The sequence below is a fragment of the Artibeus jamaicensis genome, unplaced genomic scaffold (assembly GCF_021234435.1).
Source record: "Artibeus jamaicensis isolate MK-2021 breed Jamaican fruit bat unplaced genomic scaffold, CSHL_Jam_final scaffold_3222, whole genome shotgun sequence".
NCBI classification, from domain to species: Eukaryota; Metazoa; Chordata; class Mammalia; order Chiroptera; family Phyllostomidae; genus Artibeus; species Artibeus jamaicensis.
The window spans coordinates 744,376-816,464 of NW_026522038.1; the positions used below are offsets into that span (position 1 = coordinate 744,376).

General features: G+C 38.7%; 2 long non-coding RNA genes across 5 annotated transcripts; both read right to left on the reverse strand.

Annotated features, from left to right (window-relative positions):
- Positions 1–4,360: 4,360 nt before the first annotated feature.
- Positions 4,361–34,558, reverse strand: LOC119050141 (uncharacterized). 4 transcript variants are annotated; one of them, XR_005082689.2, is made up of 4 exons: positions 33,082–34,558; positions 31,042–31,132; positions 29,891–30,021; positions 4,361–4,690 (listed from the first exon to the last, which is right to left on the reverse strand). It is a non-coding gene; the product is annotated as an uncharacterized LOC119050141 (long non-coding RNA). The 4 variants fall into 4 exon arrangements; XR_008390058.1 differs by lacking the exon at positions 4,361–4,690 and having other exon boundaries at positions 19,186–30,021; positions 33,082–33,134; positions 34,044–34,558; XR_005082691.2 differs by lacking the exon at positions 4,361–4,690 and adding an exon at positions 19,186–25,644.
- A 7-nt stretch (positions 34,559–34,565) lies between these two features.
- On the reverse strand, positions 34,566–37,487 carry LOC128626134 (uncharacterized). The gene is made up of 3 exons (XR_008390059.1): positions 37,325–37,487; positions 35,740–35,964; positions 34,566–35,654 (listed from the first exon to the last, which is right to left on the reverse strand). It is a non-coding gene; the product is annotated as an uncharacterized LOC128626134 (long non-coding RNA).
- Between the last annotated feature and the right edge of the window lie 34,602 nt (positions 37,488–72,089).

Genomic DNA, 72,089 nt, shown 5'->3' on the forward strand with positions numbered 1-72,089 from the left:
GACCACAAGGTTAAAAGCCTTTGTCCCGGCACCCCCACATAAGTCAGGAAGCAGCAGACTTGGGTTGTTCCCTTATTGCTCTGGTGAAAAGCTGTTCCTGAAGGTGCAGTGAGGAGGAAACCAGCGGATACAGGTCCTGCCACCCCTGTCGTTTACTTAAGTACAGATAGAAATCTGTGCCTGGTTCCAACTGAGAAGAATGCAACATTGGAGATCTAGAAGCATGCTCCACAGTAGACCCTCCATAATTATTCGTTCAGTGAATAAAATAATTTTCTGCAAATTACTTCTTCTTTATTAAATTCTAAGTTAATTAACACCATCTAATTACATACTGAGTGCATCTATCTGCCATGTCAAAATTCTAATTCAGAATGAGGGGGATAAAAGAGGGGAAAGAGATAAACTGCTCAAATTTTCAAAATTTATTCATAACAAGGCTTATTTCTAGATGGGTGTTCTACACATTAATTATGCACAGACAGTCTAAGAATAGCTATTATGTATTCTTTGCTCAAAAATATTTATTAATCTCTTATTATGTACAAAACTTGTGTCTTGTTCTGGAGGTACATAGATGAATGGCAGACAGTACTTTCCCTCAGAAAAACTCAGCATCTAGAATAGTAATAGTGATAGTAATAATAATAATAATAGCTAACATTTATCAGAAACATGCTTAGCACCATTTTCAGTGTTTGTTAATTAATTCAATCCTCCAATAAATTTATAAAACAGAACTATTGTGTTCCACTTTTCAGATGATAAAACTAAAAGAGCTTAAGAAACATGCTCAAGGTTGCATAGCTAGCAAGTGACACAGCTTAAATTGGAGACCAGAAAAATCTATTCCAGAGCATCAGAAAGTATGAAAAATACCATGTAAAGATATGTGTGCTTGACAAAATATATGTATGTAAAAGGATGCCTAGTGCTATAAAATGATGAATATCTAATATTAATAGCATAATCTGAAATCCTCTAAGCCTCGCAAACCTGAAACATCCAAGTGACTGTGTCTGTGTTTGAAAGTGGGGGTTGAGAGAGGATGGTAGTAGTTTAAAAAAGTTATCATCATCATAATAATATAATGATCTGACTAAATTATGCCAGCAGACTCATGGGAACTTAGCCTCTACATCCTTCTTTTAGGATCAAGGATACCCAAGCTATTTCTCGTACGTGTTCACAGCCTGGGTCTTACTGGTCCCAGTCAGTAGCATCCCTCCTGTGTTGTTCCTGACAACAGTGGCTTCAGAGGAGGGAACGATTTGCTTTGTTCAGGTTTTCCCATTAAAAGCTTTGTGGAGGATGATTTACTTTATGTATATCTTCAAGGAGAAAGAGGATGTTCTAGGTAGTGAAAGAAGGGAAGACGTTCTAGAACGAGGAAACAGCAAGGACAGCATTCCAGAACCTATAGAACGTAAACTATGATGAGCAGACAGAGATGTGCCAAAGGATGGGCAGGAACCAGTTATTCAAAATCTCATAAAATTTGCCAAAGAGCCATTGAAATGCTCTAAGTAGAGGATCAACATGAGCAATTTGTGGTTTAGAAAGAGGATACAGAAACTGAAGATGCACAGACTAGCTAGGAATTTACTGGAATAGTGAAATTTCTCAAGGAACAAAGTGAGGGTTTTTTTCCTTCAGAAAAGGGATTTACTAACAGCAGGTGGGTTATGTTACAGAATTGATTAAAAGACTGAGAAACCAGGCTTCTGAAAAGAAAACAAAGGCACTCTGCAGTCTAATAGCAGAATTTCCTAATGCTATTATCAGGATGCCACCACTGGAACAAATTTACACAAAGCTTACTTTCTACCTTTTACAATTCTCTCATGATTCAAAGTCCCAGGAGAGAATCTGATTGGCCTGATTTGAGTCACATGATGATCACTCAGCGAGAGAATGGTGTAGTGATATATATTCTTAGCATCATCACACACATGGGGGGAAGGTAACACACCATAGTGAAATCAAGATGTACCTGAGGAACAAAAGGGACAGTTTGAAACAATAAATATCCAGTATAACCTTGGACCAAGTGTAAGAGTCACTGAATTTGTGATGTCAAAGAAATAAACTTTTTCACCATAAATATGCTAACACATTGAAGAAAATCAGGGTAGCCTTTGAGCTATCTTGTTGTCAAGGAGAATTGGGATTTTATTATAACAATGCCCTTAAAAGTTAGCCCCTTCCTTAAAACATGTTACTAGCTAAAATCACAGCCACTTAAAAAAAAAAACAAATTAAAAGCTCAAAAAGGCATTTTGTGCTAAAAGATGTGATATTCCTTTTAAGAGTTTTATCATGAATGAGGAAATTTCTAGGTCAAATTAATATATTATTTGTATGCCTGGTCTCGTGAGAACAAGGGCTACACTTCTCTTTGCGAGAAGTAATGAGCAGCTTCCTGTTACCTCTTGCTGTTCCAGAGGCCTAATAGAAGTCACATGGCACAGCCCACTGTGGCAGCAGACAGCAGCTCCATTTTCCCATCAGCTCCTGTGCAGACCACTCTTCACATGCCATGGGTATTTAGTTTTAATTTTAATCAGAACTGAGTTCCCCATTTAAAGAGGGATAAAGGCACCTGTTGGCCAGAAGCAGAAACCATGAGGTGTGCCCATTGAACAGCAGAGTGGTCACAGACTGGCCTCCTTTCAGGGGGACCTCTTGAAAAGAGCACTTGAAAGAAGTGTTAGCGAAAGGTACACTCCTCAGTGGAGTGTCCAAGTCTTAAACCTAAACCTCGGGATGCAGAACAGCTTCTTTTCCTGAAAATAAGGAACTCAGTGTCTGAATAACACATAGGACTCCCTCAGTGCTTTCATTCTCCTGTCACCAAGTTCATTGACATTCATTTTTTATTCTCATCCATTGGCAGATATTAACAAGCATAATTAGATATAGTTGGATATCCGGTTGAGTAATAGGTACTTGAAAAATGTGGCACCGATTTCTAGAGGAAAAGCTACGAGAGAAAGCCAGTGTTCTCAACTCGGTTTCTCTCACTGGCAATATTACTGGAGCAAAGTACTTGAGTTTTCTGTGTTCCAGTTTCTTGCATGTACATAGTAATATTTGTTGTGAGAGGTCAATAAAATATTTATCAAAGTAATTTGGAAAATGAGAAAAATGTAAGCTATTACTAACAATGCCTTTTTGGTCCGTGGATATTTTCGTTATTGTTTTCCCCTCAAAGTAGGAAAATTAAAATTTTGAAAAGTTCACTGATATGAACCACAATCTCTACTAGATTACATTTCTATCATTGTTTTGCCACCAAAGCACCAGCTCTTTAAAAGAAATTAGATATGACATGAGCCAAGTTAAATAAGTATAAATGTTGACTGTGGATGCATATACATTCAATCGAAAAATTAATTTTAATTGATTCTACTAGCACTTTTTTGAAGTTCAATTAGTGTTCTAGAAATCAGTGGGAAGTCCACAAATTACAACAGTATTTAGTTCATTTCAATGGAAATAGTTCCATTAACATGTCAGCTGCTAAAAATGTATGAGCCCAGCCACGTCCTTTGCCTGCCTCAAGGAAAGAAGCAATACTTGCACGGTTTTGCTTTAGAAAACAATCTTTGTTTCAATTGTTAACAGTTGCTCTAGTGGTGGCCCATGGCAAGAAATTCAAAGCCTTCCTCCTCCCTCCTATACCAGGGTTTTCAAACCCTTCGGCTAGTTTTTATACTGCCAAATGCAAAACAACATTTCTAATGGCATTTTAAATTATTTTAACCAGCTTTAGTGATAGACTTTTCAGTGTAGTCAGGGTTTAAATCTGAACTTCAGAATGCAAACAACCATGTCTTTCGCAAAGTGACCTCAAAAGTCCGAAAAGTAATGAACAGTATTAGAATAGATTTTCAGTAAAAGGATCACATGGTAATAACTAAGCAACTTTTAGATTAGCTGCTCTATAAGAATTAAAATGCAATGGAAGCTTTTCAAATAATTTTGTCCTTGCAGGTATGGGTTTATTTTAAAGTGGATAACTTCAACAAGGGATTTTATTTCTATATTTGGTGATGTAAAACTCTAAACTTGATAGAAAAATATTATATAAAATCTGCCTTGAATAAAGGGGATTTCAGCAATTAGAGCTCCAGCCAAACATTAGAATTCATAGCAATATTTTAAAAAATTGTGACCAAATGGAATATTGAAGCCTGAATTCTTATCACTTAAATTTCAAGTCCTTAGAAGTCTTCATTTAGCACCTACATTATTTATTTTGAGCCATTAGCTAAGCTCAGTGTCTAAAAATATGAAATCCAAATTAATGAGAACAGCACAAATTGAAAGAAAGAATGTTTTATTTACACTTTAAGATTAAAATGCCAAGAAACTTCTTCCCATTTTGCAGTTTTGCTAAATAATAAATGCCACTGGTTAACATTTCAAAATACTGTATAAAATTTCTTTTACTTTCCCTTGATAAAACCTACTGCATACATCTGAAACCTTTGTGACAAGTCCCATAGAAGCAGTTAGTGGCTTTTTTCTTAGTTGGAATTTGAGACTTCACAGCAAGTTTCCGAAGCTTCTGCTCTCACCGTGTTGCTAATGCTCCAAATGCAAGCGGCAAGCGGCCAGACGGCTTAGCACAGTTCTGTGAGGAAAACAGGAGTCTCCTGACATCCAGAAACCAGCTCCACCCCTTCTGCTCATGACATCGAAGAAAGAAAAGAGAAAAAAATAGGAGAAAATCTTTGTGATGTTGGGTTAGGCAAGACTACTTAGATATTATTGTACCTAAAGCAAGATCTGTAAAGAATAAATTGATAAACTTGAGTTTATTGAAATTAAAAACCTGCTCTTTTAAAACACCATTAAGCCTTGGCTGGTGTGGCTTGGTCGGTTGGATTGTCATCCCATAAACCAAAAGGTCACACAGGTTTGGTGCCCTGTTGGGGCATATGCCTAGGCTGCAGGTTTTGTTCCCTGTCAGAGCACATACGAGAAGATACTGATAAATGTTTCTCTCCCTCTCTCTCTCCCTCCTTTCCTCTCCCTCTAAAATCAATAACCATGTCTTCAGGTGAAGGTTAAAAAAATAAAAACAATATTAAGAGAGTGAAAGGCAAGCCACATACTGGGAAAAATATTTTTAAATCATATATTTGATGAAAGAGTTGCTTGAAGAATGCATAAAGAACTGTCAAAGCTCAATGATAATAGTAATAAAAACTTTAACAGGACAAAAGTCCAAACATACACTGTCCCAGAAAAGTCTCGTCGATTGCAAATAAAGAGAACAAAAGATGTTTAAAATCATTAGTCATTAAGGAAATGTAAATGAAAATTATGATAACAAACCAATGCACACTTATTGAAATGAATAGAATTTAAATACTTAACAAATGTCTTCAAGAATGTGGAAGAACTTGAACTTTGATGCACTACATATGGAAATATAAAGAGTACAGTCACTTTGGAGAACAGTGTGGAAGTTTCTTAAAATTAACATATAGCCACAAGTGACCCAGCCATCCACTCTTAAATATTTCCATAAGAGAGACTCTGCCCTGTATGTTAATGATGAGGTATCTGCCCACAAACAGTGCTTTCATTAAGCACTGTAAGGATAATATATTTCAACATAAGCTGTATACATGAATGTTCATTCAGTTTTATTTGTAACAGCTAAAAAATTGGAAACAATCCAAATAGCAACACATGAATGGATAAACAAATGGCTTTTTATCCATGTAATAGAATACCACTCTGCAATACAAAATGTAAGCTATTGATACATGACAATGTAACTGAATCTCAAATAAAAAGAGTGAAAGAAATGAAACAAAAGATACTATATAATGTATGATTATATTTATATAAATTTCTAGGAACTGCTCAGTAATCTGTAGTTACAAAAAGCAGTGGGGGAAAGAGAGGTTGGGGTAGGGAGGAACAAGAGGACCAGGTGGAAAAGAATTACAAGGGAATACAAGAAAATCTTCAAGTGCTGGATATGTTCATTACCTTAAGTGTAGTGATATTTTCACGGATACATATAATGTACAAATTTATCAGTTATAAACTTTATGTACGTGCAGTTTAATAGTGTCACTTGTATCTCAATGAAGACATTTAACAAAATAAAAGAAAAAAGAAAGGCGATGCTATGCTACCATATCGGTGGAAATAAATCAAGTTGTTTGCTCTTGGCCCACACTCACTTCATTTCCCCCCTCACATTATCTGTCGATCTATGAACTAACAAATAAAGTACGTAGTCTTCATGGATAATATCTTCATACATGTAAAAGGCAGACAATGAGCCATTCTCCCTACTCACCCGGAAGAACAATAATCAATGTTTAACGAGTAGCAAATCATAGAGATTTGACGTAGGTTATCTCCTCCGTGAGGCAGGCTGGTAAAATGTGGCACTGCGGTGGGAAATGCTTATTGGCCAAGCTTCACTGAGGGGCCAGATGCACATCTTCCCTTGTCCCTGCGACTTCTACACCAGTAGTGATCGGCTGTCTCGCAGCGTGATGGCTCTATCTACGGAACAGATGGAGCAGTTCTTCCCTGCTTCTAGTTAAATTTGATACTCGCTAATAAAATAAACATTTCCTCCTTGCTGATTATTCTTGTTCACATGTGCTCATTTGGCATTGTACCTGCTTACAAGATGTTCTAGCAATACAGGTGCCAAGTCATAATGGTTCCACTCTGGGAGCATAGAAGCCCTCGGGGTTCTAATTAACTCTGCCCTGTACTTTGATGATGATGATGATATGATGATAAAACTTTAGACCTTTTTTCCTGCAATGTATTGATATTCTCAGAGAAGTTCAGCTTAAGATATTTTGATACAGATAGCAGTCTTGACATCTTCAATGCACAGTGAGGTCCAGCTTTTTCTCACTTCTGTTTTTCCCTAAGGAAGGTGCCAATGGCTTTATTAAAAGGAAAGGGTTGTTTGCCAATTGGAAATGCCTTGCATGCCCTGTGAAGCTGGCCAACATAGCTGGTGGGCCAAGGAACCCAATCTCCATCCTGGAAATTGGTTCCCGCCAGAACTTACACCACCTGAGAAGCAGCAGAAGCCAGCCAACGTGTCTGCAGTGTGCACAGCTATTTCTCTGGCACCAGTGTGGCTCCATCTATACCACTTAGTGCTGCCCGTGTAGAGTATTTACCACCTAGGCAAGTAGGCAGATCATTCAACCTTTGATGGACATGACAGAAGACTTTGTACTGACAGTGACCTAGAGCTGAATCCTGTCAATTATACCATGATTAATTCACCGCACTGCCATAGGCAAAGCAGCGCTGGCCTACTGAGAGCTTTACAGCTATGATGCTGGCGATGGACAGTGAGCCCAGAGATTTTGAATACATTTAAACTTTTGCCAATGAACATGAAATGTCAAGACAGCATCGATGCAAGCACTGACTCTTCCTAAAATGCCACACTCTGTGGAGTTTGGGGTTGTCCTTTTGTGATCTGAAGGCCATTGAAAGGTTTAAAATATATAACCAACCCAGGTTCCCAGGATCCTTTTGGCTTTTTCAATGTAGAAACATACTCAGTGTCAACAGTGAGCATTCCTACCAGCCAAGGGGTTTGGAGAGAAATGTTTTCACCTTCAGAAACCGGAGTCTAGTGCTACTCAATGAATGGGCTTTTCCTTCCTATACTTTTTTCCTTTCCTGTGCTGACAGTGTGAGTTAGTTAAAAGTCTTCGTTCACCCGAAAGGTGAAAGGACTCTTAGAAAATTTCCAGACCAACTTAATGTCTCCAGCCTAAATTTTAGACACAAGTTCACATCTAAAAAAGTTATCTAATTCACATTTACTTAAATCACTGCTGATCTTAAAACTAAATTAAAATGATATTTGGATACTCTTTGTCTCCTGTGATTTTTTTAAAGTAAATATTTGTCAAAGTAAAAGTTGCCAAAATCTTAAAATATATTTGGTGTACGTACTGAGAAAACCCCAATTACTATGCTGTTATTCTGTGAGGTACAAGATTTAAACATCATTTAATATTCCATTTGTAAAGGAATTAAGAGTTTTTCCTTATTGACGGAGAAGAAAAAACAATATTGGAAAATGAAAACTAATCAAAATGTGTGCCCTTCACATAGTATATTTCTCCAAACAGTTCACATTGAGTAGTGAAATCACACCATTAGAGTCACTCTCCTTCTTGTTCATGCATTTCCTGGTACATAAAACATCTGTTTAGTTAGTTGGAAAGTGCACATCGCCACAGTCTGAGTCCGTTCTGACTGTTCATGGCAGGAAAGGGAAGCTGATATGGGCTATCAGTTGGAATATGAGATACAAGTGCCCCTGCTCTTTGGTAATTAAATAGTTTTAATATCACTCCAGGATATAAGCATCAATTCAGGGTAAATTAGTAGCATTTTCTACCTACAATAGTGCTGCGTTTTAAAGGAGTTCAAAACAGGTCTTCCCACAATGTGCTGCTTTGACGTGTGAATTATTTTGAGCTGAAGGTAATCAAGATCCCACATACTCATGAAAATCTTTTACCTCTCCATTAAAGAATTTAAATTAGAGATCTTGCCCATAATAAGAGTTATCACCAGAAATAATTTTTATGAGCTGTCAATAGGACAGGGCAAATTTCTAATTAGTAAACATCTGCTCTTCTTATCAGCCTGTGAGAGACCCTTCCCACCTCTGAAGCTCCAAGACGCATGACCTCCTCCTTAGTTCAGAATGCCATCTACACTCATTCTAGCCTTCTCTCTCTGAATCTCTCATGTATGTGGAGTTTCTGAGTCCCCCATATAGGTGGTATTCCCATACATACATATGTAATTAAATCTGGTTATTTTCTCTTGTTAATCTATCTCATGTTGATTTAATTACTGGATCAGCTGGAAGAACCTAGAAGGGTGGAGTACAGTATCTTTCTCCCCCACGGTTATAAACATCCCCGTTAGTGAATACATAGCCATGGGCTGGAATACAGGAAGGGGAGAAAAGGACAGAATCCTCACTTGAAAACAGGGAGCAGGAACTTGATGAGGGCGTAAGTTGATTCTCTGTTGTGGCAGTGCATGCAGGCTGCTATAACAAAACACAATAGACTGGGAAGCTTGTAAACAACAGGTATTTATTTTTACTGTTGTGGAAGCTGAGAAGTTTAAATTAAGGTGCCAGCTGCTTTGGTGTCTGACGAGATGTCTAACCAGCTTCCTGGTTCAGAGATAGCCATCTTTTTGCCATTTGCTCACACAGCAAAAGGGGAGAGGGTGCTCTATGGAGCCTCTTTTGTAAAAGCACTGGTTCCATTCATGAGGGCTCCACCCACATGACCTGAGCACCTCTCAAAGTCTGCAGCTTCTAATCACATCAGAAAATCCTATACAAGTTTGGAGGGATACAAACATTCAGACTATAGCATGTAGTAATAGTTTGTTCCCTGTCTCTTAATTTTTCATTTTTGTCTTCATCTGAGACCTGTTGACCTTCATTGTATATCTTCATCAAAATATAAAGAAGTCACATTGATGTTGGTAGTGATACCAGACATGACTTGAACACCTGCCTATTTTGTGCCAAATACTGTATTAACATTTTCACATAAATCCATATGACACATAATCCTCACAACAAACCTCTGAGTTAAGTGTTATTGCTCCCACTTTATATGCAAGAAATCTAAGCTTTGGAGAGGGAAAACTATGTACCAACACATATACAGTATTAGGTAGCAGAGCACAGCTTCAAAAACAGAATGAACTCCAAAGCCAGTGTTTATTGTACTAGGGTTTATAGCATCCCTTTTAGAAAATTTATAATGACTGTCAAGCTGTGCCCATGAGCCGGTATGTTTCCTCAATCCTATCACTTCTCATTTTAATAAAACAAGAGATTCTATCCCACCATTGACTCTGAATCCTCCTTACTTTAACATGGTTATGTTTGCTAATGTGATAATAATAATAATAATAATAATAATAATAATACCCATGTATGACTAATCGAGATGTGTTTTTCTTTTCTTACCCAATGGCTCTGGAATTCAGGACAACATAGGCTGGAAGAGCCCAGGCATAATTAGAAGAGAAGGACACTTGGATGAAGATAAAGAGGATAATTTCAAAGGTTATTAGTACTATGAGGGAAACATTTCTCGGGTAATCCAAGAGATGACACTGCTCAGACTAAAGTGATAACCTGTATTCCTTAGTCAATCAGAAAAAGAGAAACTCTGAGTTTAGGGCAGGAAGAGACCCACAGAGGTGCAGACACCCACAGAAATCAGTAAAGACTCTTAGAATCAGACCCTGTCTCTGTTCTTTCTACCTATTATCTTCAGACTCATTTATAGCTAATATACTAATGTAAATTTTTATACAGTCACATATCACTTAATGACGAGGATATACCCTGATAAATGCATCATTAGAGAATTCCATCATTGTGCAAATATCACAAAATGCGCTTACACACACAGGAGTAAGTACAGCTTGTTTCTCCTAGGCTACAAACCTGTACTGAGTACTGTAGACAACTGCAAAACAAAGATAAATATTTATGTATCTAAAAATATCTAGACATAGAAAAGTTTCAGTAAAAATACAGTATGAAAGATAAAAAAGTGGTACACCAGCATAGGGCACTTACAGGAATAACACTCACAGGACTGGAAGTTGCCCTGGGTGAGTCAGTGAGTGAGTGGGGAGTGAACGTGAAGGCCCAGGACATCACATTACTGTAACCTTATAAAAGGTACGCTTATGCTGCACTGAGTATATGAAACAACATGAGATTAAGCCAAGCACAGGAGAAAATAATCCAATCAAGAGACATGGTATAAGACTGCTGACAGCATAATAGAGAATGCTGTGATGGCAAACATTTTTATAAGTAGAGAGAGTAACAATAAATAGTATAGTATAGTAAATATATAAACCATAATGTAGTCCTTTACTGTTATTATCATTTTTTATCCTTGACCAAACACAGGCTTATTGATTTTAGAGAGAGGTGAAGAGAGGTTGAGAGAAGGAGAGAAGGAGAGAAACATCAGTGTGAGAGAGAAACATCAATCAGTTGCCTCTCACATGCACCCCAACCAGGACTGAACCCGCAACCTAGGCATGTGTCCTGAGCAAGAATCAAACTCATGACCTTTTGGTTTATGGGATGGTGCTCCAACTGTGTCACAGTGGCCAGAGCATCATTACCAAGTATTACATAGTGCAGATGAGTGCATGTGCTAGACTTTATATGACTGACAACACCATATGCTTATTTACACCACCATCACCACAAACACATAAGTAATGCATTGAACTACAATGTTATAATGCCTACAATGTCACCAAGCAATAGAAATTTTTCATCTCTGTTGTGATTTTATGGGAACACTGTCATATATGAAGTCTATCATAAATTGAAATGTCCTTATGCAGTGTATGCCTTCACTTAAAAGTGTTCTATTTCAAGTTTGAGTAATTTATTCTTCCCTGTTAAAAAATAATAAGTATGGAGCCTCAATATTTTACATTACTTAATAGAAACTTCTTATACTTGAAAAAATAAAGTTAATACTATGATAAATCTTTACATAAGATTCAGTTAAAACTCTGGATATAATCAAATGAAGTTACCAAGTTAATCTAATGTGATAGATTCTGTTTTACTGAAACCGAAGTGTTGGTGCTGTAAATGGTGGATGATGTACCCTCATCTGATTCTAGAGTTTAACCATCTCTATGTGTTAAATTAAGTGACATAAATGTAGAAAAACTTCTTCTTTAACTGAATCATGCAGCACATAATGGAATTAATAACTTAAAGACTTTTTTTGCTGCTTTGGGATAATCAGACCTTAACATTTAATCAAAGCTGTGACAATCTATTTTCATATACCAATGTAAATAACTCTATAAAAATAACAGGTTTAATTGATGATAAGGTTAGTATTATGATACACAAGATTAGTGTGAAAATACAGATAAAACAAAAAAGTGGTTTACATTTCTTTAGTTTTTTTTCTTTTAATATTTCATCATAAAAATTGCCTAGAAAATAAGTGGCATAGACAGTAGGTAGAAAATAGATACGGGGAGGGCAAGAATAGTAGGGGAAATACAGAATCTAAATAACTTGAGACATGTGGTCATAAACTAAAGGGAGGGAATGGTGAGGGAGGAGGTGTGCTGGGTGGAGGGGAATGAACGGGGGGGAATAGAACAACTGTAATGGCATAATCAATAAAATATATATTTTTAAAAATTGCCTAGAAGTAGGCAGCCCATGACTGAAACAGGAAGCTGTGATGGCATTCAGACTCCAGGCTTCTCTATCTCTGCCCTGTTGTCTTAAATCATGTGCTCCATTTAGAGGATGGAGCCCATGGAGCTCAGGCTGGAATTCAAACCATCACCTCCACACTGAAGGGAAAAGGGAGAGCAAATGTAGAACCAAAAGAACCCACCCCCCACCACCATTAAGGTAGTTCCCTTTAAACAGTCTTGCTATAATTTCAACACAATGCTTCCATTTATATTTCATTTGCCTAAACCTGTCATCATGCTTCACACCTAGTTGCAAATTTGGTTTCCAGGTAGCAATGTGTGGGCTTGTTTCTAAAGTAAGAGAGGAAAATGGATGTTGGGATAGGTAACTATCAATCTTTGTCACATATGTTTTTAAACTCTGAATTTTTAAAAATCAAATGCAGCTCTTAATATGATCAGAAATACTTACATTTACTACTAATAAACAATTGTCATTCAATACACATGAAAATGACATCCACTGAGTGTGTGTGAAATAATAGAAAATATAGGTTTCTGATCTTCATGCCCATAACAGAGCTCCTGCAGCACTTCTGATTTTTAAGTGATAAGAGCACTAAGAGAATCTTTTGTTCTAATATTTGCTTTTGACCATGGTTCTTAACACAGAACTTGGAAGTCTACTCTTGGTGTGTTCCTGGTATGGGGACAGGTCACAAGAAGAGCCAAGAGATTATCAGAAACTTTGCACTTTCAGCCACACCCTTTCATCCTCCCTGAAGGGGAGGGGAACGGAGATTGAGCTAGAGATCAATCATGCCTATGTGACAAAGTGTTCATAAAAATTTCAGCGGCCCCCTCTCCTCCCTTCCCCTCTAAAGATAAATAAATAAAATCTTTAAAAAAAAAAAAAAAATTTCCAAAGTGACATACAGCCAAAACTACTCTACCCAGTAAGAGTATCCTTTCAAACTGATGGAGAGCTAAAGACTTTCCAGACAAGAAAAATCAAAAGGAGTTTATCAACACCAAAACAGTACTGCAAGAAATGTTAAAGGGACTTTTAAAGAAAATGAAGAAGAAAAAAGAACATAAAGATGAATAATAAAGCAGCAATAACTACAAACCTATCAATAATCACTTTAAATGTAAAGGGATTAAATGCTTCAATCAAAATATATAGGGTGACTGAATGGATAAGACCAGATGCACACACATGCTCTCTACAAGAGACTCACTTCAGATTCAACAACACACACAGATGAAGTGTAAAGGGATGGAAAAATATACTTCCATGCAAATGGAAGTTGAAAATAAAGCTGAGGTAGCAATACTTATATCAGATACAGTAGACTTTAAAGCAAGGCTAAAATAAAAGACAAAGAAGGACATTTTATAATTACAAAAAGATTAATTCAAGAAGATATAACCTTTATAAACATTGATGTACTCAGCATATAAGCACCTAAATACATGAAGTAAATATTAAAAAACATAAAGGGAGAGAGAGACAATAACACAGTCAGTGTATGGGGATTTTAACACCAGCACCCCACTGACATCAATGGGTAGATCTTCCAAGATGGAAAATCAAAAAGGAAAAAAGTGACTTTAAATGGTCCATTAAACCAGATAGATTTAATTGATATTTTCAGAGCATATCATTCCAAAGCGGCAGAACATATATTCTTTTCAAGCGTATGTGAGACCACATATGAGGCCATGAAACAAGTCTCAATAAATGCAAGAAGATTTAAATCATACCACATATCTTTTTTGACCACAATGGTACAAAACTATAAATCAATTACAAGAAAAAAACTAAAAAACACACTAAAACAGGAAGGCTAAGTAATATGCTACTAAACAATGAATGGTCTAACCATGGGACCAAGGAAGGAATCAAGAGATACCTTGAGACAAATGAAAAGGAAAACAACAACACAAAATTAAAACCACAATAAGATATCACCTTGTGCCTGTCAGAATGGCTATCATCAATAAATTAACAAACAGCAAGTGTGGGCAGGGAGGTGGAGAAAGGGAAACCCTTTTGTACTGTTGGTGAGAATGCAAACTAGCATGGCCACTATGGAGTGCAGTATGGAGGTAGTTTTAAAAAATTAAAAAAGGATCAGCCCTCTGACCCAGCAATCCTACTTCTGGGAATATATTCAAAGGAAACCAAAACACAAATTTCAAATAACATAAGCACCCCTATGTTCACTGCAGTGTTATTTACAAACATCAAGATACAGAAACAGCCCAAGCATACATCAATAGATAAGTGGATAAATCAACTATGGGACATTTACACAATGGAATACTACTCAGCCATTAAAAAGCAAAATTTACCCTTTGAAACAGTGTGGATGGACCTGGAAAACATTATGCTAAGTGAAATAAGCCAGTCAGAAAAAGACAAATATCATATGATTTCACTCATATGTGGAATCTAATGAACAAACTTAACTAACAAGGAAAATAGAGACAAACTCTGTCTCAGATGGAAAGCAGAAGACAGCTAGTGGTGAGAGGGTGTTAGGAGTTGGAGGGATTGAACAAAAAAAGAAAAAAGACTCATGGACATGGACAACAGTGTGGTGATTGCTGAGGGAGGGGCATATAAGGGGACTAAATAGTAATGGGAAAAATACAATAAAGATTAAGTCAAGAAAAAACTAAAGGTTAAATTATTAGTGTTTAATATAAAAATTTATTTGTTAAAAATGTAAAAAAATCTATTGAACACATCAAAAGCAGCCCTAACAAAGAAATTCATAGTAATATAATCCTGCCTCAGGAAACAAAAACAATCTCAAGTGAACAATCTAATCTAATAATGGGGACATTCCTCAACATACTAAAAACCATATATGAGAAGTCCAGAGTCAACATCATATTCTATATGCAAAAACCGAAAGTACTTCCCTTAAGATCAGGAACACCCTTAAGATAAGGGTGCCTTCTTTCATGTCTCTTAGTCAATCAATATAGTACTGAAAGTGCTAGCCATAGCAATCAGACAAGAAGACAAAATATTGATGAAAGGAATTCAAATTGAAAAAAAAAAGAAGTGAAATTGTCATTATTTGCAGATGACATGATACTTTACATACAGAACCCTAAAGATTCATCTGAAACATTACTAAAACTGATAAATGAGTTCAATAATGTAGTAGGATACAAAATAAATATCTAGAAATTAGTTACATTTATATACACCAATAAATGAAACTAAAAAACAAATAATCACATTTACGATTATAACAACAACAACAAAAATAAGATATCTAGGAGTATATTTAACCAAGATGATTAAAAATCTGTACTCATAAAATTATAAGACACTGGAGAAAGAAACTGAAGAAGATATAAATAAGTGGAAGCACATACCATGTTCATGGATAGATAGGGAGAACTAACATCATTAAAATGTCCATATTACCCAAAGCAATTTATAGATTCAATATAATTCCTATCAAGATATTAATGGCATATGTCACATAACTACAAAAAATATTATAAAAATGTATATGGAACAAACAACCCACAAACAACCCAGAAAGCAACAGCAATCTGAAGAAAAAAAGAACAAAGTTGGAAGAATTGTGCTACCTGATATCAAACTATACTACAGGTCCATAGTAATCAAAACAGACTGGTACTGGCATAAAAACAGACACATAGATCAATGAAACAGAATAGAGAGCCTGGAAATAAACCCAAAACTTTATGGCCCATTAATATTTGACAAAGGAGACAAGAACATAAAATGGGGTAAAGAGAGTCTATGTAATAAATGGTATTGAGAAAATAAGACAGATCCCTGGAAAAAAAATGAAACTGTACCACCATCTTATAGCATACACAGAAAGAAACTGAAAATAGATTAAAGACAAATGTAAGACTTGAAACCATAAAAATCTTAGAAGAAAACATAGGTTGTAAAACCTTGGACATTTCTTGTAGCAATATTTTCTTCTGCTATATATCCTCAGGCAGGGGAAACAAAAGAAAAAAGTTGGACTACATCAAACTAAAAAGATTTTGCACAGCAAAAGGAACATCAGCAAAACTAAAAGGCAACTTACTGAATGGTAGAGGATATTTGCCAAAGATACATCCAACAAGGACTTTATATCCAAAAGAAGTTATATAACTCAACAGCTACGCATACATACATATGTATAGACACACATAAAATAAAAATGTATATATAAAATATAAATGTTTTTACATATGTAAGAAAAAATGGGCAGATCAACCCAATAAGAAAAGGACCTAGAAAGACATTTCTTCAATAGACATATGAAAAGATGCTCAACATCGCTAATCATCAGGGAAATGCAAATTAAAACTACAGTGAGATATCACCTCATACTTAGAGTAGCTATCATCAGTCCATCAACAAACATCAAGCATTAGTGAGAATGTGGAAGAAAAGGAACCCTCATCCATTGTTGTTGGAATGCAGATTGGTGCAACCACTGTGGGAAGCAGTATTTTTTTAATTATTTTTTAAAATTACACTTGCCATTCAATATTAGTTTCCAGTGTATAGCATAGTGGTTAGACATTTATGAACTTATAAAATGATTCCCCCAAAATTAGTTTTTTTCAGAGTTTCAGCAAATATTTAATAATAGAACTATTTCAAAATTCAACAATTGTACTTATGTGATATTTATGTGACAAAATATAAAATACTTACTCGAAAGATATATACACCCCATGTTCATTGCAGCATTACTTGCAATAGCCAAGATATGAAAGCAATTTAAGCACCCATCAGTAAATGATTGGATAAAGAAGTGGTATATATACAGGGTGGGGTAAAAGTAGGTTTACAGTTATATGTGAAACACAAAGCTTATTTTGTATTATTATTTATTAATTATTATATTGTTCTCCATACCAACAACTATAAATCTACTTTTGCCCCACCCTATACATAATGGAATATTACTCAGCCATAAAAAGAATAAAGTCTTACCATTTATGACAATATGAATGGACCTAAAGGGTGTTATACAAGAGAGTGAAATAAGTCAGGCAGAGAAAGACAAATACCATATGATTTTACTTACTGGTGGAATCTAAAAACCAAAATAAGTGAACAAACAAAACAGAAACAGACTCAGAGAGAGCAAACTGATGGTTGCCTAATGGGAGAGGTGTTGGGAGCCTGGGTGAAAGGGACAATTCTTAGTCTTCATGAAGGGGTTAAGATGTTTGAGTTGAAGAACAGCATAGGGATCATCGGCAATAATTTTATAATAACTATGGAGCTGGGTGAGTACCAGAACTAGAACTAGTTCAGAAGTTATATAAATGTCTAACCACTATGTTGTACACCTGAAACTAACATAATAGTGAATGTCAACTGCCATTTTTAAAAATAATTTAAAAAAAAATTCCCAAAGTGTGGGATGTGGAGAACTTCCAGTTGGTAAGCATATCTGGTAGCCCAAGAATAGCATGCTGCAACTCCTTGGAGAGAGGACTCCTGAGCTTGGGACCCCTCTGGATCTCACCCTATGAATCTCTTCATCTGGACATTCATCTGCATCCTTTAGAAATAAGCTGGTAAACACAAGTGAGTATTTTCAAGTTCTGTGAAGCATTCTAGCAAACTACCAAACCCAAGGAAGGAGTTATGAAAACTCTGGTTTATAGCCATTTAATCAGAAGTACTAGGGACATGGGACTTGCAAACAGTATCTCAAATGGGGGCAGAGCTGTGGGGCTGTGTCATAATTTGTGGGGTTGATGCTAAGTCTCGGTAGAGAGTGCCAAAACTGGATTGAACTGTAGGACACCCAGCTGGTAATGCAGACTTGCTTGGGTGAGGGAAAAACATACAACTGGTGTCAAAGTATTGCTCATGTGAGTAAAGGAGACATATAGGAATATTTTTCCTATACATAGAATGTCTACTTACAATGTGAATTACAATGTAATTCCTCCACAGTGCAGGCAATTTTGAGTTCTACTTGTTTAAACTCTTATATTCAAAGGGATGACTTTGTTCTACTGCTATTTTTCTCTTCTAAAACTCTAGCAAAACCTTTGTTCGTATAGCATCCAGTGACAGTTTTCAACTTCTAATACAGCATCTGGATCAGAATTATCTCTTTTTTCTAGAGGATGAATCTGAGGTATAAAGAGATTAGACAACCTGCCCCAAGTCATGCAACTGAATGCAGGGTGGGACACCAGCACAGGTGCCCCTTCAGGTCTCCTCACCATGACCCAGATGGTTGTACAAAGCTCCTTTGTCACATAGTCACTTCTTCAAACCTAGAGGCCTGTTTAACACCCTGCACAGCCATGAAATTCTATAGATTTCCTGGTGGTTTAAAACAATGAATGTGTTTTTCTTGGCACCTCGATTTCAAGGTGTACTATATGGGTAGCAGGTAGAGTCAGTATTATTCTACCAGTTACAGGGGTGGAGGTGTGTTGTTTTACATTACTGATGATCAATATGCAAGTTTTAGCACTTATTATAGGGAAAATGGCCTATCATTGTGGTTCACACCACTTGATTGTGAATCACAGTACCAACCTTGGTGGCTGTGGAATCTTCACCAGGTTGTTCAAGCTGGGCCCCAGTTTCCTCATCTATAAAATGTAGATAATAATTGTACCTATATTACAGGGTTTTTAGAGGATAAACCAGTAAAAATATAGCACTTAAAATATTGCCAAACACAGAGAAATTCCACAGTGTTTGCTTTCTTTACTAGTAGTACTTATATTATTAGTATTAGTATTATAGTCCTTCTGCAGAGGCAGCAGAAGGGAGCAATGTTCTACAAATGGGAATATGTGAGAATCTTAAAGAGGAAGGAATTTAGAGAATCATAGAAAATGGAAATGTACTTGAGAATCATAAATCCTCAGATCCTAAATCAAATAAAATCACAGATTTATCATTTATTTTGCATAGACATTTGTACTTAGCTGGCAATAACTAAAAGAAAATTAATCTTTCTTTTAGTCAGCTATTACAGAGCTTAGCAAAATAACTGATCATTTCTTTCTCCTCAAACTGCCAGGTTCACCCTAGAAATTGACACAGAAAGGTGAGAACTGGAGGCAAGAGGGAAAGAGGGAAAAAAACCTGTGGGCTTGGGTGGGAGGGGCGGCGCACCTGGACTTCTGGGAAAGGCGGGAACTGTTTGCACAGAGCAACACCCACAGGAAAGATGAAAGGGAGGAGCTGAGCTACAGGGAAGGCAAAGTCCTGACCAGAGGCTGGAATCTCCTGAGCATTTTCCTACTTCTGATTGGCCTCCTGTTATCCTCCTGCATTTGGATGTGCCTTACTTCTCATTTCATTTAAGATTTTCTTTTTTCAGTTGGATGTCATATGTATCATGTTTATAATGTTCCATAAAGCAAAAATAAGTGAAACTAATGCATTTAGGATGTATCCCTCTTATAAGCATGACAGGCAATAAAGAACAGTTACAGTCTTCTCTCTGTAAAACAAAATACAATGTTTGTGCAAAAATAATTTTAAAATATTCTGAGTGGTTTTCTAAAAATGTTTTCCTTCCTCTATTTTTACATACATAAACTCAGGCATAGGCCTCTGAGGAGTTCACTTCTGCCCCACACCCCCAGCCCACCAAAGGAAAAAAAAATGGAATAAAAAATATTTGGAAATAAGAGCAAGAAGTTATAATGAAAATGAACGCAGTTATTTGTGAACAATCCTAGCATATTCTGACTCATTTGGTAAGACTTTTAGATTAGTACATATATGACTTATACCGCAAAACTTGCTTTAAAACCTGTTCTTCATGTAAACTAGTACCAAGTTCAGAAGGGAACTTCAACTCCTTCTCCGTCTCTTTATGTGCTTTCCACCTCAAACCCAGCACCTCGGACATGCAAGCGGGTAGATGTGATTCCCAGCACACGGTAACAGATAGAGGCAAATGGAGGATTAAAAGGAGTCTTTCGCTTTCAGGCAGACTAACCCCAGAGGATAAAGCTTGGTAGGAAAACGAGATGTAGGTACAAAGCCACAGAGTGCAGTCACTGCAGGTCCCCAACCCTTGTTTGTCTAAGGCGCCCCTCCCAGTGAGCAGCCCCCACAGCCTCGGGACCGCGGCACGCATGTGGACACCTGGGACCACATAATGCCCTCGTGTGCTCGGGTAAAGCAGTTACTCAACCTCTCCACCTCACAGCTTCCTTCTTGTTTCCGACCGTTTTCCAATGCAGTAGCTCCCTCAGTAGAGGGCAGGAAAGGCCATGAAGAACCAACAGGACCTGTTAACTGAGTCCATTAAGTTTTGACAGGGGAAGGATAAAGATTAAGAAAACACTCATTTTGTCCACGAAGTCTGTGCTCCTAATTAACATACATGACAGAATGGACTCCACATGAGCCCCAGAGTCATTTTTTCAAATTCAAAATTCTAATTGAAAAAGTCACTCAAGCTTTTTCTAGTAGTTATTTGATTTGGCAAAATCGTGTATTCTTCTGGACTCTAAATACCTTTGATCAGGCTGTGCTGAGGCTATGTGCGAGATCGCTAGCATTTTGTGACAACATGCTGATTAAACTTATTAGAACACCATTCACTCAAGGAGAAAAGGGGACAGTGTCCAAAAAAATGGATCACAAATGATTTTGTACTTTTTCAGAAACAAGTCCTAAGACTTAAAAGAGTAAACAAAAGCTTTGCTATAAACAACATATGTATCCAAGCTCATTGTACTAGGTAGCCCACTAATAGCCAGGTAGGACAGGAATAAAAACAAAATGGAGACAAAGCTGCCCATTTTAGAATCAACTCTAAGTCAATGTAACCATGAAATGTACATGCAACTCTGATAGGTTATAAACAGATGATGTCCTTAATTCAGGGGTTGAAATTTTTTTTTAAAACCCATTCTCAGGGAGCACTGCCCTTTCTTTACAACAGGCAACTGCTGTTTCTCTTCTGGATTTCCCGTGAGTTCAGAGGCTCACTGCCACACCACACCCATGTCTGCCCTTTCGCCCAGAACTGGCTGGGGTTAAGTGCCCATTGATTTCTGCCGCTGGGTTTTGTTTGTTTGTTTTTAAGTCAAATGTATTCTATCTAAGAGGTCAGAATGTGGCAGTGCAGCTGAGGTCTGGGCATCCCCAGCAGGGGGAAGGTGAAGGCACCCTCTGTTTATGGAGCCAAGCATGAAGGAAAACTACAATTAGCTTTTGCTGCTTTTCTGCAGAATCTGCATTTGCATTTTAAATTACATTTTGGTATACTCATTTTCGGTTTTTTCTTTTGGCTTTTAAAGCTGGAACAGAGACTCCTGACAAAAACGCTGCCTAAGATTGGCATTTATCAGTGGGGAAAAAATGCATCCACATGATTTTTTTTCTAAAATACTCCACTGAGATGAGTTATTTCAGAAAGTCATGTTGACAAGCAGATGGAGAGAAAGGTGCAAGATGGTTTCAAAGAGTCTAGGAATCTCAAAGCCTGGATTTCCATTTCGACATTTCAATTTCTTGTGAGTCAGTGAGTCTCTCTAGCTCACTGAATTAAAATGCATACTATAGTAATATATATTAAACTTGTCTCCTGATACATGCTGACAATTACATAGTTTACCAAGTCAATAAGTTTCATCAAATCAAATCAAATCAAACTTCCTGTCTCTTAAATCCCAGTAAAGTTGTTCTTTTTACACATTTGTTAAGCTTTCTGTGTTTTCTCTCCTTTGTTAACCTAAATACTATTAATTAGCAACGCTCTTCTCCCTAAGTGATAGGTGGGTAGGAAAGGCAAAGTAAAGCAGAAATGCACATGCAGTGGATTGTAAACTCATTCCTATGTCTTTGAAAGGGGCAATTCCTCCTCATTAAATGATTAACACATTTCATACTCTTATGGACTCTTTCGTCAATGACTTTATGAATGGGTAAACAAAAAAAATACCTTTCACTTTATTACTAAAGGACACATACTGGAAAACTGAAGGTTGAGCCAAGTGCCAAGGAGGAACAGGAAAATAGTACAATGGACCTGTCAGCTTCCTAAGTGAGATATTAACATGGAAATGTACTTCTATGACAGACTCAAGTGGACTTAAAGTTTCTGATATTGTGGGATATTTTAATTCTCTGCAATTCTAGAGAATTATAATTTTCCATATCTTATTGGTGTATCTTACTGGTTTATGTTTGAGTTCATTCTGTTCTGCATTTTTCTAGCACTCGGTGGTTTTTCTTTTTTTATTGTTATTTAACTACAGTTGTCCCAATTTTCTCCTAATGCTGTGCTCTGCCCTGCCTTGTCAATCCCCACTCTGTTGCCCATGTCCATGGGTCATTCACACTTGTTCTTTAACTAGGCCCTTCTACTTCTTCTCTCCCTTATCCCCTCTCTCCTCCCCTCTGGTCACTGTTAGTCTGTTCCTTATTTCCATGCCTCTGGTTCTATTTTGCTCATTTGTTTGTTTTGTTCAATAGGTTCCTGTTATAAATGAGATCATATGGCATTTGTCTTAAGTCACCTGGCCTAGTACTCAGTGGTTTCTTATGATGGTTACTTGTTGTGCAATAATAATGTAACCCTTTAGGTTCAAAGCACATTTGCATGCATTAATAAAAAGATATATTTAATACAAAAGGCAGTAGGGGCACCTTTGTGAAAAAACACAGATAGAAGCTCAGGTCTCAAAAGTTAACATTCCAGTTAAAAAAAAATGAATAAGTAGGAAATAAATGAATGAACAAAATCTTTTCAGCTTTTATAAGTGCTATAAAAAATAAAGAACAGTGATAAACTATAAGGATGTGGGCAGGTAAGGCTGATTTAAACCGAGAAATCTGGAACGCCTACCTTAAACTGTGAGACACACACTCCATGACAAGAAGGAAACAATGACCAGATTTGGGGTCAGAGTTCAGGCAGAGGGAATAGCAAGTGCCAAGGTGTTGGCAGGAACAAGCTTGACATTCGGAGAAGCCTTACTGGCTGTTGCACAGTAACCAGGAGGAGAGATGGGAGGGGTTGAACCCATGGATGGAGGAAGGAACCACATTTTTAGGTCATTAAAATCTGCTGGGCTGTCTATATCTGTGAAAGGGTTCCCAAAACTTAGTAGCTTAAAACAATGATTATTTTTTGCAGACAATTTGGAGATTAGGAATATAGACACTTCTAGGCAGTTTTCTCTGATCCCCGTGGCATTACCTGGGACAGTGAGAGCTGGAGCTCCCACGTCCCAGTGGATTTCTTCATTCAAGCCTGGTACCTCAGTACTCCTGGCCTGTCTTCTCTACATGGCAACTCGCAGGGCTTGTTCTTCTCACAAGGTGGCCTCACGGTTGTCTCATAGTACTTAAATTTCTACATGGGTACCAGCTTCCCCAAGACCAATCCCTGCCCCAAGCTTTAAGCCTCCAGACAGCCTCTTTGGCAAGTCTCAGATCATTATGTCTGTCATCTTTGTTAAACACACAAGGCACTAATGTCAGCCCAGGTTCACAAGGAGGAAAATCAGACACCTCCTCTCTAAAGGAAGTGACAAAGAATTGGGGGTCATCTTGAAGCTGCCACAGAGGCCAATAAAATGCAGGCCATTCTGCATTTTATCCTGAGTATAATGGGAAGCCATTGAAAGCTTTAAAATATGGAAATGACATGATTTAATTTTTGTTTTTCTAAAGATCATTTTGGCTGCTAGACAGAAAAGACATTGAATGAGGACGAGGAAGAAAGCAGGGAGACTAGTCAGAAGCTATCACAGTTGTCTGGATGGGCCATAATGAATGGTAGCAGAGGAGAAAGAAAGGAGAGAGTAAATATGCAGGACGCTGTGAAGGACTTGCAGCTGGATAGGGCCGGGGTTGGGGAGGAAGAAACACAATCAGGAAGAGTCTGAAGGTTTCACTGAGGAGCTGCCGTGAGGATGCTATTACTTACTAAGATAGGAAGAAAGGGGTAAAACTATTTCCATGTCTCCTATAATTGTTCCAATAGCTCTTTAAGGCAGTTCTACGGAAGGCCTTATTATCTCCAGTCTTTTGTCAGATGAAAACAATAAGATTCATAAAGAAAAAAAGGAAGGGGGGGGGAGGAGGGAAAGGAAGCAAGGGAGGAAGGAAGCGAAATAAAGGTAAAGCAACTTCCCTAAAACAGTAAACTGGACATGGGGAGAACAGGTCAACCACTAGTTCCGATAGGTAGTCAGTCCCTCTCCCCTTTACATAATAGAGTTAACTGTTCATCAATGGCATAACAAGTTTTTAATTATTTATTAACTTTCATTTTTAAACCTATTCAAAGACTAGTTTGCTTTGGGTAAAAGAGAAACAGTGAAAATGAACACATGCGAACTTTTTTTCTTAAAATCACCGAATTTAAACAGGGGGGTAACTAAATCCTTTTGAGCATCTCTACATTTACATAGAATTTTGATTTTTTGCATGTTAAATATGATCTATTACATACAAAATTTTTAAGAATCAAAATTGAGAATCAGAGCAAATACAGGAAAAGTGTGATCTAATAGAAAGGCTTTGGGGGATTTACTTATTATTTCTGCCTTTGATATTATCTAACTGTATAGAAATTCTTATATGCCTCCATTTCCTTATCCTTAAATCACTGTACATAATGGACATGTATGAGGAAACTATTGGGGAAAAGGTTTTATACACTTCCAAAAAAAGTTATACAGGTTATTATCATTATGAATCCTTCCCAAAGCAACATTAAAATTTTAACACATCAGTCTGTCACTAAATTTTTTAAATCCAAAATAATCCAATAGATTATGACTCTTTTTGAGTTAGAGCCTTTTACTTCCATTTTTTCTAAGTTACATTAATCAGCCTGTAGCACTTCACAGACGTCTGCCGAATTAGTCATCATGGATGAAAGCCCCTGGGTGGTTAAGAAAACAAGCAGTATATGAGAACTGTAGCCACTGAGACGGTCTGAGACCTTTATCACAACAGCATAAGCATTAGTCAAGTTTTGCTAACCACGGACATTCATTGGTTTCCCCCACGCCCTTGCTCTTTATTGAATTGTTCGCCTGTTTGCCGGTGTCAGCACCTTCCATTCGGTGAGAGTCTGGGGCATCATGCAGGCCTGCACTCTCTCTCTCTCACACACAGAGCCCAAGACTCTGCTCGTTCACTCTTATCAGTGCTCCTTCATCCACACGTGACCACTGACTGGGCCTGGTTCCCTTCGTGGGGAGCACAAGAGTAAAGGGTGTTATCTGAATAATCATGTGGTGACGTGGTCTGAATTTCATATCCCTCAGCAGGAACAAGCCCCAAATATCCAAACTGCCTGGATTTCTTTCTCCAAGAGTCTCCTGTTGGATGTCAAAGTTGAGCTGTAGATAGAGGAGGGTGGAAGTAGCTTTAGATACAGAAAATCAGACCCTTTCTCTCCTGATTGTTTTGGAAAACTGATTTAGCTGATTGGGAAGTGCTTAGATAAAGGCAGGTTGACAGAACTCTGCTGAATGTCTAAGTAAGCTTTCTGATTAACCAGAGATTGAAGGGACATTTCTGAGCAACTGCAGCCAAAAGACCTTTGCATTTCAGTGCAAGCATCATTAGACTTTCTATTAGTGTCACCCTTCTTAAAATTCAAATTAAATTATTGAAGTCCCAAAGCATAACATTCTACATGCATTTCCTTTTCCTTAAAAAAAAAACATGTTTCTGCTTCCAATGCCACTAATTCTGTTAATGACATTAGCATGCTCCTTTGCTCTGTTTGAAACCTCAGCCCCTCCACTCGTTCTGGGAGTCAGCCCTCGTGTGGACGATGGCATTGGTCTCCCAGCCTTCCCAGACCTATGAGATCTCCTTTCCCACACACTAAATCATCCGACTTGCTCTCCTTGCACATTATAATTCTGAATATAAGCTGGTTGTCACATCGTTAGACACCCTTTCAGCACTTAAGGATGAACTACCAAACACATTCCAAAGTCAGTCTGTCTCTCGGGTCAGGGCAACCTCTGAGTGTATAAGGTCCTGAGCAAATGTTTTCTCGCAGAGCCTCTGTCTATATAAACGGTTTGACTTAAAATGCATTAAGAATACATAGGCCCACGTGAGGTACAGTGATTTATTGATGAAGATTCCAAATCATAAACAGAGAAGATAAACTTATTTGTTATCCACTTGAGGCAGGGAGAGATTCTCAGTGCCCAGGGTCTGCCTCTCCCCTCTCAGGTCTGATAATGCTGTTGTCATTAGCTTTTGATGGCCAGGGTACTTTATTTTGCACTAACAGGACTAATTCTCAGCTTCTTATTTTTAGCCCTGACGTTTCAAAAATTGTTGCCATTTCCTGACCTAATCTGAGTGCAAAAATTCTTATTTTCCCATGGAGAGAAAAAACTCGTAGTGCTGTCATGGTTCACAATGCTAAAACTCTTTGGAGTATATCCATATTGATACAATATAGATCTTCTTGCCTCTGCAGTTTCCCAATGTTATTTACATTTTGCTAGTTATATCACAAACAAGGCTTCTGGAGCCCTCGGGCCACCCATGAATACTAGTTTCCAGTAACTCTCTCAAAGGTTGTGGCTGGCGTTCATAACAATGGTCATAATGCAAGTCTTACCCAGAGTTTGCAGGACAATATTAATGACGACTCATTTTCTGATCATGTTAAATTTACCGCTTTTAATTGAAGCACATAAATGTAGAATAACACATCCTTCACCCATTTCTTCTCTTCCATTCTTCAGCTGATATCACTTCACTCCTAGAATGTGCTTTGTTCCAATGCTGACCGTGCCCTGGCCTCCCAGACACCCTCACCACCAGGGAGCACTGGACAGGGGTCTGTGGGCAGAGCAAGGAAGCTGCCCCATTTACATCAGGAATGTTCATCCCTGGCCAGCGTGGCTTACGACCAGTCTAAAAGAACATTGTGTCATCTCCTCACCCAGAGGCAAGTAAAGACATGATTCAGAAGGGGTGAACAGCCTTTATTAATCTGTACCTTCTGGGAAGTGCAACTTTAGACCTCATTTCTGCAATTAGGATAAACCACCCCCAAAATAAAATACCTTGGTGAATACTTGTGCAATATGAAAATAAACAAAATATAAAGGATAGGATGGAATGCCATCTTTCATTCTTGATTTTGTATTTTCATCAAAACTAGTGTTATTTTTCCAAAGACACACATTTAATACGGTAGTGATGAAGTAGAATGAAACATTTTTTATTCCTCTCTCTGGGATACCTACAATCTGACTTCTGTACACTTGTTTTTTCCCACAACTACACAGACTTTCCCTTAAATGAAAACCAAACAGTGATCTGGCTTCTCCTTCCAGATTGAGTGATTCATTAACAACTGTGATGGCAGCTGCGGATGTTCTGGGTCAAGATGACCTGTTTAACTCTATAAATCCATGGTGATAAGGTTATCTTCCAGGCCTGCATGTAGTATGGTTATGAAAGGTGTCTGGAAAGATGTCAGATGGAGGCTGAGTTTCAAGTAAGCTGGTTGTTTTGCCTCGGCTCCTCACACCCATTCTGAACCACGCGAGGAGGAACACTGTATATTTAGATGCATCTGTTGTGCAACTGCTGAGTTCAGAGTGCTCTAGCGAGGGACGGGTGATCATGCAGATGGCGAGCTTCTCACTGAAACGGCTTGCTGTTCCATGCCACGTTCACGGAGAACATGTAAATACTTGGCACAGTTGTGAGAGTTTTCAGAGGTGTTACATTCATTTAGAGAGTTACAGCTTTGGTGGCGACAGCTTCCCATTTTGGCCTAACAGGATTAATTCTTTCTTTCTTATTTTTACTCTTGACATTCCAAATATTGCCACAATTTCCTTTTCTAACTTGAAAGGGGAAAACTGGGTTTTTTCAATTTTCCTTATTTTTCTCCTTATTTAAAGAGGGTCACTGCACCTACAGGAATGTGGTACCCAGGGTCTGGGTGCAGGGCGAACCCCAGCCTCGTGTGCCACAGTGGGGATCTCAGGCCTGCATCAAGGTACCTCCTCGCACTCCAGTAAATATTACCGGCAGCCAAAGGTATTCTGACTTTCCCTTTCTTCTTACTTGCTATTAAAAACATCAAAGCTTTAAATGCACGCTTTTTTATGAATATTCAGTTGTTCATCCACCTATTTATTAAATACATTATTAATTAAGAGATTGCTGGGTGTAAACTATAGCCCATCTGTAGGTCCCTCTCCAGGACCCAAGCCTCTGTATCACAGTAAGGAAACTGGGGAGGCGCCATGGCAGAGGTCTAGACAAGACAACAGATGAAGCGAACCTGAAGAGTAGAGAAAAGATAAGAAAGGCAACAACAAGTGGCACTGGTGTCTATTAGCATCTGGAAAATTGGACAGGATAAGGTGTGACAATGTGTAGGTCAAGTTCAGGCTGTTCTGTGCAAAGAGCATGTGTCTGACTGAGCATGTAATTTATGTGGCCTGTCACCCTTACTGTAGATAAAGGCAAGACTGTTTAAAGAAGCAACATAGGGCTGGATACCAGGGAAGGTTAAAATGACACACCAGCCTCCCCTAAAGGAATTCAAAGCCCAGACAAGGGTGTGTACTGATCAACATAATATGCCATCAATTCAAAAATCAGCAAACACCGCTAGAAACAACAGAGTGATGGAAATGTAGAAGAGTAAGTTAATAGCTCAATGAGTGGGTCGCTTCAGGTTTCATGGAGAAGACTGCATTTACGTTGGTCTTATGGAATGAGTTATCTGTGACAGTGCAGAGCAGAGAGAAGAGAGAAGAGCACAAAATTCCAAATGCTCATTCCTCCTCATTCTGTCACACATGGAACAGAAGCTGGTCCATAACAACGTTCGACAACATTTACTAAATGAAACAACAGAGCATTAAAGAAGACGAGTGAAACTTAGTAATGTGACTCAGATTTCATTTACATGTACAACATCATACTGCAGACAGCATTAAAACACACAAAAAAGTGCAGAAAATTTATAAGACAAATAAAAATAATAATATGGGAAAGAAAATTAATAGGAGGGGAGTTTAGAAAACCAAAGGGAAAACAAAGAGAAAAAAATAATGAGAGCCAGAAAAAAACTTGCCTTAATATAAAATTATGTAGTTTGGCTTTTGTGAGTACTTTACTTTGGTTTCTGTTTATGTATTTCAGAAAAATAAAGCAAAACAAAACATGCACCCTAATTCTAGTACCTGGAGAGAATCAATAACCCAGGTACAACAACTATTGACCCCTTCTTGTACATATTTTAAGATACAAACATTAATACTTAAGTCAATAATACTTATTAATAAGTTAAAATAGCTAATACTCTTTATGTAATATGTTCTTTTCCCCCTAGCTAGCAATTGTGGAGAAGGAGCTTACCAAGAAAGCATAAATTATTAGAAACAAATCTTATCTGATTTAGCACAATTTTCTGAAATACCTAAGAAAATAGGAAACTTTTAGAAGTAAATGAATTCTAGTTAGTTCTCTTGGAATTTTTTTAAAAACACATGTTATTCAACTAAGAGTGACTCGAGGCAATAGATACACTTAGTTATTATCCATAATCCTGATAAAGATACATACACTTAAGTTAACTCTTACCAGGGAGGCCAGAGGCAGGCAGCCCTGCTGGTAGGCAGCAGTCCTGTGGCTCCTTCTCTCGCCCTGCTCCCATCCACATCGCAGGGACCCCAAGGTGGCCGTCCTAGCTGGTCTTCATGGTCAGGTTGTGACTGGGAAATAGGGGGGGTATGTGGCACTAGTTTTGTCCCTTTGATGAGAAAAGCAAAAGGTTTCCCAAATGTTCCGCCCCACTTCACCCAGCGGGCACCTCTATATTTAATTGATCTGAATTGGGTCATACCACTGGGAAGTTAAAGATTACAATTTTACAATTGACTTTAATCAATTCTGTGTCATTGCTTGAAGCTGAACATGTAAAGATACCAGAGAAATCTGGGGTTCTCTTCTCAGGTTAGGAAGAGACAAAGAAAGGAAGGTGACCACAGTGCTGCTGTGCACAGTGGTAAGAACCATGACCTGGTCCACGACACCCACCTCACAGCTTGGCAGCTGTGTGCATCACGTACTTCGCATCCTTTAGGGGAGGGCCATGCTCTGCCTCTGAGGCCACCTGCATACCCACCAAAATGCACACTGGGCACTTTGCTCCCGGACCCTTTATGTTGCCATGCTCCTCGCATGCTGGAATAGGCAGTACCACACAGCTCTGCCCTTGGTCGCACTATCCCTACCTACGGCTCTATATGGTTCTTTTAGGGCTTACTTATCCTCAGTACCAGGAAACCCATGAGCCAAAAATGGCCTGCAGCTTATTTTTGTAGTTTTATTAGAATACAAACATGCTCATTCATTTACATAGTGGCTGAAGCTGCTTCACACAGATTGGGATACAGACCATGTGACCTTCATTGCCAGTAACATCTACCATCTGGCCCTGCACAGGGAAAAGTTTGTCAGTACCTGGTCTACATGTCTGCACACTTCTCAGCGGCAGGCTCACACCCTGTATTTCTCTTGTATCTGTGTGAGCACAACCCTGGAGACATAGTGGGTGCTTAACAGCTACTTTCAGGCGGATGGCCGTGAAGACTGAAGCACTGCCGGCTAAACTCAAATATGCTAAACTCTAGCATATTAAGTAATACATGGTGGGTGTCTCATTAATTTTCATTGAATTAATCCAGGAATTAACTAAGCAATTGACCAATTAAAGCAAAATACCCTCATACTTAAAATGTGGGCTCCGGATCCAGACTTCCTGTATTCAAATGCTGTGTGTCCTAGGCAACAAACTCAGCCTCTCTGTGTTTCAGTTTCTTCCTGCATAAAATAGAAATAAAAGTATATAGTGACCTGTAAAATGTTTAGAACAGTACGTGGCACAGAGTAAGCACTCAAAAACTATGAGCTGTTAGTGATGTGGTGAGGGAGAGTCCTTTCAAATATAGGCTACTCTTTTTATTCTTTTCTTTGTGGCATATCTTAGAACCCATTATGCTAAAAAAAAAAAAAAAACCTGGAGAGGAGCAGGAACAATTTCCACTTTTTCTTGATGACAGTAAACCAAGTTGAACCAAAAGGAGATTTCAGGTGGATGTAGCAGGGACATCCAAGGAAGTAATTGCTAGGAGCAGCGTCAGAGAATAAACTAGCACACGCTGATGGGGGAACTAAAAGTCACAAGCATGTCAACACAACACCACCGAACTCTGCTTCCCTTGATGAGAAGTGACGATGCCAAAGGTGAAGTGACTGGCAGGAAAGGCTTTCGTTGAACTGTCAGCTAATGAAGTGGTGAGAAATTAGCAGGCCCTGTGATTTACACGCTAATTCTCCCTAATGCCACCTGGGGGCTTCCCGCAGGCCTAGGGGCAGAGGAGTGGAGAACGGTGCTGCACAGCCAGCAGCCAGCCTGCACTGTGATTCTCTTTGCCAAGCAACACAGTAGCCCAGCGTGTTCCCATTCACTATTCAGCAGGCGGTTGGCAGACTTCCCTCCAAGAATGGGCAAGCCTCAGCTCTAAGAGCAAAATCAAGACAATGGAAAGAATTTTAAAAGGCTTCCACCTTTTTGCACTTTCTGTATGCTCTCTCTAAAAGTTGACTCAGCAGGCAGCCCACCACCTTTTCAGCAGCCCAGCCATCTCCCTTTCAACACAAGAATAAGTCAGTGGACATGGTCACCAAAATGAATGCTCTCTGTAAAACGGAACTCCAAAATGTGATCGGTAAGACATAGCATCCAGAAGTTATCACTGCATTTATCATCCTTATTTAAAGGAGCATTTTCTTCGTAAACCTTCAGCATGTATTCTAACAGAAATGCAGCTCTACCCAGCAGCCCTCTCCCTAGATTCTCCTGTTATGAAAGAAGGAACAGTTCTCACCCCAAAACACATGCCATGGGAAAGCAGGAAAGAACCGTCTTAATCCGTGGCATCTTTCAGGCAAGGGGCCAAATCAGCACAGAGGAAACAGTCTATGATTGTGCAGAGAAATGCCTTTCATATTCTTGTCATAGATTTCCTTGGACATCCTCTGGACTTTCAAACGAATCATGCTGCATTTCACCTTCCCCTGGTAAGCTGGGGCTGATTTTAAGACCATTAGGAAATGAGAGAATGTTACCGTCTTCTCAGTTTCTCTAGGGTCACAGTGTAATTGTGTGGCGGGAGGAACCGGGCCCTAGAGATGGCATGACAGTCACTTCTCATTACCTCCCACTTGGTTCATTACATCTGTAGACAGCGATTGCCCATGTGTGGACACTTCCATTACACAGAAGGATGTAATGTGCTGTAGACCTCGAATGCCTTTCAAATAGGTAGAAAGCTATTTATTCCAGGCACATACCTATCTTGTTTCCAAGGGGCCATGCGAAAGGAATGGTAAGTGACATAAGGAATAGATTAGCAATGATCAATATGAGAGAACCTTCCCGAGATGTACTTATACCCAGTGAGATATTTACACATGTGCATCCCATCAACACACAATGCCTCACACAAAGGACAGAACCCTCACTCATTAATCTACCAAACTTGACTTTGATAAGCAAACCCACCTACTCAGGTACACAGGCTATTCAGTGTACCTTCTCTGAACTGACAGCCCTCCCGTCCACTCTCTCTCTCTTGCACTCTCTCTCACACACACACACACACACACACACACACACACACACACACACACACACAAATACTAAAGTCTTTTTCATTTGCAAGGATGAGTCCTATGAACCGTGAGATACAGATAAACTATTATCAAACCTCTTTCTCAGGTTATAGGAGGCCCCAGGTAGATTACAAACTAATGGGAGGGACTAAGAAAGAAAACAGAATTACAAAAAATTATACATTGTTAGAATCAACAATGATTCTTAGATATTATCTATAACAGAAATGCCCAGACTTTTTCTTTAAAAATAAACCTCTCCCCCAAAGGTTAGTAAGAGAAGCCTAAAAAAGAGCTACCCGTGACAAAGCAAACCTGGGATGCTACATACTACCGTATTTTGCCGTGTATATCATGCGCCTGTGTATGATGCATACCCACGTTTTTGGCCCAAATTTTCAAGAAAAAAATCTTTTGTTTTAATTTTTAATTAATTAATTAATTAATTAATTAATTAATATTTAGAAACAAGACCAATTATTGTATTTCAATTATTAATATGACAAGTAAGCCAATGAACCAATTGGGCATTATTTTGCATATTGATATCGTTATTGCTTTCTAGAGTTATACTTTTAAGGCATAGCATAAATAAAAGAATGAAAAACACTTACATAGATATGGAATTAGTACAACCCATGTATATTGTGCATCCTAATTTTTTCCTCAGAAATTTGGGCAAAAAGTGCTCATCGTATGTACATGGCAAAATACGGGTATATTCTACTGTGGAGAATTCATAATCATGTCAGCTGATCAAAGATTCTGAGAATTCCTATTATATATCTTTTTAAATCTATGTAACTCAATGTTATCCTAATCTATTAAGTCAAGAAACACTTTTTTAAAAACTAACATCCTGTGAAATCTTGTTAACATCCTATGAAATAATTATATCACATTCGGAGATTCTGTTCGACTATAATCTCATTGTTTTCTATAGATTTTCCATACACTAGTAATTCTCAAATTTTAGTATGTATTCAAATCTCATGGGGACTTTATCTTTAGAGATTACTCAGCAATATGGATAAAGCTCGGGAACCTTGATACTTACCGAGAAGTCCTGATGCAGAAGGCCTCAAACCAATTCACACAAGCGCTGTCTGAATTCATCAAGGATTGAACTACATGGTTAGAAAGAGATCTTGACAGTTAATAGGTGCAATGTCTGTAGCTTTGACTCTGATAGTTGGCCAAGTTTATCTTTGAGTTGCAAGAACTTTTTGGAATGTGAAAAGGAATGTCCGCCTCCATAAATCTACCAGGACTTGTGGTCCATTCACCTTTACACCTATCCTTAACTGTGGACGGATCCTTTGCACTTACTGCCCCATGCATTCACCTGCTTTCCTAATCTGGTTTTATTAATTTTCATTCCACAATTATTTACAAAGCATCCTCCATATCTTGAAACACTAGGGATACCAGTGATGAAAAAAGACAAAGATCTTCACACTTGTAGGTTAACATCCTGGTAAAAGGAAGATAGTCAACAAAACATCCACATAAAAAAGTAAGTAAACAAAATAGTAAATTAAAGTTAGAAAGTGACAAATATTCATGAAAAAAAAAAAAAACAGAACCAGCTAGGGGAGAGCAGGGGTATGGGTGGGCAGGGGCTGGGCGAAGGGCTGCAATTTTTTAAAGGGCAGTGGAAGTATGCCTTTATAGAAAGCGACATTTGGCCAAAGTATTGAAACTAGTAAGGGAGGTGGCCTTTTATGTATGTAGACCCAGAGTCCAGTCCTAAAGAACAGCCAGTGCAAAGGGAGCTGCGCCAGTGGAGAAGGAGCCAACGGAGGTTGTGTGGGGAGATGGATGGGGCAGGAAGACTGGAAAATGCAGCCATTAGCAATGACCAGACCGTGTGCACTCTTACACTAAGGAAAATAAGAAGCCACTGCAGCATTTTAAGCAGAGAAATGGGGTTATCTGGTTTACATTTTTTAAGTCTCTGAACGTATTCGACAGAATGTATTTGCCATTGACTGGGTGTCTGCTGACACGCCAGGCACTGAGCTGGGAGCCTGGGATACAAAGGCAAACAGACACCCTTGGCCCTCAAAGTCCTCGCAGTCACTGGGCCTCTGGAACAGCTCGTCACAGGTCAGTGTTTGTACATTTAAAATTTATTGCCCTTGCCCCTTGCATAACTTTATGATCTCAGCATCCACATGCTCCCTGCCCCAGGCTAGAGCTTAAAGACGTCAGTCCAATCAGCCGAGGGGTTCAGGTGCCCAGTCCTGCCTGAAACATACTGTGTGGCCTTTAGCTAGATGTTAATTCCGCCTTTTCTTTCTTGTCTTTTCCATTCGTTTACACGGTTTTATGCAGAAGTATATCCGTGCAGTCTGATGAGATAGCCAGCACTGAGAGCTGCAGGGTGCAATGAAAAACTGACAACTTTAATTTTCCCTCAAATTATCATACTTCCAAATAAATAGAGAGTTGAGTGCATTCTCCAGTTATTCATTCTGGCAGCATTGCCTCAGCTGGAGACAGCCTACAAGTTGGCAGGCCAGAAGTGAAGAAAAACTTATCTTAGTTCCTGGAGATAAAACCTGTTAGTTATCAACAACCGAAATTCCGAGAAAGGGGCTTCTGGGAACGAGCCATTTGCAGCAACGATCTCTGTTTAACTCGCATGCCTCCTGCTAACTTCTTTCTGTTGAGGAAAAGATGTAGAAAGTCACATTTAATTTTGGCCTCAAACATGATTCTAAATAATAGACTTGGCCTGCTCACCTCACCTGTCAGTCATCAGTAGATCCTTCAGAGATAAAACCTCCATTCTGGGGAAATGGAAAATGAAATGACAGGCTTTGAGAAAAGTCGCTCAGGAAACCAGAATTATTATCATTATGGCTGTGTTTGCCTTCAGTACGCAAATGCAGTCTTGAACAGCAGCGCCATTTCCACCAAATGCTTATGATGAAGCCTCATTGAAATCAGGGAAACAGGGATTTGACGGGCTACTGGGAAAAGAGGGATGCCTCACAATGCTATTTCAGACGGCAGCCTGCACTGCTCTGAACCACTACAGATGTTTTCCTTTCGTCTTCATTTAATGGTTTCTCGAAGCACAATGTCTTAGCATCACTCACGGCAGTAAAATTTATGACATACTAATTAATAGCAAGATGCTGAGCTAAGCAATTCTGTCTCTGAGATTGTAATTATATTTTCGAGCTTTAATGTTTTTTTTTCTTTTACCTTTGTTCTGTCAGATTTCACTAGCAGAGGGAGAGGGTATTGAGAACACATAAAATTTTAGGAGCCTTGGCATGATTAATTCCACTTAACAAATAAGAAATAAGCTGTGCTACTTATCCCTTACCATACTGGTTATAGAATTGGTTTTACCAGTTATGAGCTCAAAACAAAGCCAAATTGTACAGGGAGCAAGAACTGCAACTAAAAAGGAGAACTATAGGTGGAAGGCAGCATCATTACTGATGGCTAATTTTTCTAAACTGAAGGAAAATTAGGTCTTTTTCCCTGTTTAGAGATTCCTGAATTTTATACTATCAGCAAAGCGTGTTGCCGCACCTGCCCTGCCAATCCCCAGCCCTAGACCAATCCAACAGCAACTTTCTTGGCTCCAGCTTCCAGGCAGCTGAGCATGGAGAAGGAAAAATCCCCCAACTCTGGGTACTGGCACTAGGACAAATCTACGTTCCCAACATCAGCTGGACCCTCGGTACTCCTGGCAGTCTTTCTGTTTGTCCCCATTCAACTGTTTCAGATTTCCCTCACAGCTGTTCCAGACTATCAGCATGCTCAATGACCCCCTCATCCTAAGTAGGTGTCCATATATCCCAGAAAACACAGAGGTCCTCGCCTTCCCCTCTACCTGCAGCTGGATCCGGGGCAGGGGGACAACTACCTTTTCCTTCCCTCCCTCCTGCCAGAGAAGAGGTAGCTCTTCTAGCCCCTAAAGTTACCGCGTCTAAAGAATAGTGAACATGATCTCCTCAGGCATCTTCTGGGACCTCATTACATGGGTCATTTTTTCACCTCTGTGTCTTTAATTCACCGTGTTCTGTCCTCTGGCTTCTATCCTTTGGTCTGCAGATTCGCTCAATTTTTCCTTATCACCAAACACGCACCTGCGCACACATATGCACGCACAGATAATTCCTTAATCATTTCAGCCTTTCACTCATGCTGCAAATTGCCTTGTAGAGCAATTATCTGTTTACATGACAGTTTTCAACTGGTCCAGTGGTTTTTAATCATCGTTGTGTCACAGATTCCTTTGAGAATCTGATTAAAGCAACGGACCCTTTCCCTGGAGACATGGAAAAGGTGTACACATACACACACACATTGTACCTGCAGTTCCAAGTTGTTCTTGGTCACTGACCTCCACGGGAGATATGACTGCCTCTCATCAATGCTTACAGTTTTCCTCCTCTTCCAGGCACACGAGAATTACACTTCCTTGCTGACTTGAGATTAGTCACTGCATTGGCCAATGAAATGAGAGTGGAAGTGATGTGTGTGAAAGGTTTAAGAGCCTGAACTTGACGTGCTACGCTTTCTCTTTTTACTCGGCCACCGTGACCTCTGGGTTCCAGTTAGAGACTGCTCCGTCAGTGTGGGTCTGAGCACGAAGAAGACGCAGAGCAGAGCACCTGGCCGGCCTGCAGTGGACGTATGGAGTGAGTGAGAAATGAACCTGGTTGTTTAAGGGGGCTGAGAGTGGGCATTGTTCATTAGTGTTGCATAACTGAGGCCATCCTGCTTGATAGCAGGGTACTTTGGATGTGAAATAATCTAAGGACTTAGGAAAGTCCTTTCTAGAGAAATTTAAGCAACCCTCCACTCTGTTCTTAACCTATAAGCACCTTTCTGCTCAGGTTACTGTACTTTCAGTTACTACGTTTTCAGCTCTCTCTACCTTCAAGACTCTTTCCCTGCTTCTTCACATGAGTCCTCACCCTTCATAACACAGTTTATATGTTACTTCCTCTGAGAAGTCATCTGAGCCTTGTTCCCACACCCTGCCAGCCTGGTCGCTACCATTCACATCATGCATTTCTGTCTTTCACAGAGGGAGCGCATCGCAGCCCATAATGATCATATTTATTTTCTGTGTCTCAAGTTAGGAATTTACAATATTCGTATTCCTGCTATCAACAATGATTCATAAGTAACGAAGGTCATGTGGCTTTAGCCCCATATGAACTTAACAAAAGGTAATACATTCAAAATATGGGGTGTTTTCATTTCTTTACTATAATGATAGAAACAGAACCATGAGTGTTCGGAGCAAGTCCCACTTTAATCCATTTTCTATGCTATGTTAATGGAAGAAAAAAGCTCTAAGAGTGTTGGGCAAACATTTCCATATTTTGGTGTTTTTCATCCAGAACATGCCATTGGACTTTGGTATTCACCAGTAACTATGAAAAGGTCAGCTTGACATTTTGGGCTTTTTTTCAGATAGTTTTGGCCAACAGCCCTAACAACCTTTGGTCCCAACCCAGTTAAATAGTAGTTTTTGTAATTCACTGGCATACATTTCTTGTTTTTTGTTTTGTTTTGTTTGTTTTTTTCTTTTACTCAGTATGCACCAAGCAGTCTTACTCCAGAGTGACAGTAAGAATTAGTCCTTAAGTTCTAGAAGGATGTGGGTGGCTAACTTTTATTATACATCCAGGAATGTAGGTGTAATACCTTGTCACAGAGTAAGGTAATTCGTACCTGTTCAATAAAGGAATGAAAAAATTTGTATTATAAAATTATCACATATTTTTTCATTTGCCTTTATTATATATAAGTAATACCATAAAAGAAAACCATTCTAATTTTAAAAACCAAACTTTTAGCCTTACGGTTTTACCTGTATGCAAAATTAACATGTTTATTGTTTTAAAATTTTAGAAATGCATAACTTAAAATCAATATGAAAATTTTCTATTTTCATTGTCTTTAAAAAGTGTGCTGAACAGTCTTGCTATCTGAGAAAAAGGTCCAGAAGTTGCAATCCTATCCTTCTAATATATAACTGACCCTGAAAAATATTCACCAGAAATCTATACCTCTTAAAGTCAGATATTCAATTTCATAAGCAGAAAGTTTGGGAATCTTCTGAACTAATTGTTAGAATAAGATAACTGTAAGTCTTGGTGAGAACAACCAAACAAAATGTTTTAAAGTTACTAAGAAGCTTAGTTTGGAAACAAAAATAAGCTCAGTATAGTTTTGATTTTTCATAAATTTTGTTTGTTTTAAATTTCTTATGTGGCAGTGTGCATTGTACCATAGTACCCTGTGAAATGTGGAGTGTATCCACTTCCGTATCTCCTATGTAACATGTGCAATTGGTATATGATAGCTACATTTTTCTATGTCTATTTATACTTATAAAAATCCACATGTTTCCTGGCTGGTGTGGCTCAGTGGACTGAGTGCTGGCCAGTGAGCCAAAGGGTCACCAATTCAATTCCCAGTCAGGGCACATGCCTGGGTTGAGGTCCAGGCCCCCGGGGGAGGGGGAGCATGAGAGGCAGCCACACACTGAGATTTCTCTCCCTCACCTTCCCCCTCCCTTTTCCTCTAAGAAGAAATAAATAAAAATCTTTAAAGAAGAAGAATTCCTTTGTAAAAAATCCACATATGCAATTTAAACATAACAGAATTCTCAGATTGGAGTGAGATGTTTACTCCTTCTTTTTTGATTGTTTCCTCCCAATTAAATAATTTTTAAGAGAAGATTATCATCTGCCATTCTGTTTTAAGAGAATGTAGGTAATCAGTTGGGGCTTAATGTCTTTAAAGTGGGACATTTATGAAACATGTGTGTGCAAACATTTTTAAATCATTTTGCATAAAGGCAGATTATTTCTTAATTCCTCACTGTTACAACATAACCTTCAAAAAATCACAAATCCTTCTTTGAATGAGGGGGCACCTCATTCAAATGCAGAAATTCCATAGACATAGTTGCCGCAGAAATGTAAAGGGATAAACAATAATGAATCGTACCACCAAAAACTGCAGCTGAAGTGGGGCAGCGTCAAGGTTTCTGTTTAATAATACTGATACGCTGGCTGTATTTATTCTTAATTCCATGTATACTCCCAGTTGGATGCTCTGAGTCCCAAACTGGAAAGCCCTAAACTACTAAAAAGAACACATCTTAATGAAAATATTTTAGCAGGCCTTTTAGCTTAGGAAACCAGTACATGCCAAGAAAGTTTTTGCCGTAGAAAAATAGTAAAAATTAATAAATGATAGATTCAAATGAGGCCAATTACTTTCCTTTATTTCATACAAAATTTCTTTTTATAAAAAAAGTGAGATTTTCTACACAAGATTTATAGTCACCTTAGCTCTCAAGAATAAGTGTTTCTTCAAGCTGATTCATGTCTTGTTTAGTTTGCTAAAGAGCTTATTTTGAAATAGTGCTCCAGGACAGCATTTAGGGTTTTTCTTATATTTATTAAAGAAAAAATCATGTTAAAACTCCTAAAAACATTTTGCTTTATTTTGGGCTGGTTTAGGGTTTATACTTTAAAACTGAATTATGGCCAAGGCATCTGGTAAATGTGAAGGTTGCTATTAGACTCTTGTAGCCTTTGATCTTGCTAATTAAGTTTTATAAGACATTAAAGAAAAAAGTTATATTAGTCATCTTATTTAAACATTATTTTAGCAGACTGATACACCCTGTGTTCTAAAACCAAAGATACCCTATTTGAAAAAGGGTAACACTGATACAACCATTCATATTATAACATTCAACTCCTAGTTCCCAATAAAATGGGTAGAATCAGTTTAAGAAACAGAAAGTGGGGCATGAAGAAATGAGGAAGAAAGAATCCTCTCTCAGACAATATTTTAGAATATTAGTAACCTCTCTACACCTTTCTCTCTGAAAATAAATACTGACCTTTATGATTTATATAAGCCTTTTCTTTTATCCTGCTTTAGCAACCCTATCACCAAGTAGCATCGTAGTTGAGTGCACTTTCCAGATTCAGTTTGGGATTGTGGAGGAGTCTGGGTTGTGTATGGAATAGGCAAGATTTCAAAGCCAAGCTCCAACATTGGCCTTGGTCAAGGTCTAACACACCATCTGTTCTTTTCCCATCCATAAAATCTTAAGGCATGTATCCTGCAATAATAGGAATTTTATATCAATGCCCCATTAAATTATCTTCATGCAGGTCACCAATACCTTCTTAATTTTTAAATCTAAAAAATAATTAGCTCTTACTATATTTGATCTCTTTGCAATATTTGAATTTTTACCACTTCATAATTCTTCAAACTGTTTTCTCACTTGGTTTCTGTGACCTACTTTTTTTCTGTCATTTTTCTTGCTTTCTTGAGTTTGCTATTATTCTCTTTTGCAGACTCTAGTCTCTCTGCTGTTGATTGAATGGCTTTTTTGTTTTCCTTCCTCTGAATTGTCTTCCCAACACATTCCATCCACCACTGCTTCTCATAGCTTCAACCACCACATATTTATAGTAGGCACATATAGGGCAATCATTAGGAGACATATAGCTTCCAGAACTTTGCCTCAAGCTCTTAGCCCCCACACTGCTACTGCATTTTGGGCTTCCCTGAATTGTTCTATTGGTACCATTCAAAACTTCCACCCACGTCAACGAGAATAGAAATCTAGAACTCACCCCAGACTCCTCAATCTCTCTTGTTTTGCTCTCACATCCCCTCAGTCTATAAAAGCTTATTGGTCCTTCCCCTAAACTATTTATTTCTTCTTAAATAGTGCCTTAGTTTAAATCCTGATCTTTAGATCAAGAAAATAGCCTCTATGTTATTCAGAGCAGTTGCAATATCATAACAAAAACATTTTTAATAAATGTGGTAACAAATATCTCAATGGTTTAGCACAGTAAGTATTTTTTTCTGTGTTCATTTGCAAGTTGTTGGGCAGGATCGGCTCCATTCAGGTAACCTGGCTCCTTCCATCTGTTGGCCATACCACCTCCTCTACCAGACCCTTGTAACTGGCAGGTGGGTAAAAGCAAAGAGAAGGTAGAGTCTTGTTATGGGCTTAGTCTATACAGGGTCTGTCCAGAATGTATCCAGCCATGTACTGTGAAAAGTACATTTAGAGACATTTATTGAAGAAGATACAAGAAACGCTGTATATACAACAATGATGCCTCAGTCCCCTTCAAAGTAAGCACCTTGGGACCTCACACAGTTCTCTCAGTTGCCATCGGCCACCCTGTCTTAGTTTCCTGAATCTCACCAACAGTCTGAAATCTCTTCCCTTTCAAAGGTGATTTTAGTTTTGGGAAAAGGCAGAAGTCACAGAATGCCAAGTGTGGGTGGTAGGGGGGCTAAGACACCTGGGTGATTTGATGTTTTGCCAAATCACTCTGCATGAGACATGATGCATAAGAAGCCATGTTGTTGTGATGAAGCTGCCAATCACCTGATGCTCATAGCTGTAGTCTTCTGAATCATCCAAATAGTTTCTACAGATGGATGTTCAAGCTTAATGCAACATTTGATGCAGATTTGTTGCTCTACTCACTCGGTCATTTTGAACGTGACAGCCACACTGTACACACGCTCACTCAACAGTGTCTACCACCTCTACTCACTAGTACAGTGAAGTCATCATTGTTCACACTTGTGCAATCTAGTCTCCTCTCCTTAGTTGCTAGGTTACATCAGTGTCACAAAAACTGTTCTTGTTATAATAACAATAGCTGGACTTCTTTTACACAGACCTCAGTATACAGTGGGAACAGGAGTGGAATAAATACAATTAAAACCTCCATTCAAAAAAGCTAATAAGGGAAGACAAATAGTGTGCACTATTCTGTTGCAATTTTGAAATCCTACTTGGCAGGCCTCATGAAGTCCTCTACCCTGGGAGAGAGTGACTTATTTGGTTGAACTTTAATTCTGCTCTCTGGGAGTGATTCTGTTGTCCTTTTCCTCCTTGGCCCTCAGCTCTTAGAGGTTCTTACTATTTGTTCTTTTTGGTCACAGCTGAAATGAGAGTTACCAAAAGTTTACAAGCCAAAAGGTGATGTCACAGCTCAGACAAAAGTATTTTTTAGCCTATTTTGGAATTCTTGACAATACAAGTTCTTCAAAAGCTTGGTAGACTTCTGTTGTCTTTGCTTCCATCTATTACAATTCTCAGGTCTTTCCTCTCCCTCCATCCTCACCATTTCTCTCCTTAATTACAGCTAAGTTGCTGTGGTTAGTTAATCATTGTTTCTTATCAGAAGGTCACACATTTATAACCTGATCTTTGCCACAGAACAAAATCATGTTGTCCAACTAAGAAATTTTACTGGCCTTTTGTGGCTCTGTTAGAAGCAGAAACCTTTCCAACTATTTCTCTCCCCAAGTCTTCGGACTTTCCTTATTGTTTTCTATTCAGCTTGAAAACTGCCCAGGTATTTCTGAGCGTGTTTCTTTTTGGAAACACCTGACTAAAGGAAGCCAGCAATAGCTATTACATGGTAACACTCTAATTCTTCTAAAGTATTTCCCCCCAAGCCACAGTTTTCAAAGTGTGGTTGGTACAACCCTGGGAATCTCAAAGAGCTGCTTTGCGGACCCACAAGATCAAAAATACTTCCATAATAATGAGGAGGTTATTTGCCTTTATCCCTGTGTTACCATTTGCACTGATGATACAGAAGCAATGGTGGGTAAACCTGTCGGTGCTGTGGACAAACCAAGGCAGTATTACTAAGCCGCATCACTGTATCATTGCACACCATGTCATTTTTCCTGCCATGGGTTTACATTTTTAAAAAGTCAGTTTGACTTAAGAGCATCCCTTGATGAAACAGTCAAAATTATTTACAAATTTCAAGTCTTGAGTAAATGTCTTTTATTTTTTTATATTTATTATTTTTTCTATTACCGTTTAGCCTCCTTACTCTCTCCCCTGAGCCATCGCCACACTGTTGTCCAGGTTCATGAGTCCTTTTACCTTCTGAGTACATGTCTTTTAAATATTCTGTGTGACCTAAAGGAAAGAAAACAAAACATTTTGGCTGCCTACCAAAACTCAATAGTTGTCTGGAAAAAAGTGACATTGATTGTTTGAGTTCGAAACTGAACTCATCTCTCTTTTTTGGAATGCCATCTTTATTTGAGAGAACAAGTGATAAACAAAATTTCTGTCATCCATGTCCACAGTGCGGACATAGCCACAGAGGAAAAGGAGGTAGGGGGAGGGGAGGGCGGGGAAAGGGGGAAATAAATGGGACAGAGACTTCACTTTGGGTCATGGGTGCATGATGCAGTGCGCAGATGATGTTTCATTGAGTTGTGCACTTGAAACCTATATGGTTTTATTGACTATTGTCAATGCAATACATTTAACTAAAAAAAAAAGAAAAAGAAAACAAAATATGGATATCAGACCAGGGTATTTGGCAGTCTTTTTTTTTTTTTTTTTATGTGAGCCTGTCACCTGAATAATGTGAGCCTGTCACCTGAAGACAAACCATGGACAGCCTTTTTTTTTTTTTTTTGCCTATGATGTAATGTTAGGTTTCAAATGTAAATCAAAACTTGGGAAAATTTGCATCCACGACCAGGAGCTTGACAGCTTCTGAATTCTTAAAGATTTTTCTGAAGAGCTCAGTGGTTATATTAACAAATGTAATTTCAAAAATATATATATTATATAATGAAGAGTGCCAATGCTATAACTCAATAAAACAATATTTTCAAAATAACCAATATAAGATACTACAAAATCATTCAGAGATTAAAGATCACTTTAAAGTGCAAGTAAGCCAATGGATTTTTATGCAATAGCGTGTGAGAAGTTCATTGACCTGGTCTCAGATTCCACATTGCAATAAACTTTTTAAAAATTATGTAGTATCAAAAATATCCACAACTATCTGAAGCGGCTATTAACATACTCCTTCAAAAGAAGAAGATTGGTCTTCCAACATGAAATACCCACACATCAGTGTGTGGCCGGATTTTCTTCACGCACATTCACTAAGACAATGTCTCACAACAGAGTCATGAGTGATGAGCCAATAAGAACCTAGATGTCTTCTATTAAGCTATAAACCATAGAATTTTGCAAAAAATATGTAAAGCAATGCTATTTTTTACTAATTTTTCAAAAATATAATTATAAACTATGCTACTTATGTTAGCATAATACATTTATGATTAGCTTAATACATTAATATTTTAACTTCTCAGTTTTAATTTTAATATGGTCATTCTTGCTAGATATAACACATAAGCAAAAGTTTTTTGTGATCTCTAAACATTTTTAAAAGGGTAAGGGAGCACTGAGAAAAAAACATTTTGAGAACCTCCATCCTAGTGAAGGGATCAGCTAATTATGTCCCACAGGTAATATCCAGCTGCTTATTGTTTTGTAAATAAAGTTTTATTGAAACTCAGACACACCCATTTGCTTACATATTGGCATAGCTGCTTTTATGCTAAAACAGCAGAATTGAATACTTGTAGCAGAGATGGTATTGCTCCCAAAGCCCCTAATATTGACTATTTGCCCCTTTAGAGAAAAAGTTATCTTGCCTCTGACCTGGAGCTTTGGTTCTCAGTCCTGGATGCACATTAGGATCATCTGGAAAACTGTTAAAATAATATCAATGGCATCACCATCGCCACCCCAACACATACTTACAGAGCAACGAAGCCAGAATCTCTGGGAGTAGCATCTGAGTTTTTAATATTCTAGATAGTTTTTAAAACTGTATATGTTAAAAAAAAGTTTTTAAAATTCTCCAAGTGAGCCTAATGCGTAGCCAGGGTGAAGAATCACTGTCCTGTGGCTATAAGAATCTTAGGCACGAATCCTGCCTTTCAAGTTATCCCAGACAATAGCTTACTCACGGGTCTTCCCTTTCACAACATGGGTTCCTCTATTTCAAGCCCCTGGTGTTGGGCGCCCCCCTGCCGGCTGGCTAAACACTGCCAGAGCCTCGTTTGTTGTTGTTGCTACAGCAGCACCCCACTGCTAGGTACAAATTTCAATATTAGTCAGGATAGGCTATCTCCTGTGGCAAACACATCTCAAATTTCAGAGGCTAACACAATAAAGTTTTATTTCTTATGCAAATCATGCTGCAATGTGCTTTGGTAGGGATGTTTGCTCAACAAAGGAACCCAGCTGCTTGTAGCTAGAGAGGCTGCCCTCCCTCGGGGCCTTAGCCTGTACCCTGCTGGATCCCTCCACAGCCAGCCAGCAGGGAGAAAAGAGGGCTTGGATAGAGGATGCGGTGGGAGGTGGTTCAGGGCCAGGTCTAGAGAGGGCATACAGCACTCCTACTGGCCAGCACTTAAGTCACGGTGACCGCAACTAAGTGTAAAGAAGGTGCAAAATGTAGCCTGTCTTTTTGCTCTGCCAAAGAGGAAGAGCAAAAGCGGCTTAATAAACTAGCTTTATCCCTGTCACAATTGCCTTTCTTACCAGTCTTCTATGCTGAGTACTGTGAAGGGGCCCTCAGGCCTCTTGTGGTAGACCAGAGAAAGGACTCCTGTTCCCCAGAATTTAGGATTATTTTATTTTACCTGGATAAAGGGACTTTTGCCAGTGTGGTTAAGTTTAAGGACACTGACAAAGGGAGATTATTTTAAATTATCCAAGTGGGCTCAACCTAATCACATGAACCCCTGAAAAAGGAGAACCTTTCTGGACTGTAGTGGAAGAGAGATGTGAAGAGGGAAGAAGGGCTGAAGGAAGGTGGAGGGAGGGGCCACGGGCCAAGAATGCAGGCAGCCTCTGAGCTGGGAATAGGCGGGGCAAGGAAGTGGGTTCCTCCAGAGCCTCTGCAAAGGAGACAGCCCTTCCAACGCCTTGATATTAGTCCGGTGACACCCACATTGGACTTCTGATCCAAGAACTGTGCAGTGTCCGGCCACCAAATCTTTGGTAATCTGTTTCAGCATCTAATAAATACACCCTTCTCTTCTGCATTCTTACCACTCTCAGTAATGTTCCCAAAATTTAAATCTTAATTGGTTGTTCCTTTTCTCAAAATACTTTACAGCTCCTCATTCATCCACTTAATGTGCATAAAGGACCTGTATGCCAGGCACTCTGCCACTCACCAGGATTGCTGCGCTGCCTGAGGCAAATGTGCTGCTGCTTCAGTGAAGTTTAGGGGACGGTGACCACAGGGCACCAGCTAAGCTCTTTAGCACACCATTCAGTGCCTGCATGATCTAACTCTGAACAACCTGCACGACCTCATTTCTCAGCATTTCTCTTTGTGGATAAACAAAAAAAAAGCCTACAAGTCTTAATATAATGTACTCATAGAACTTCTGAGATTTCACGGTACCCCAATGCCCATCTGTGGAACATCTCTGCGTGCACTATGAAACTGTTCGGCTCTCCCTATTCCTCGTGCACCTGGGAAACTCCTACTTTTTCCTTAACAGGAAGGTCATATCACTCCAGAAAATGAGGTCAATCCTAGGCTCTGTCCTCCATTTCTTACTGGAATGTTTATACATCCAATCTGGTATTTAAGTCACTGAATTGCAACTTCCCCTCTCTCTGCCCTCATTATGGCTTTAACAGATTCAGAGAGAAGTTCCTAGTGAATTTACTTTTAAATAAAGGCATAGGGTTCATTCATACATTCATTCTCTTAAAATAAGTTCATCAAAATGGGTACTTCATCAGAACTTAATTCTGCAAGAATGTCAACACTACCTTTTATGGTCCTCAGATCAGAAAAACAGATGAGCTTCTGCGTATCATTTGCAAAACCTTTCTCTGCATGGATTTCCTATTCATTTCAAAGAGCATCTTTTTTTGGAGAACCAGGAGATGGAGAGAAACTGAGAATTTAGCCTAAATACGGCTGCCACAAAACTAGGATTCTGCATGTTCCTCTTATGTGCTAAAAGATTTGTATATTTCAGCAATTTACTAAAAAGTTAAGAAGGTGTATAGCTCCTAGAAATTTGACATATAGTTGCAATAAATAATTCCCCCAGAGGATAAAGTTTATAGGAACCATTTCATTTGGATGGACTTATTTCATTTACCCATAAGATCTGGAGGAGGAAAAAAAAACAGTCTTTTTATAAACATTTTGAGTGTAGAACATTAAACTTTTTTCTGAAACTATTTTGTTATAATTTCCTATTATGTTTTTCCTAGAAAATTAGTTACACTGGTCTGTTTTGTGCGCTGACATATTTTCCCAGTATGGTCAAGCACTCCATTCAAGATTCACATTCTGTTTAATAGGGTGGTCAAGAATCTCCCTCACCAATGATTAAATTTCCCTGCATCTGGATATTTTGTGTTCACCACAGCAAAGATTAATATATTTTACTCAGTAATATATCTATAATATAGGGATTGTGATCTTCTAAATAATTTATTGTTTAAAGAAAATATTTTGATAAATTGTTACCATTTATTACAAAGCCATTCTGCAGAGCCAAATTCTAATACATTTTAGCCACTTCTTGAACAACAACTATTTTGTACCTACTATGTGTAAGGTGAAGGGAGAAGGAAGAAAAGAAAACCTGTAGAATAATTACCAATTGATAGAATAAAATTTATTCTGATTATAAGCATATAACTTTCAATATACAAGTACTAGCTTTCAATACATGAAGTTTCTCTGAACATTTTTAGTTATCATTTATTAAGAACTTTCACCCCACATCTTGCAGACATTGGATTCCTACTGGCCCTGTGGTTTTGTTTTTCTGCCCACTAAATATTAATAGTAATTAACGATAGTTCTCATCCTTACCTCCCACACATTATCAGTTTTCTGGCAGGCACTGATTATGTACCGTGGAGCCTAACTCGCTAACCTCAGTGTACATGGTAATCAGGGAATTATCCCCCAGGAGCAGAGTTCTTTCTGTTTGAGTCAATAAGCATTAAAACCAACAAATGCATTGTTAAGTTAACAAATCGCATTGGCTAAAGGGACCCATTTCTCTGAGCACGGAAATTACAGTGGTAAAGTCACAATTATCCAGCAATTAAGTTTACAGCTGTGTTCACCCTTTCAATAATCAAGTCTACCAGAAGGCATCCACACTTCCTTCTGCTGAACCTAATCTGAAGGGTTTCTAAAGCTCTCATTTTTATGCAGGTTTCAGACACCAAGGAAGCAATTTCATCTGAATGAAGGACTAATGACAAACCTTATGAAGCAGAAAGAACAATAATTTATCCATCTAACGTATGCTGAATTTTCTTTAAAAAATAGGGTAATGCCAAGTGCTATTTCCAAATGGACTATGTTCTGAGCCACCATAAAAACATTTGGCTGCCAGAATAGTGTCTAGTTTAGTAAATAATAAATATGAATAATTAATACTTTAGAAATGCTTTTAGCTGCAGGTAACAAATAGTGTAACCAGAGGTTTGCGGGGGCTTGGTTGTTTGTTTTTTAATGGGGGGCTTCCCCCATTACTTTCTTACCTCTTTTTCCATAGAAAGAAAGCCAGAGTTAACAGTGTTGGACTGGTTCAGCAGATTAATCATGCCAAAGACTGAGATTGCCTTAATTTTTCCCTAACAATGAACAAAAAGGCCCCTGCAGCTTCTATAACTGTATCTCTTTTCACACTGGGAAGAAGGATGAGACAGTGAGAAGGGGTGGTACCAACACCTGAAAAAATTGCTTCATCAGAAAACTCCCAGAAAAATGCTCGTTTGTGTCTCTTTGGCCAGAATTTTGTCACAAACTCCCTGTTGGCCTAATGGTGGCAAGAGAGAAGGGAGATGGGAAAGAAAACAGAAAACAGCTTTAGACATCTAGAAACCACCCTAGGACAGCTAGGCCTTAATGTTGTTAGGAGATAGTGCAGCCCTCACCAGGGACCCTGGTGTTCTCCTGTTGACCACACACAAGCTTCCAAATCCCCATCAGTGACCATGACAAAGTGGAAAAAACAAGGCAACTCTATAATGTTCTCTAAGGACAGAATTAAAGTCACTTTGCAAACCACAAAAATTCCGAACATCTCCCCATCCTGGATAATATGGAGACCTGCCATTCCTGCCCAATTACAGCTTTAGTCTTGCTTTGGTTTTTCTGCCTTATATGTAGAAGCAGCCAGTCTAGAGCAAAGCCACTTCATTAAACCTTCTCCCCAAATCACCTGAGTCTTGATTTTGAAATAATCTATTCAAGCCCTGGCTGGTGTAGCTCAGTGGATTGAGTATGGGCCTGTGAAGCAAAGGGTCACTAGTCTGATTCCCAGTCAGGGCACATGCTTAGGTTGCAGGCCAGGTCCCCAGCAGGGGACACAAGAGAGGCAACCACACATTGATGTTTCTCTCCCACTCTTTCTCCTTCCCTTCCCCTCTCTCTAAAAATAAATAAATAAAATATTAAAAAATAATCTATTCAGACACCTTCTACTGAAATGTCCCACATTTCCCATGGTGTGTGGTCTCCTTCTCTGCAGCCAGTGACAAATTCAACTTGTTCGGTCACAGGTGTGTTCCTGGTGGTTTCCAGCTGGAAAACATTGACAGAGAAGATGGAGTCAGTCAGAGTATTTGCCACACCATTTCTTCATTCTAGTCAATTTTTAATTAAGACAATGTACCCTAATATGCCATGATTCAAAGTACTTACCTAGAAAAGGAAACAGACCATAGTGAACAAAACATACAACGAGTGAGTAATCAGGGGGAAGAGCTGTCGTATGCTCTAATTAACTAGTTAGGTAACCTCTGGTAAGTCATTAAAGGACAGGAAAGGAACTGACTTTACAATAGCCTAGCAAACCAGTTAATATTAACTATGTACGAGAGATGGCAAAACTAAAGCTCTAAGAGATGCAGTACATTATCTTACTTGCATTTGGTAGGGGACAGAACCAGAATTGGAGCCCAGGCTCCAACTCTAAAGTCTAAAGATCTCCTATTGGCCCACGCTGTCTCACCAAGATTCAACAGCTTCTTCTCTGAGAACTGACTAGCTGTCGGACTAGAATTTTGAAGGCCCTTTCTAGTCGCCATTCCAGGACTCTGAGGCTGACTCATAATATTTATGTTTATTCTTTTCAATTCTACCTAATCTCTAGTTGAAAAGTACAGGAATAATGTGAGATAGTGTAAGTTTATGGAGTCTTGAATCTAAGAAAGCCCTTTTCTAAATTTGATAAATTAAAAATTTGACCTACCATGTGAATCTTCATGTCAAATAAATTTTCTGTTTCTTGTATAATTTAAAATATGACTACTTCATTTAAGAAATGGTAGTTTGTCATAGCAACCCACACTGGCTAGGATAGGTATAAATACATATTTTAAGACTCAAATATATCTAGTAATTATCTCTGGCTGATGGGATCATGGGTGATTTTATTTTGTTCTTTTTATTTGTCCGCAAGTTTTAGATTTTTATCAGAAGCACAATTTATAATAATTGTTAACATGAATTAAGTAAATTTTTGAAAAAATACTAATATGTCTCAGTTAATGGAAATATACTGTTCTATATGTCAAATGCTTAATTTACTTGTCAGAAAAAAAAATGTAGACATGAGATAAGTCCTCTTCCTGCCAAAAGCCCTCACAGATGCCAATCTGTGAACCGGGAATCCCCTTAAAATCCTGAGAGGTTTGTTTCTCAAGTAATTGTTTTAATTTTCTTCTCTGCTTTCAAATTTGGAAATGAAGCTTAAAGGATACTTTGTGTGTAAACTTAATCTTACATTTTAAAAAGAAAATTGTTAAAATAAGTGCTATTTATCTTGTGAACTTTTCCATTCTGCCATTATCCACATGAGAGTGGATAATGAGAGTTATAAAAGCAATTTGTTTACTTAGCAAATGTGCTTCACCATGTTGTGTCCCTATTTAATTTTTAAGCCAACACAGTGCTGCAAACCAGCAATTGTGCCATGATATTTGGGGAGAAATGGTATCACAGGAGCAGCCTGCGTTCTGTTTTTCTTTCTCCTTTTGGGCACTGTTTTTTTAAAGGAGCAGAACGAAATTTTAAATATCACCAAGAAATATGTGCCTTATTTAACTGCTATATCAATGGTACACATTTAAACCCCACTGAAATGATGAGTTGAAAAATTAATTTGTCCGCATAGAAAACATCACAATAGCTACCTTGCATTGGTTACTTATTTTTATTTAGATTAATAAATACTATCTTATTTTATCCCTTACAGCCACCCTGCAAAGCATGTATGATTACCCCCATGGTACAGATGAAGAAATTGAGACTCAGTTTAAATAGTTTGAAAATTTTGAAAGTTTAACTAATTTGAGCAAAATCACACAGTGAAAAAGAGGAGAACCAGGATTTGAACATAAGTCTCTCAGACTTCGGTGCTTATATTCTGTTCACTAGGTACAATGAAGTTGCATCTTTGAGATTAGGTCCTATGATAAGACTATTTTTCTCATTTGTCACATACTGAGCACCTTAGAAAATGTGTCTCCCCACATCCATGGGATGGACTATTATAAAGTCGTTTATACTCATGACTCTGAAAAACCTTTAATGACTTTGGCAAATACCCACAATATAAAGTTTTGCATATACCCGAAGAGTTGGAATGCATAATTGTTAGCACCTTTTCCCCCAGTTTGGATACAATGTGACTCTGCAGTAAAACTTCAGAATGCAACTCCAAGCCTCCTGGTCTATTTTTGAATGCTTTTCTCAGTCTCTCCAATTAGTCTGATGGTGCTGATTCTGCCTAAAGGTTCAATTTTGTTTGCTCTCATCTTGCTCCTAGATCCAAAGCAAAATGTTCCCTCTTAAGCTGGAGAACTCCATAACAACTATTCTCTTGGTGCTGGTTATTCCAAAATCACCTTCTGAACTGCCATGTTGTCTTTAATGCTGGAGTTATGCCCAATACAACCTGAAGGTATCTACTGACTGAATCACTATGGGTAACAGTGAGTCCAGGTAGCCCACAGAGGTGGGCTTGAACTGAGATACCTACTGGTCTTTGCCAGAACTTCCAACTCAGACTTTGGCCCCAGAAAAAGTTCTTAACTATGGAAGAGGCTACCCTATATCAAATCTGGTTTCAACTCCCAACGTTGCAGCTCTTTGGATTCACTCACGTACCCACTACCATTCCCAAATAATAATAGGTTCCAAAAGGCTCTGAGTCAAACTGCTCATAGAGCAGAGAACCAGTCTTACCTTGACCTTGATACCATTTCTTACTCACTGGTTTACCTTAGACACACAGTCAGTCACACCCTCTGGGTGTATTGTTTATCAGCATGTCTATGCACTTTACTGACATCTGAAGTTGGTCAGCATCACCCCCATCCATCCTACAAGCTTTAATAACTTTTAAACTAGAAAGGAAAAGTATCTTAAGGAAGAGGTTTCCACCTAGGGAGCCCCACTGTTCTATGTAATTTCGGTGTGAGCAGGCTGTCCAGCCAGCCTTCTCTGGAAGCGTCTGAGCTCTGCGCACCAAGAGAAGTGCGGGATGTGCCACCTGGACTGTCTCTGTCTCAGGTGCCTGAACCCAGGGCGCTCACTTGTATAAAAACGTCCTGTTACAAAATTATATATACTTACAAATGTGCGTGGGAAAATAGACTAAATGGAAAGGATAACACTTAGGTAGTGAGCAGAGCCACAAAGGCTGTATGTAGTACACAGCACAGTTCTGAGATGAACTGGTCACGTGGAAGCCATGGAGATGGGCGCCCCGCTGTTGCCTGGCTCAATGACTCTGACCGTGCTTACCCCTCAGTGGGATGAATGGTACTGGGTGGTTTTTATTTGATTAGATAGATGCCACAATATCGATTCCATCTATGTTTTGCTTTTCTATTCCCTTGTGAAACAACTAGCAGAGAGTCACCCATGGAGGATGAATTCCCCTGAGAAAGTCATTGTGTACTTCAAAGGCTAATAAGGATAGATCTCTGATGGCTAAGTGGACCTCCCAGGGCTGAAAAGACAGATGGAGTCACGGGCTATGGGCAGCAAACCAACCTTATCCCAGGACTTTTGGCATCGAGAGACCTTCCAAAACAAAATTGATACAGGGGAAGTCAAGTCACCAGGCACAAAGAACTGTACACTGTGGACTCCAAGGAGAGGAAAACTGGATGGAAATTAACACTGAAATTAACATTCGGATGTGCCAGGGGACGCAGCCAGGAGCAAGAGCAGCACAGCCCCTCCTGCAGTGCCACAGAGCGGAGGTCATCCACAGAGAGACCATCGGATTTACTAGCTTAAAATTATTCATATGCATATAACATGAATTCGTAACGAAAGAATACACTATTGCTCTGAAGAAGAGAAACACATTGATACTGTCAGGCCACAGAGACATCCCATTGGAAGTATGACTTCACTGCGCTAGAAGAGATGACAGGCTGCTAGAACACACTGGGGAAAGGCAGCCCGGATGACCTTACACGGTCCCTGGTCTCCCGCAGGAAAAGGCTTTGGCAGGGAGGATGTAAATATTCTCTGTTTATTAAGTCACTGATCCTGTTTAAAGGATTTCTGAGGATTTCTTCCTGAGAACATTAACAATAACAACAACGAAAACCTCCCTCCTCTTTTCTTGGGTCATTTGGGAAATACTTCTCATTTACAATTGTGCCAAAGAGAGGTTCTTTTTTATTTAATTAAGAAAACAATGTCTTTGCCAACTTTATTCTATATCCTCTTAACTAGTTGTTCCTGCCAGAATCGCAGTGAAACCTGGATAAGTTCCTCTTTACTTTTTTCTCCCTGCAGAGAAGCTATATTTTATTTCACTCAAAATATTTACTGCCAAAGACTCTTATCACTCTTATGTGAAACAATCAATGGGAAATTTAAACACACCCATGCACACGGAGTTTGCAGTTTCAACTGGTACACCCAGTTTTACTTCAACTTCCTTAAAGCCATGCAATAATTTATTATGTTAACTTCTTTTCTTCAAAAGACATTCTGGTAACAAAATATATGAACTACTCCAGAGAAAGAAAACATAATGTGACTATGATTACAGAAAATCTTATTTCTGGAATAAAGCATGTCTTTAAAATGCACCCCTTATTTCTTTACTTAACATTTTAATCATGTTTGGCTAAATCCTTCTGTTTATAAACTAACACACTGGGAAGAAATAGAGATAAATAGCTTAACCTTCATTTCTCACAATGCATGTTTTTAAGGCCTTTGGTGAATTGATAGTCAGGTAGCAAAATCAATCAATCAATCAATCAAACGAAAACACTTCAGCTAGATTAAAATCAGAGTTTCCCAAAGGACCCTTGTTCCTTTTTCGAGTTTAAACTTTTCTACCTCACCCCTATTGTGGATCTTTAAATAGAACTGTGATTTAAAGTAAAAAAAAAAAAGAATGTTTTACAACAGATTTGAGAGTGAAGTGTGGGAACCAGTCAGACAACTTTACGTGATGAAAACCCACAACTAAAAACAACTAAACTTCCTGTACTTTTATAAGTTACAGCAGGATACCTGTAATTACCCACATAAGTGATGACAAAAATTCACCTTTAAGTGAATTTTGAAGGGAGTACATATGAAGGGAGGCTGCTCTGTTTGCTCCACTCAAGAAAGAAGGCTTATCGACACACAGGAGAAGAGCTAATGCATTTCGGATAGCACTGAGAAGGACTTTAAAGAAACCTGACAAACAGGACATGGCTGTTTTCTATAAGGAGATCCAACAAGCCCAACAAAACAACCCCCGTGACAGCCAGAAAGACCCCTACCTACACACACACCATCCTTTACAACTAGACCTTCCAACACAGCATTGGCTGGCAGGCTGTGCTCCAGAGTGAACCAGATCTGATGTTTATTTCCCTTTTTGCATCTGCCTACCACTGTAAATCAAGTCTGACTCCTCAGATAGGAGAAAGTTTCCAGGTTCTATAAGCTACAGAATGTCTGCTCTCAGAAAACTCACAGAGCCTCCAAATATTAATCCTGTGACACACAAAAAAATTGTTTCAGCTTTGCTAAATTAGCCTTATAAAATTATGGAAATGGCATGCATTATTCCTGTAACCAGTCACCTGAAATAAACAGGCATGTATGTATGTATATGTATGTATGTGTGTATACATATATATATATATATATATATATTTCACTTTGCTATTTAAGAGAGATATGAAAGCAGACAAGCTTAAAATATAAGTTAGAACACATCATGTCAAGCAACTTAGAAAATCCTAACTGGTGTGATTTATTTTCTGTGAATGCGCACTTCCTATTCATCTTTCTAGGTGGAAGGTTCGTTAGTGTCCCTGTTTCAAATTGTGAAATCCTAATACAAGATTCCTCCATCAATAAGAAGGTGTTTCTTTTCTTTGCTTTACATAATACATGGACTCCAGAAAGCAAAGTTTCTCTCTAACACATTTTCTTATTTGAATACAAAGGTGATTTGAAAGTTCTTATATTTGCTATTTACTTCTATTGGGCCAACATCCTTCATAAGCAATCCAGTGCTCTTCAAAACACAAGCAGCTCATTTAGCATAGCCAAAAATACAGTCATATCTTTTTAATAGGAATTATCATTGAATTAATCTATTCTCTGCATAGACCCATTAAAACCAGTCACAAGACAAAGAAGACATGTAAATGTTCTTTTGTGAAGAAAGTATTCTTAATTTCCTAGATTATATTCAGTCAAATGCTTTATGAAACTATATATGCCAGTAAAAGAATGCTGTATTGTTTTACTTTGTCACCTAATACATAGCAGGATGTAGTATTGGAAAGTTTACTGAGTCAAAAGTGAGCAGATCTGATGGCTATCTCTAACCATACAGGTATGAGTTTCTTAGTGTTTGGTTTTCTCTTTTGCCAAATATTGTATAATTTTAGGGACTTAAGCAGTTGCTAAAAATGTCCACCCAAAGAGGACTGAATGTGAGCTATCTAGGAAGGAAGGAAGGAAGGAAGGAAGGAAGGAAGGAAGGAAGGAAGGAAGGAAGGAAGGAAGGAAGGAAGGAAGGAGGGAGGGAGGGAGGGAGGACTCACATGAGTGGATAAATAAAATAAAAACCCTGCAATTTCATCCTCATGTGGATCTCTGACAACCCAACTATAGTCATCATTATTTGACAAATACATTTGTGTTTAAACTTTTAAACAATCCACTGAACATTGAAGTAGGCAATGAAGGAGATTGCTTTGTCACAGAAGCAATAGGTTAAAAAAATACATAAGTATAATAGTAAAGGAATATCTCAAAGTAAAAAAATAAATTATCATACAGGCAACTTAGATATGCCGAGATTTTGAGGTGACTTACAGAATTTCATCTAGAACTACAATCCTTATGGGCAGATCCTAGTATGGTGATTGCTCTGAAACATCCCTTCTGGACCTAGGCTGCATTAGCTAGTCCCCAACTATCACAGTCCCTAAATCCCAATGGATAAACAGAACAACACTTTCTGAAATGGTAGCTTAGCCTGTGTGAGAATGCCTGTACAGGAGTCCAGATAAAATGCTTTTAGATGGCTTCTAAAGTCGGTTAAAAATCACCACGTTTCTAATTACAACGTCACCCATACTTATATCTAGTTATCAGTCATTGCCTCAAGTCTTGGTTTCTGCTGATTAAATCTGTCTTAGCAACTGTTTTATAATCATATTTCTAGATATGAAATGGCCAGAGACTCTACTTTCTGGTCAACTTGTTTTAAAGAATAACCACACTTTCTTATTTTCCCATAAAAAAGGAACATGGTATACTAGAAAAAGTTAAGAAAGTATGATCTCTTCCCATCTCTAGCATGAACACAGCTCTGCATCTTCCTTGTACAGCCTTATATGCCTTTGCTTTAATTTTTTTAAATGGCACCAATGTTGGTCACATTTCTTAGGAAGATCCAAAACTTACTGCAAACTCATTAAAATCAACAGCAACAAAAAGAAAACAAGTTTCCGAAAGGTAGAATCCATAGCTAATTTACAAAATCACTAAAAATGAACACCAAGTGATACTGAAAATGATGGGTGCAACCTCACCACCAAATCTGTAATTCCAATACCATGGGCACACCATGCACATGTGTTCACTAAATAAGGACACTCCTGGTTAAACTTCTGAAGAGACCCTTTCTCGTAGCACTTTTCTTAAAAGAAATTTTTTTACCAAAAATTATAAGTCATAGTATTTTAGATCTCCCAATATCTGCCATATTAGGTCAAAAGTGGTCAGTATTTTAATGGCACAGTTAAATACATTTTGGGAGAGTTATTTCAATGAAAACTTTAAGCATAACATGGGGACATATAGCCAAATTCTGGTATACAGTTGATATTTAAAAAAAAACATTGTTATCTGCATCATATTTAGACATGAAACATTGAGTAGGTATATACTGACTATTTGCAAATTTTCTTAAGAGGGGTTAGTTCCATAAAAGGCAGAAAACTGTACTTGAACTACAATTAAAGAAAAAAAGAGGGGTTAGTCCCGTGTTAGAGGACAAACAGCTAGCCAGTCACTTGGCTCTACCAAGTGGTAGCGGACACTTGTATTTCTTGCCCTCAAATGTTCACAAAATTCTGAAGCCTGAGATAAATCAGACTTCTGGTGAATAAATAATAGGTCCATCTTTTCTTATACACTCCTGGCTATTTTGCTAAATAGATTGCAAAAGTTTCCCTCTATAAGGACTACTTGGCAGTATTTTTTCTAGGACATAAAACTGAAATACCAAGACAATTTTCATAATCACAAAAAAACTAAAACCCCAGAGGTACACCATGGTTTACAATGATCAAGCACCCAATCTACTCACTAGAGATGCTAAATACTACATCTTTGTTGATAAAACCTAAACTCCTAAACCTTCCGAAAAGGCCTCCAAGGTTTTACCACCAACAAGGTTTTCCTCCTCCTCTGTAGAATAATGTGTTTCCCACCAGCAAATAATTTGCCCTGTTTTTGCTGTCCGAACTCCAGTGGTATGTGCTTATCCCCAGAGGGTGAGTTATGATCATTCTAACACAGTAATTGTAATGTTGTCGCCCTTTGTCAGATGGCCATTTTCCACCCCCCTATGCAACTAGAAATGACTGTTTTTCTTAAAGAAAGAAACAAATGTGGCTGGAACCTCCTCTTCTCTCTTTTTCTTATATGGAAGAAATGCCTGGTGTGTGACAGCCATATTAAAAACCATGAGCCTTGCCCCGGCCAGGTGGCTCAATTGGTTTGAGTGCTATCCCACACACTAAAAAAAGTTGCAGGTTCAATTTCCAGTCAGGGCATCTACCTAAGTTGTAGGCTTCAGCCCATATCAGAGTGCATACTAGAGACAACTGATCCATGTTTCTCTCTCTCTCTTTCTCTCTCTCTCTCCCCCTCCCTCCTTACCCCATTCCTCTCTCTCTAAAATCAATAAAAATATATACTCAGGTGAAGCAAAAAAATGGTTTTTAAAAGCCAGCAGCAAATTAAGGAAGACAGAATGGAAAGCTAGAAAGAGCCAACATCCTTCACAGAATTGTGAGTAATGCAAACAATGCCAGCAATCATCTATCTTCTTCTTACTATGTGAGAAAAATATATACCCCTATGTATTTAAGACACTGTTAGTCACATGTTCTGTTACTTGCAGCCAAAAGCAGCCTATCTGATAACTTCTGCTTCACACCTGCAATGCAATCCCATTGGACCATTATCATTGCCCTGAACATCACACACTTTTCTACCTTCATATCTTTACTTCACTTAGCTTTGCATGTGGCAAGTGCTTAATAAATATTATCAAATGAATGATATGAACTACTTGTTGAAATTTTAAATTTAAATTAATGGCCACTGACTAGATCAACCAATAGAAAGTTATACACTGACTATGATGTCTAAGTCATGGTGCTACAGTTAATTTAAATTTTGAGCTTTTATTTAATCCAAATCATTTTACCCGTTCCAAATGACAACTTCTTGTCATATAGTACTATATTTTTGCAAGATTTCCAACAGGAGGTAATTGAACAAGGAATCTTTACATATTATATCTTACAACTGCATATGAATGCACAGTTATATCAAAATAAAAAGTTCAATTTTTGCCCAGCATCCTTCCCATTTCCTCATAAAAACTCCTGCATTTCTTGGAACCACCTCTATCCATTTTTAGTCCATGTGGTTCCAATGGTCTAATCAAACCTTAGGCTTCATGGGTGTATAGGTAACTCAGACCTGATCAGTCAGCATAGCCAATCTCTTTACCCCTGGTTCAGGACTGTTCCTGTTATTCTTGTTGGTACAGTGATACTCAAATGAATTGTGGAGAAATTCACTCTTTACTGAGAATGCTCAGCTTTGTAGAATAGAAAGCTTGAGCCAACAGTGCCCACCACATGGAGCCAACCAGAGAATGAAGGCGGTGCAGAGGAAACAAGGCTGCAAGGTGGAGACTCGAGTCCTGAAAAGAAAGTCTGTGCCCCTGAACTCCAGCCATGCCTGAGGCTAGTGTACCTCTTGGACCTCCCAGTTATGTGGACCAATACATATCTTCTTTGCTCAATATTTTTAAGTTTAACTTAAAAAGATCTTTAGTGAAGATTAGAATCACATCCAATATATAAGTGTAATATTTCAGTAAGCAGTGTAGTAAAGTTTGAAATACTTTGCATCATAACTAAAACATGATTCCACTAGTGAGAATTCTGTTTTGTATTTTATCTCTTAAGTTTAATGTCAGGTCTACCCTCCAGGTCTTAGTGTCCCACTAATTTTTGTAAACAACCAAAGTGTGTCTGCTGTATGCTGTTGTTTATATATTTTGCCCATTTTTCCACTGGCGTGGGCATTATTAACTTGTAAGAGATTTGTATATATTAAAGATAGTAGACTTCCGCTATGTGGAAGGTATTTTTTCCTACTGACATTGGTCTTTCGGTTTTGCCTGAGATGCTTACTCCATACAGAAGCATTTAATTTTTTTTTATACTTAAACTCATCAAGCTTATTTTTAAACATTTTTTATTATTTCTAGCTTTTGTATTAAGACTTTAAAAAGACTTTCCCCAAATCTAATGTTATTCTTAAAATCTGCCCATATTTTCTTGTTACATTTATAGATTCTTTTTTAACAAGTATAAATAATGTGCACAGCACTGTAGGAGTAATATTTTTCTCAATGGTTACATATTGGAGAAAGATTTGTTCACTAATGCACATTTTTCTCACTGGCCCAATAGTCTAACTTTCTCAAATCCTAAATTTTTATACATATTTGGGTCAAAGAGGACATTTTAATTTGTTTCTGAACCATCTGTTTCCCAGCCAGTACTACACTGGTTTAGTTTCAGCAATTTTCTGACATGTTTTAATACCCGGTCAGGCAACGTTCCTTCCTGGTGTTTCTGTTTTTCAAAATTCCACTCCCTAAACTTGCATGTTCTTTCTCCAAAGTGAAATTTAGACTCATCTGGTCAAGTTCCTCACCACCTCCCCTACAACAGATCTAAATTTTATTGATAATACAATGAGTAAATTTATACCAAACTGACCATTAAAAAAAAAAAAGCAAGTCTGATTTTTCTAAGGTCCAGCTCTCTGTCTACACTGATGTGTTGTGATGTTCTCAAACCTTTTTGCCAGACTGTCAGGTGCATGTCCCAATTTTATTCACCCAGTTCCTGCAAATTTTAAAAACTATTCTGGATATTAATGCTATTTAGTTGTAAAGATAAATGGAATATGTACCCTTTATCTTTTCTTTGTAGCAAGGTGGTATATAAGAAAGCTAGTGTTTTTATTTCTTTATTTTGTAATGATTCACCATAATGAATATCCTGATTTTCTTAACAATAAGAAAAGACCTTTATAAGTTTGTAAGATCTATCTTTTTTTAATATGTTTTCCAAGAAGACCTATTGATTTCAAGTACTTTAGGAAACAAGTAGGTGATTCATGTAATTTAAAATGAAAAGGTGATTGCAGGTTTAAAATACACACACAACCACGTACACACACATACACACCTACACACATGCATACATATAAGTTCTCTGGACTGGGACATGCTTTCCTTGGGAATGTAAATATTAGCAAAAGCAGGAGGTCCAGGCACTTTGGGAAGCACTCACCATTTTCAGAGCGCCTCCTCTGTACCCCATTTTGTTTCTGCAGTAAGAACATGCACATTCCTGTTCCTTAGAGGGATTGCTCCAAGAAACCACTCTTTTTTGGTGATTCTCAAAATTCAAATATTGAAACGTAAAAATTAGAGAAGGAAAAACATCTCATCTGATGCTTCTGTTACAGTTTCTTTTGCCAGGTGCATAGCATATGATTAACAATGCTCATAAACGTGACTCTGTGATTTCGTGTTTTGATAATGACTGAAACCCATTGAAGTATCTTTTCACCATTGCTGATCTGTCAGCTGAACATCCAGTAGTTTCTTTTTGAAAAAATTTGAATTTATTGAGGTGATGTGAATTAATAAAATTATATAGGTTAAAGGTGTACAGTTCTCTAATACACAATCTATATTTCATACTGTGTTCACCACCCCAAGTCAAGTCTCCTTCCATCACCATTTGTCCCCCCTTTACCCTGTTCTTCCTGCCCCAACCCCTTGTCCTTCTGCTAATCACCATACTCTTGTCTGTGTCTGTGAGGGCTTCTTCTTTTTCTTTTGCTTAATCCCTTCGCCATTTTCACCCAGACTCCCAGCCCCCGTCCCCTCTGATAGTTGTCAGTCTGTTATCTGTGTCTATGACTCTGTTCCTATTTTGTTTGTTAATTTTGTTCATTAGATTTTACATATAAATAAAATCAATGGTATGTGTCTTTCTCTTAGCAACTTATCTCACTTAGCATAATACTCTCCGGGTCCATCCATGCTGTCTCAAAAGGTAAGATTTCTGTCTTTTTTGTGGCTGAGTAGTATTCCATTTAGAAAATGTACCACAGGTTTTTTTATCCATTCATCATTTAGGCTGCTTCCAAATCTTGGCTATTGTAAACAGTGCTGCAATAAACAGCATTGAATATATTATTCAAATCAGTGATTTAAGTTTCTTTGGATATATTCCCAGAATTGGAATCACGGGTTTATAAGGCAATTCCATTTTTAATCTTCCGAGGAAAATTCATACAACTTTCCACAGTGGCTGCACCAGCCTGCATTCCCAGCAACAGTGCACGAGGATCCCCTCTTCCCCACATACTTGCCAGCACTTGCTGTTCGTTGATTTATTGCTTATTGATCCGTATATCTACTAAGACACCTCCTACTGCAGTGCACGGATATAGGTGCTTGTTACTTACCTGACTGAATAGTTTTTTAATGTGTTTCTTCCTCAAATAATTTCCATTTAAGTGAAACAATGGTTTTCTTGTGGTCATTAACATTACTTTAAGTTCTCAGTATTAACAATAAAAGTTCATTGTTAATCAAATGTAAGAAATTTGGGGGGTTTTAATTACAAAGAGTCAATAGGTTTTTATTAGAGTGTCATATTTTCTCAAAGAAACCCATGAGCTATAGCAGAGCTTTGTTGGAAGTTAAAGAAGATTCATTTGTCTTTTTATTACAGCTCTTTTGACCAATGATCACTCAGTAACACTTGTGGACTCCCTTACTTTCTCGCTGATTCCCTTTACTATGTCTGGCTGAGACACAGGTTAGCTTGTATCTGAACCCTAAAAGTGTAGATCAAGCTCCTTCCTGTGCACTGGAAAAGAGACTAACAATAGCAACCATTTACTGAGCGATTATTATGTGTTAGGTACTGAGCTAAGTATTCTGCAGGTGTAATTTCATTTAATTATCATGACAACCCATTAGGTTGATGGTATTATTGTCATTTTAATGATGAGAAACCTGAGGCTTAGAGCAGTGATTTTTCAACTGGTAAGGCACAAAAAGTTTGAAAACATGAAATACTTGACTATTTATTCAGGGGCACTAATCTCTTTTCCCTTAGGTTGTCAAATGATCACGGCCAATACAACAATAGCCACCTGGTATGAATGAATCAAAATTACATCTATTGTTTTTTGTCAAATCAGAAAAGATACAGCATATTTTTTGGTGTGCCACGGAATTTAGTAATTAGTTTACGTGTGCCGTAAGATGAAAAAGGTTGAAAATTGCTGGCTTAGAGGAATAAAGTCAGAGAGAATGAAGCCTGAATGAATGCTCATTCATTTACATACATAGTGGAGAGGAGTTTCCCATTGATGGCAGGAGTGAAGGATCTACCTTCTGACTGAACTCTACAAGAATGCAGGGGGCAGAGATTATGACTGGTTACAGAAGCCAGGATAGCAAGAGTAAGTAATCACTTGAAATACTTTCAAAAACATGATCTCACTGAAACTCCAGGGACACCTTATTAAATCACCATTGTTCCCATTTGCATGTGGGAATGAGCCAAAGTCATGTAGCTAAGAAGTGGCAAAGAGAGAGACAAAACTAGGTTTTTATAAATCCAAGCCCAACCCTCCCATAATTTAACTCAGGGTCTCATACGCAGGGGTGGAGATGGCAAAAGCTACCCTACCCTGTCACACTCCACGGCATCCTAAAGGTTCACATCACCCCCAGTGCAGACACTATGGCTGTCTCAGACATACATGCACCAAAGAAACTACTTCTCTCTACCTTTATGTTAAAAAATTTCTCTTATTAGTGTATGTCTTTTATATTCTGTTTTTCTTCTTCTTGAATATCAACAAAATGTCAACCAAGCAATTAAAATATTTAAATCTCTGTAAATAACTTTTGGTCCATTTGATGTTGTTATAGAGTTTGACCTACATTTTATACATTTAATTAGCTGCTTGAAAAATGCGTACATATGTAAATTGTTTCAGCTTAAAGATTCTTTACGATCCCAACATGCCACCCACCATGGAGCACCGTTTAAAACTCTCCAGTTGCTTGCTGAACTCCCCTACATACTCCACAAGGCCTTACCTGTCCTGGGCCCTGTCCTCTTAGGGCAGAAGAAGCTGAACTCACCTGCATCCTTCGATCTCCACGCAGTAAGACTAGGTACTTGAGACCAGTTTGGGCTGGTAGACTGCATACACATGAAGTCATTAAATCTCACAATAAATTGGTGTTATGTGTTTTCTCAGATTCTGCATGTGTCTGTTTCTCATCCAGCAATCATAGGACCAACTACATTATTTTTTGTGTGTTTGGTGCTTTGGCATTCAAGGGCCTCATATACTTGGAGAGAGGGGCCTCTCCCAGAGCAGCCAGTTCATAGAGCTGGCAAGGGCTTAGCCCGGAGCACATCTCCACTGCACCAACCAGCCAATCCTGAGTCTGCAGCCCCGACCACCTCCTTATCTAATGCTCACACACCACACCAATATCTCCCCTGCCCTCAATCACCCCAGGGCCAGACCCCAGGCAACAAGAAATCACCTCTATAGCCCGAAGCCGTGGGTATTACTCAAACTGACCATTCTTGAACTGTTTACTCTGCCCTGCCCTACATTTCCCTCAGAATCCCCCAAAAAGGCTCTGACCTAGACTTGCCCCTCCCTCCTGTCTTCTAACACCCACCCAACACCTGGCACTTCCTTGGTGGCTCTGTGTGCTATTTGTGCCCCCTTTCTGCGACCTGTGGTCAAATAAATTGTTTTCCAAGTCTCCCTTCTTTGGTTGTTCCCACTTTACCAGGTCACATCTAACACGTACATTCTTAGAACAGAAGGACCATTTTAAACGTCACCGTAGAGATGATGAAAGTGAGGCCCACAGTGTTGAAACAATTTGCTCAACATAACATGATGAGCTCAGATCCCAAGTGGACATGCGGGCTCCAGAGAGCAGTAAGTCAGGGCTCTGACTTCTCAGTGCCGCCTCCCTCTGCGCTGCTCCTGGAACACGGCCTGCCCTTCCAATTTAGACTAAGTTTGTGGTCACAAATCCTAGTTTTATTTAAAACTTATTCAGTTTTCTCACTTTTAGTTTGTAGCTTTCTAGACATCCTTCTACTCCATTGTCTTTTGGCCATAAACATGCATCCATATTGACGCCGAGCTTGGACACAATGCTAGTCCCATTGTTCCCAGTACATATAGGGGAAGGAGGACACAGTCATGGTGGACTGTCTGTGAGATATATCCACAAAGACAAGCATCTGGGGGGAGGAGAGTTGCCTTTTTTTCTAAGCTATACCATATTTAAGTCACCCTTACATCAAGGAATTACCGTTTCTATCACCACCATCATGAAAGCTCCCAGGATGTCCACTACACCCAAGTAAACTAATGCAGTGTGATCTGATATAAAACCAGATACTGTGGTCCTGAGCCTTGGTAGAGAAGAAACTGGACAAAAGCAATTGTCAGTGTATTAGGTTAGTTTTCCCAGGAGGACGTATCTCAGCATGATCTCAGACCTCTAAGTAGAACCCTGCAACCTCCACGAGGAGACCTTTTGTTAGCTTGTCTCCAAATGACTGTCTGGAAGACCAGAACACTTATATGGAACTCCTGGACAAGAATTCGTGTTTGCCTTGCATCAAGACAAAAACTGGGGAGGGGGGCAGGCTAATTCATTTGTAATTATTATTGCCTGTATAGATTCAGCCTTAGAGTTAATTAAAATATAAAAGGGGGGCATATTTCTGGTAAATATCTGCCACCATGAGTAGAATAACAGGCCTGTGGGGGAACCTGTCAATGGCCTAGGCTCATGTTTTCGAGAAAGGGCTCTAGAGGAACAGTCCCTCCAGCTGCTCCACATGCCCCTCTGGGTCGTCCAAACAAGGAAGAAGGGCACACACTTGGGGAGACTGGAAAAGGAACTGTGTCATGTGGCTCAGCCCTTCCACACACTCCTTCAAACCTACAGAAGACAGAGGGCTTTCGTCAGGGCAGCAGAGAACAGTTGAGGCCCAGGTGAAAAGTATTTTGAGGGTCCTCCAAAAGGGTAGACTAGCAAAAATAAATCTTTATGGGGCTTTGTAGTCAGAACCCCCCCACTCCTCTTCCACTACCAGCCCCAATTATTTGTACTGGTTCCCCCAGCCCACCCCCGACTCCCATCACTGCCACCAGCCTCCTCCAAGTCCTAATCTCCTGGTGAGTGCACACAGTGGGGGAGGGCCCGGCATTTCTTCTTGGACCACTTTCTCCCTCTGTGTCAGTGACTGGGGTTCAGCAAAGGTGAGGCAGGAATTCTGAGCGTGTTTTCTTCACATAATTCTGGTAGATCACCCAAAGTATATGCTCAGGGGAAAAACAGTCAGAAACAACCAACTCTTCTGCTGCTAAGGAAACATCTAAGAAACCAGTGTTAATAGTTGAACATTTGGTCCTGATCTCTCTGGCTTTGCCTATTTCTCAATTGGCTCCATTTCCAGAGGATTTATGAAATAGAAAATAATGACTCTCCACCGATTTAAGCCCCAACAAAGTCCTGTCAAAGGTAATCTAAAAAGCTATAAACTGTTCCATTTAACAGCTACCTTGTAATACTACCAAAGAAAAAAAAACAAAGCAAAAGTTTAGCAAATCCAAGTTTCCCTAGATCTCCCAAAGTCCCAAGTTCACTTCCTGGTAATATCAGGTACAGTGCGTGTCCTCATCCTGACTTTTACATCATTGTCAAATTCACAGAATCTCAGAAGCAAAAACACTTGTGGGAACTACTGAGTGAGCATCTTGCCCAAGGTCACAAAGCTGGTTGTCCACAGAGCTAAAACGGGAGCAGTCTACTCATCCCGAGTAGGGCTCCCCTTCCATTCTACTGGATTCCCTCCCAGAGCTCTTCTGGTGAGCTGATTCTCAGTGCACCTTCACTTCTACCTTCACGTACATCTCATGATGACAAGTAGCTAGTGTGGTAGCCATAAAACATTAGACTCTGAGGAAAAATCAGAGAAAACACTACCAACCTTTCTTTTACTTCACCGATGAGGTGACTGAGGAGAGAGGCGGCCCAGCTCAGCTGGCCTGCGCTGCTCCCGCGTGGGCCCAGTTTTCTGGCCTGCAGTGAAGCGCTGTTCTAATGGCGGTGTGCCACTCGGAAGTGCTGTTTCCTTCTGCTTGGCCGGTCCCAGAGAAAACAGTGGGTGTTTAGCCTCCTAAATAAAATGATCGATAGAATGTTATTGCAATCGTCACCTAGCTCTCTACAGAGACCATTTCATAGACTGAGTGAAATGAGCTTCCCCCTAAATCTTGCTGTGCACCTTTTTGTTAAGCAGACCCCCCTCCCCAGCACAGACAGTGCTTGGAGGGCCACCCCGTTCCTTAGGTGGAAGGCAACTCAGTGACGGATGCTGAGGAAAACCGTGAGTGGTGCAAAACCTTACTAAGCCGTTTCAGTAACGAGACAGGGATTGATTAAGAAACCATGTCCCAACAATAAATAATAACAATAATAAAGGGCAATTCACTGCTTTTGTGTTCCGCTGGACATTTGTCACATCTCTTAGAGCATTGCAAATATTTAAGTTGGTGTAGAAGTAAAAAAGATAAAAAATATTTAAAAAGGGGTCAAATTACGTGTTGGGCATTATCATTTAAGAAAAAAATCGGTTCATTCCTAATGCAAACACATGACCTGAATAAGCGTCACATTTATCACACCTGCATTTGTTGTCTCTCCTGAATAGTAATGTGACTACGGAGCCTCTGACACAGCTGTCTCCCTACAGGACGTAGTTACTCAAAGACTGGGGTTTATTATTTTCACAGAAAATGCAGGGCTGACCTGCCTAAGAAGTACCACAGTGAGTGCACATCACAAGCTCAAGCGCCCAGTCTTCACAAGGACAGACAAAAGCACTGGCAGTCGGCACTGAGGGGACCACAGAGAAACGAGAGTGAGATGCTGAGGGATGAGTCCCAGCTAGGACCATTCCACGCTCTTTCTTCTCCTCTAAAGTGTGGGCCACCCTCTGTCTGAAGGTCCTCGTGGGTGGGGATGGCATGTCACTCACCACTGTGCCCCAGCACAGCCTGGATAAAACTGTCACTTGCCAGCCGTAGTTCTGAAGCATCCTATCTCTTGTCCTCTGACCCTGTCCTTTTGCTGAGCAGCTTCCCTGATAACTCTCTCCTTTCCTACCTCTTCTACTCTCTAGCTTTTCCAAGCATTGCTGTCAGCATAAGCTCTTAAAGGGGAAGAGCTATGTTTGTCTTGGTCTCTGTGGGGTCTGCAGTGTTCAACCCGAAGAAAGTCTGTAGCATCATTGACAATTGGTTCTGTGTCCATTTGAATACTTTTCAAGAGGAAATCTTTGAGATGGCCCCATTCCACCCGTCTTATAACAAATCTAACTGTTAAATCCCTCTTCAGGAAATTCGGATGTATGTTTTATGAGTGGGGGGGGGGGCGGATGAAGGTAAAATTCTGCTTCCTCAAAGCATATTTTCTCCGTGTCATTGTATTTGAGCAAAAATATTTCTAACCATTTTTCTTCTCTTTGGAACTATACAAGGATGAGCCTTGTCCCCAATATTCAGTGAATTGAAGATCAGGAATATGTCCTTAACTCAATATGGTTCAGATTAAATATGGCCAATTCTTCTCTCTCATTGCCCCTCACACTAACTGCTACCCACCAGTCTTCCTCTTTCTTTTAATATGTCCTTTATCTGCTTGAGGACGGCTTTCTTACTCATAACACCAGGCACTTTACTTAACCACTCCAACCCTCAGTCTTTTCAGCTATAAAATGGGGATATTGCCACTTAACTCAGACCTGAGGATTAAAACCCAGTAACTAATACATAACACTCCATAAATTGTGGTTATCACATAAATTCAGTACACAAAATATGCAAGCAAAGAGTTTTGATTCTTAGCGTAATTTTTTAGAATGTCTCCCACAGACCAGTCATCAGCTACCATTTTAGAGAGAACATGACATTTAGAGGATGGGCTAAAAACTGAGAGTTTGGTTCAATGTTACCCTGTCTTAGGGAGGAATAACATATCAATGGGTATTAAATAACTGATATACTAAATGAGAAAAATAATTAGGAAAATCCCTCTCAGAAGATTCTTAGAAGAAACCAGCATAGTTGACTGACAAATTTGTCCCCTGACAAAGTGAAGGATTGAGTAAAATTAATGATGAGCACACCTTTCAATTCTGATCATGGAGCATACTCACCTACAAATCCAAAAGTAAACTTTGCCTGTCAAATAAAAATTACAGGGATATAAGCCTGATTGGAAAGCTGTACCAACAGTGTGGCTGATTCTTTCTTACCTGAGGGATATATAAGCATGTCCCACAGATTCAAGTCATGTAGGAATTAGAACTGTCCTGGTGAAATCACCTGATGTTACCCATGTGTGTCTTGCATATGCATTTCCTGAACTATATATCTCATTGCATACTCCTTTTTTCACACTTAAATTTCCACACAAGGATGAGAAAAGTAGGGGGGGGACAAGAATATATCTTATTTATACACAAAGAACCCAAGTTAAAAACATATGACATCTTTCTAAATTAGGAGAGAAAAACAAGGCTTATGTTTTGTTCCAGCCCTCAGTATGCACCCTTTAAAGATGCAAAGGAGTGCACTTAAGGTGTAACATAAAGTTATTTTGTGTGTTTATCAACATTGTTAGTAACAATTAAATCCAAAGTCAAAATAGCAATCTCTAAAACTAAAGGCAAGTTCTAGCCAGCAAAGACTTACTTTGTAATCCTTTCTCTGCAGACAGACCCACTGTTGCTAAGATGGCTAGTTCCTGCCGTTGGTCAGAAACATTCTTGCCTTCAGTGTTGCGTTTTGTCCCGGGAGGAAAAGGGAGGGCGAAGCACAGAGCTCCATCAGAAAAGCTCTTGCTTGGTCTTGTAGGTTTGGAAGGGGAAGCAAACACTCATTGTCAAATTTAAAAGGCATATGTTCACCAAAACGACCTTAGCAAAAAGATAATGCATTGTGAATAGTAAATTAAAAGTTACTCATTCCAACAGTTTCCCCCACCTCATTTACATTCTATACAGAAAAAGTTTCTACTGCTCTTGTGAATTGAAGTAAATGGAAGAGCAGGCGTGGACTCAAAATAAGAACAAGCTTTCATAAATGAAACATGGTGTGTAAAAGAGCTGAGTAACATGTCAACTGCAAAGAGTATATAAATGCTAAGTACTGTACTAATTACTCAAGCTGCCCAGATATGAACCATTCTGCCTGAAAAGTTCTGTATCTCCCTTCACTAAATCAGCTCAAATAGTTCCCCCGAGGGCAGTGTTATTGGGGATCCCCACCCCAGAGGTTTTGAGGAAATTTCTAAAGGTCATTCCAACACTGAAGAGGTGATCATACTGGACCTAAATTATTATTCCAGACCAATTTACTTTTTTTTCCAAACCATGGATGCATGCATGTAGCTTGTTCTGCTTGTGTTCTAAATTAATACCAAACAGTCATTTTTAATGAGAACTTGAAAGCAGGTATTTTTGCTTCTTTAAACAACTGCAGCCCTGGATGGTGCAGCTCAGTGGACTGAGCACTGGCAGCCTGTGAACTTTGGTTGGTTGGTGGCTGGTTTGATTCCCAGTCAGGGCACATGCCTGGGTTATGGGCCAGGTCCCCAGTGGGGGGTGCTCAAGAGGCAATCAAACATTAATGTTTCCCTCTTCCTTCCCATTGGTGAAAATAAATAAAAAATTTAAAAACTACAAAATTATTTATTAAAGGAAAAATTTACAGTATTTTTGAAATTATGTAGTATAGAGAAAGGTATATAAGCTTTATAATGAGGGAGGCCAGTACATACCCACTGTATTACACTGGACAGGATGCTTAACCTTCTCTGAGTCTCAGTTTCATTAGCAGCTAAACAAGGATCACGATCCTGTCAATCTTTCTGGGGGGACCTCATGGAATAAAAGCCAAACTCCTATGGCTCAGTGGCTGCCCATGAATTGTATCTACTATTATTGCTGCTGTTCTTATAAATAGAAAACAAAACAAAGATCTCTGATGTGCACTTGTTTTTATTTTAAGAAAGCACTAAAAACCTTGAAAAGAATAATGAAAATCTTAAATTTTTTCCTAAGATTATTTTTCTTCAGAAGCATTATTCATTTCAAAGTTTTCCTTGAAAATGGAGGACATGGTACATGAGGATCAAATGACTTTTTCAGCTAGAATGGTAGACAATGGTTTTTGGTTTTGAAAGA